At 38.5% G+C, this 72,089-nt stretch overlaps 2 protein-coding genes and 3 long non-coding RNA genes across 20 annotated transcripts in view; 1 reads left to right on the plus strand and 4 right to left on the minus strand.

Moving 5' to 3' along the window:
• Nucleotides 1-15,298: 15,298 nt before the first annotated feature.
• On the minus strand, nucleotides 15,299-16,169 carry LOC113314335. 2 transcript variants are annotated; one of them, XR_003342364.1, is made up of 4 exons: nucleotides 16,146-16,169; nucleotides 15,965-16,060; nucleotides 15,619-15,761; nucleotides 15,299-15,521 (listed from the first exon to the last, which is right to left on the minus strand). It is a non-coding gene; the product is annotated as an uncharacterized LOC113314335 (long non-coding RNA). The 2 variants fall into 2 exon arrangements; XR_003342365.1 differs by having other exon boundaries at nucleotides 15,619-15,742; nucleotides 16,146-16,161.
• On the minus strand, nucleotides 16,163-17,497 carry LOC113314334. 2 transcript variants are annotated; one of them, XR_003342363.1, is made up of 6 exons: nucleotides 17,303-17,495; nucleotides 17,109-17,209; nucleotides 16,881-16,919; nucleotides 16,706-16,773; nucleotides 16,322-16,620; nucleotides 16,163-16,193 (listed from the first exon to the last, which is right to left on the minus strand). It is a non-coding gene; the product is annotated as an uncharacterized LOC113314334 (long non-coding RNA). The 2 variants fall into 2 exon arrangements; XR_003342362.1 differs by having other exon boundaries at nucleotides 16,706-16,919; nucleotides 17,303-17,497.
• A 5,907-nt stretch (nucleotides 17,498-23,404) lies between these two features.
• Nucleotides 23,405-25,209, minus strand: LOC113312695 (1,4-dihydroxy-2-naphthoyl-CoA synthase-like). Its single transcript, XM_026561432.1, has 7 exons — nucleotides 25,029-25,209; nucleotides 24,835-24,935; nucleotides 24,433-24,646; nucleotides 24,049-24,347; nucleotides 23,873-23,920; nucleotides 23,692-23,787; nucleotides 23,405-23,488 (listed from the first exon to the last, which is right to left on the minus strand). The coding sequence occupies exons 3-7, from the start codon at nucleotides 24,476-24,478 to the stop codon at nucleotides 23,405-23,407; spliced, it is 573 nt and encodes a 190-aa protein (XP_026417217.1). The 5' UTR covers nucleotides 24,479-24,646; nucleotides 24,835-24,935; nucleotides 25,029-25,209.
• A 39,501-nt stretch (nucleotides 25,210-64,710) lies between these two features.
• LOC113309921 lies at nucleotides 64,711-69,441 on the plus strand. 14 transcript variants are annotated; one of them, XR_003340803.1, is made up of 5 exons: nucleotides 64,711-66,177; nucleotides 66,344-66,449; nucleotides 67,745-67,899; nucleotides 68,407-68,446; nucleotides 68,577-69,441. It is a non-coding gene; the product is annotated as an uncharacterized LOC113309921 (long non-coding RNA). The 14 variants fall into 14 exon arrangements; XR_003340805.1 differs by having other exon boundaries at nucleotides 67,786-67,899; XR_003340794.1 differs by having other exon boundaries at nucleotides 64,711-67,899; nucleotides 68,577-68,676; nucleotides 68,838-69,441.
• A 1,127-nt stretch (nucleotides 69,442-70,568) lies between these two features.
• LOC113310110 (probable mediator of RNA polymerase II transcription subunit 37e) overlaps nucleotides 70,569-72,089 on the minus strand; it is a 2,946-nt gene continuing 1,425 nt past the window's right edge. Inside the window, exon 2 of the mRNA XM_026558682.1 lies at nucleotides 70,569-72,089. This exon is cut by the window's right edge and continues 433 nt beyond it. Coding sequence (XP_026414467.1) covers nucleotides 70,793-72,089 — 1,297 coding nt within the window. The 3' untranslated portion in view covers nucleotides 70,569-70,792.

Genomic DNA, 72,089 nt, shown 5'->3' on the forward strand with positions numbered 1-72,089 from the left:
CTTTGATTACCATTGATTCCACACATTTCTCAGCTTCCCTCCTACAGACCAACCCATCCTCTCTTGCGACGGAATTTACTCTGGAACGGTCATTGTCTTGATTTAGGACAGAGTACTACAGATTGATCTCTCGAATCTAAAGCACCCCCTTTGCAGTGGTGCATCTATGTGAGGTTTAACATTTCGCTCGGTTCGAGGAGTCTCCTCCGTACGGTCGTCTCCTCAATTCCTTAAAAAACCAGCAAATCGTTTTTCCCCATCTACAGATTGGCGACCGTAGTGGGAGATCATTCTCTCGGTTGCAATCTCAATTCTCACAAGGGTGGACGGTCTTAGGTCTACCAATCCGGGTTCAAACCCGATCCTAATATCGAAATCTCTAGTGGTACCGCTAATGCCACTCCTCCGGCGCAACCTACTACTACTACTTCTCCAAGCACTGGTGCTCCAGTGATCACCCCTGCAAGTGACGGCACTTGCGCCATCAACAATCTACTCTTCGTTGATATCCTGTAGAAACCAGAGGAAATCAGCCTACCATTGCTAATCTCATGATGGTTCAGATTGACGTGGCCGCAGCACAGATAGAGTTGTGTACTTATCCCAAAACTTTCACAGAAAAGCTTGCATCTGAACGAACTCAGCCTCAGCGCGAGAAAGAAAAAGTTAAAGAAACATCTTCAACTGCTGATCCTGAAATCTCTCCAATTCATGTTGTACATGATGAAGAATCTCGCAAAGCTGCAAATGACTCTCCAGCAATGGAACCTGCAAGTTTCATCAATCACTCGTGAAGACCTGGAGCACTCTTTTGAACATCGAGGAAAAGACAAGACATCATCTGTCCATCTTCGTCAACCTTCATATCCCGTTGTCATACGGAGGATTCCTCTCCCAAAAGGTGATACTGCTCCAACATTTATTCTTTATGATGGAACGTGCAATACTCAAAAACACATTTCTCGGTTTCGGGCGAACACGAGCACAACCATGTCGTCCGTCTAAAGGAATTTTCGAAGTCTCTGAGGCAGAGCATACACCTGGTACAATGCACCGGGAAGTATCACCGATTGGGGAGAGATGATTAATGCTTTCTGCAGAAAATACTTTTTCATGTCAGAGCAAGTCACTCTCTCTGATCTAGGAAGGATGCTTCAAAGGAGCGATGAACATCCCAATGATTATGTGAAAAGATTCAGATCCTAGGTCCTGGACTGTCATGATCCAAGCGTCACAGAGAAACAACTGGTAGACTTATGTATCAACAACATGATCCCGGTTTACAGAGCTTTGTTGGAAAATATACGAGCTTCATGAAGCGGCGAAGAGATCGACGACTACTGCACCCGCTTTACTGGAAAGAACAAAAGCTACAAAGGCTGAAGAACCGCGCTCGAGATAGCAGACATATGATCAACAAGCAGTACAACGTTGTTGCAGAAGGGAGCAAACGAAAAGTCGAACCGCCGTGCAAGCATACCTCAGCTCCTTCAAAAGCACAAAGGAAGGATAACCAAGATGCACAAACCTTGACCTAGCATCAACAAACGGGTAATGATCGGACAGACTCAAACCTCCCTGAAGTGATCGAGTTACCGGATGTCTGGGTGCAAGATGATACAATCAACTTGATATTCATCAAACAGAGCCAACTGAAGCAAGATGGAGAACCCCAGGTACTGTGATCTTCATGGATTCATCAATCATCCAACAAGTAACTGCAATATTTTGAAGCACATCTTCAATGATAAGGTTGATCTACACAAGATTCAACTGGGGACTGAAGGAGTACACAGATCCTCTCCCAATCAATACCTCGACTCTCTGAACAACCTGTTAAAGAGGCAGTTCAATCCTTGGTCGAATGTGGATTGCTCTATCCGTTGAAGGCACAAAGGAGAGACATGTTCACAGTACTAAACCACATCGTGTCAAGAAGTCCATTCCGGAAATATTTCTTGAGTCTTCAGCCACCTACCAAGAGATGTACGACTAGGTACCGCTTACCACAATTAATCTCAGAAGAAACGAATTTGGAAGAACGTTGATCGATGCTGACACCGCCATCAACAATGTTCCACTGAAAAGCATCGGATCCACATGCATCACACATGAAGGTACTCATGCTCCATCTCAATCAGAGACCTTGAAGGAGCGCTCAGAAATACTTCTGGCTACATCACTCTCAAAATGAACATAAATCCAAACTGGGCAGAAACCATGTTTCACATAACCAGGAAGATCTAGGACATGACATATCATTCAGAAGAACGTGGATCCACGCTGAAAAGATGGATACCTACAAAGCGCCTCTGGTTACACATCTCTCCAACGAAGAAATTTCTGATCCAGAAGATTTTACGGACATACCATCATCAGAGCACTTGGAGGAATTTCGAACTTTGACGAGATTGAAGCAAGAACCTGCAAAAGATGCATAGACATTCATCAAGAGGTTCCACACTCAGGAAAGTCTCATTCCTCCCGTGTCTACGTCATTTATTTCTTCACATGTTATCCTAGCATGGGGACTCAATTCTGCTAGAAACTCTGCAAGACGTTGTGAATGGTAGCCTCTCCAAATCGAGCACCGAACATTCATTACCGAGATGATGTCCAAGCATGGAAAAGAATACTTTGGGCGTTTCTCCATAGCTTTGCAGGAGCGTCCATGTGTGCCACAAAATCAGAAAACTTTGATGGCTGCACAAGTTGTTGAATCTTACTACCGCAACGAGAAGAATGCTGCATCAACAGAAGATACTCATGGCCGAGATGATCAAAGCTACGACATTTGATGCTTAAGGGATATGATGCTTCAACAATCAAGCATCTAAGAAGCCTTCAAATTGTACTCCCAATCAAAGAGTACACCTTCGATAATGGCGCCTCTGGCTTCAACACAAATATCTCTACACTGATTCAACACCAGCACGATCAAAGTATTATTAAACTACAATCGATAAGTCTTCATTATCCCATGATAATACTTCTGAAGCATATGCAACATCATTCATACATGGATGGCATTAACTCCTTCAACATACACTGGACAACCTGAGGTGATTCCGCGAAACTTCATCAACGGGGACTTCTCTACATCACAAAACCCTGCATGACTGAGGAACTTCTTCCCTTCACCGATCCAGAATGGAGATTTATGCTGCTATCTTCCAAAACAATGTGGATTCACTTACAAAGCCGTTTCACGATACAGTCATGCTTTCAAAAGCACTCAGGTTGAACTCCAAGTATACCGGATTCTCAACTCACTAACTAGTTCGTCAATATAAATGCTCACTGAATTGAGGAGCAACGAATAATCATGGTTCCAGCCTTTTTCGATCTCTGGAGCAGCTCTAACCATAGCATCGACATCAGCAAGGATATCTGGTGGAAATCCTTCCATGGTCTCAGCATCAATAAGAGTATATGGAGAAAACTCAATCGTGATCTCAGAATCAACAACGGGAGAAACATCCTCATGACATGGCTTCATCAACTAACCGTTCTCTGAAGTGTTACACATGAAGCGGGCTTCTCCAAGAACTAATGATTCATATCAAGGTATCTAGACGTGAAAACACGTTAGCATGAGCATCTTCCGAAAGCTTGCATGGTGGACGGTCACAAGCCAAAGTCTTCTACAAGATGTTCTACAGATAAAGTACAACATACTTCAGCCCATGGGTTTACAAAAACGTACCAATGAGTGAGTAATAGGACAATACTTCCTCAACAAAAGATGTTCTTCTATGTCTCTTCTACAACATACCAAAAGAGCGCATCAATCGGACATACGAGCTAAAAGATATGGCCTTTACTGTCAGGTCTACGAGATCTGAAAAATCTGTACGGGATTACAAATTACAAATGTGCACGCCTCGTTGGCTGACTTCTACAACTCCAAATTGAGTGATTCTTTTCTCATGTGATAACTAAATCTCTTAGCTTCTAAAGTTGGGGTCAAGCATCTAATTCCAACGTCGCAACCAGAGATTCGTGGACGGGATTCATAACTTCCACAGTCGATCGGTGTCCACCAGGTCTTTTCGCTAAGTCCTTCATCAAGGTACCTCCAACTTCGACCACCTAGGTCTTTACATCGATTTTTCTACCCGGGTCCTCTATCTAGGTCTTGACAGAAGAAGGGAAAACGAAAGAGGGAGATTCAACAATTTATTGGGGATTGTCGGTCCACCGATCATGACGATCAATTTCACAGCCCAACACTCGTGGTTCCGGGATCTCCAGTGCTAATCATTCATAATAAAAGGAATGCTACCACCGGGACATGAAACCATGGTCATTACATCATCCCCTCTTGAGAGCAACCTCAGTTATGGTCCCATGACTAGGGTTTCAGAAGTAATGTTTCTACGACTGACAGAAACAAGGTGGTAATCAAGCACCATGCTCATGTGCCAATCAAGGATTCCTGATCTCAATTGAATAAATGGCATCAATCCTTCACCAACCGTTCAAGACACAAGCGAATGGTCTAAAGACACAACATGAGTGTTTTACAACAACCCCGTCTGAAATAATTTTATGCTGTCCTGTACAAACCGACGATCTGGGAGCAATTGGTGAAGAATATAGGTATGGGTAATATACCATTTTCTTCGTATGGATGTCCTCTACAACATATCCAACATTCACAACAATTGGAGAAACGAGCGAAGAGTTGTGGCCAAAACATTGGATCCCATGCCAGCTGTAAATTTTCTGAAGGTTTCCTGGAAGTTTACTGTTTCGTCGATTTCGGATCCTAAACAAGCTCTAAACTCAAAAATATTCTCTGGTAAAGCTTGGAAATTTCCTGGGCTTGAGGATACATATGCAGATGTCGAAAATACGATCCCAAACGAAGATTCTACAGCGTTTTTACTAAAGGCTGAAGTCTGAAATTTTCTGGTGACGTATTTCGGCAAAATTACTCGTGTATTCACATGGGTTTTCATTCATTCACTCACAAATCAGAAATTTCATACTTCTATGAAGAGGTCACAGGAGATATACTTACTAGGGGAGTCTCTAAACCATTTGAGGGTTCGGCAATGTTGGAATCTCCGTTGGCAACTCCATTATCTTCATTCGGTTCGGGATTTTGGGAACTCTCCATATTCTCATATCCCAAAGAAGAGCACGCTTCATCAACATAATGCTTATATACCATGATTTCTTCCTGGGTTCGTCAACAACAATTATTATTATGTCATTCAAGGAGATGCCACGATCACGTGCACGAAAAAGGGTACTTACATCGACTTCTTCATCAGTGCTGGATTCATGAATTGTTTACCCGGGAACAAGTTGAAGACCGTCAATCGATGGAGCAAAAGTCAGAAAAGAAGTAACAAACCTTGATCTCATGATCCTAATTACACGGGTAAAGTCATGACACAAGGAGCGGCTAGGGACTGCACGTTATTTGCTAACACCCTATAGTCCTTACTTTTGGGCTCTCCGCTCCCGTAGATTTTCCTCCATTTCCATGGAGTCTACATTGATTCGGGATCTCATTACACGATCATCCTTTGGTAAAGCTAACGGAATAACCAGGAATACAACTCAGTATGAAGGATCTCTCACCACCCAGAGCACATCGTTCATACAAAGCGCAGGATTCGACAGAACAATGAATCATGGATTAAAGGTGCTCACAACAGCGTCTACAAAAATGGTAATCCTCCACGCTTACCTATTTACGTTTCACGAAACTTAGTGATAATAACGTAAAACCTTCGAAAAACTTGCTCGCCTCTTCAAACTTGCCAAGATGAGCAAAATTCATTATTTAAAACCAGCACCTGACTTTTCATGAAACTATGAATAATTCACATAACCTTTCATATGAACATTCGCTGGTTTTCTACATGTGTGCATACACTATAATATCGTCAAACTCATACATACATTATTTCATCATGTATACAATTGCTTGCTTCCAGCAATTGCTCAAAAATCATAAATTGATTTTCATGAAACCGTGGACAACCCACGTAAAGTTTTTACTGAGTGAAGATCCCCTGGTTTTTCGAAAATTGGACAGACATCCATTCTACAGTTGTGAATAATTGTCTACTTTCAATTATTTCACCATGTATAATTGTCTACTTTCAACAGTTGTTCAAAATCAAAACATGATTTTAAAAAATATGTAAATATAACGTGAAACCCATGTAAATTTGAACAATATATCTACATACTTTTTCTCCTTCGCGCGAGCATCTGCCTTTGAAGCGAGTGTATATTTTCAAAAATTTGTGAACGCTCACATATCGAAAATAAAAATTTTCTTGAAAGCTCATAGACAAAAAATTTATTAACAGACGCACGTCTTTTCAAAAAAAAAAAAAAAAACTTTTCTCTCGTACGAGCATCCACCTTTGAAACGAGAGTTTATTCCACTTTGTGAAATCTCACATATTTAAAATATAAAATTCCGGTTTTCGTGAAAGCTCATAGACGAATTTTATATCATTACACTCAGGTCTATTTTGTTTGTTCCTTAAACTAACGAACGAACGAGCGTCTATTCATAAAACAAGGATTTACTTATTGGGCTCGGCCCGCGAATCCTAACCGACCACGGACTCGTCGTCCAAACCACCGGTTCAACACCAATTTATGCTCATCAAACGACGCTCCAATCATGATACTGAAGCCTTCATCAAGTCGTGGTTTGCTCATGCTCTCTAAATCCGGTAACGTCTCAACTTACGACTAAGTTCAATTACTGGTATTATTATTTATGGCCGGAAAATCACCATTTAATGCTGACTGAGGAACACAGCTTTCCTCAGTAAGCAGGGGACTTAATGTAGATGGTGGATTTTCGACAAAGGCTAAAATCGTAAACTCATAATTATACGAAGCTCTGATTCAGCAATCAGACGTGAGTACCGAGACACGGGTCTCTCATCGAATTCTCAACGGAGAGTACTTTCTCTCAGAGTACATGTAGATATGTAGTCTCACGACTGGACAACGGAATATCTCATGAATACTGAATACTTTCGGTGATTATTTCTATATAGTATCACGAGATGGACGGCTCCTAGACATCTTTCTCTGCTAGTATAGAGCGATAACGTCTTCAGGAACAAAAAACGAGTTTACCCTGACTATATAAAGGATATGACTTACCGACAAGCTCATATCGGGATAATTAATGCTCCTAGACAGCTTGTTATGCTAGTATAGAGCCACAAAGTTAATTATTCCTAATTACAATTGCTCCTATTCCATGGTTGAATCCACGACTGGTCCCATGGAATGGCAATTAAAATTGCTCCTATTCCATGGTCGAATCCACGACTGGTCCCATGGAATGGCAATAAAAATTTCTCCTATTCCATGGTCGAATCCACGACTGGTCCCATGGAATGGCAATAACAATTGCTCCTATTCCATGGTCGAATCCGCGACTGGTCCCACGGAATGGCAATAAAAAAAATTTCTGATTCTATGATCGAATCCACGGCTTGATCTCATAGAATAGCAATAACTATATTATCTCATTACTCCGATTTCATGATCGAATCCACAACTGGTCTCATAAATGGTAATAGATAAATCTTAATTACTCTGATTCTATGGTCGAATCTACGATCCCATGGAATGGTAATGCTCACTTTATTATTCTGAATTCGTAGTCGAATCCTCAGCTGATCCTATGAATTAATAATAAACATCTTATTACTCAGTTTTGTGAATTACTTTCCACTGAATTCCACAATTAGTAATAAATAATCAACAACCGGGCGTCTGAGCTACCTCTAAGTATGCCCCAATTCAAATGGTGAAAGTGTATTCAACGACGATACACTAACAGTCACCGCACAAACGAGTATTTCAAAATACAACGAAACGATGAGCCTATGCAAAATAGGGAAGAAAATAATAAATAATTAAAAATATTGACCAAGGTGCTGGGACCACAGACACACGACCTACCGACCGTGTCGTGGTCAGTTCCACACCAGTTTATATTTTTAATACATTTTTATTATTTTCCATGATTTGATGAAAATTCTCTCATTTTATCAAATCTCCTTCGTCTCGAGGAAACTCCTTGGTTTCATGGTACTTCCATAAATCCATAAAAAATAATATAAAATTATGGAAAGGAGTGTGGGGCGTGACCATTGGCCAACCGGCCATGCCTTGGTCCCAACCGGCCCCACACCCCACGGTTCCTTATTATTTTATTATTATTATTATTTTTCTAATTTGATGAAAAACTCCTTGATTTCATGGTATTTTGCACAAATCATCATATAATAATAAATAAAATAAAATTATGAAAAACTCTTGGGATCGGGCCACTAGTCGGCCGGCCATGCCCTAGCCGGTCCCACACGCCCTTTGCTTTATTATTTTATTATTATTTATCCTATTTTTCCTTTAATTCATCAAATTCCTTGATTTTATGGTATTTCTCTCAAATTAGGAAAAATTCCCTCAAATCATCAAAATACCTAAAAATATTAAAAATTAGGGAAACTCGTGGGACCGGTCCCTAGCCGGCCGGCCGCGCCTCCACGGTCCCACACGCCTTTGTTTTTATTATTTTAACATTTTTTGCTTCCTTGAACTCATGAAAACTCCTTCAATTCATGGAAACTCCCTAAATTCATCAAATTTCTCAAAATTCATGAATTTTTCATAAAATCATCAAAATATTATAAAATTAAGGAAAAGGCACCACGGGACTGTGGTCACGACCGGCCGACCATGCCTTGACCACGGCGGTCCCACGCCTCCTCATTCCTTATTTTATAATTATTTTTCATCATCTCATGGTGTTTTCCTCAGTTTTGTCGAAGCCCTAATTTTGGCATATTTTCTCGAATGGATGCTCAATTGCACGCCAGAAAATATCAAAATTCTCAGGACTGAGACGCGGATGCCTTGAGGACACGAGCACGCTATCTTGACCGACCAAGATTGGCTCTTTGGCTCACGGAAGCCGATCCCATCAATTTTCACAGTTTTGACCTAATTTGCACAATTGCTCGTATTAGGTCCAAAACTCTTCCAAACACTTTGGATTTTCATGATTGATCTTCAGGCGGTCACGTGACAACCCAGGGCCGGTTTCATGACTCCATGGTCGGTCCCTCGCCTCGTCATAATTAATTAGGTTTTCTCGCCTAAGGCTCAGACGAGCATTTTGAATAAATGATTAAGCCAGCATTTAATCATTCTTCCACCAACAAATCGTCAACTCTTCAGAAGTTCTTCGTATTTTCTCATGCGAGCATATGGACACTACATGGTTGATCCACGGTCCCATGTAGTCGCTCCCTCCTTCATTCCATGGTTGAAATTCTGACAAACCATGAATTGATCATCAATTGATCAAATTAGGGTTTCTGAATCCAAGGATCATCATTCCAGATTCCAACCATAATAATTTTACGACGACCTCATGGTCATTAATTTTATTAATTATGCTCGGTTCAACGACCAGTATTCTAATTAATATTTTTGGTGCGCTGCCAGTAATCAATCAAATGAGCAACACATGCTTAGACGATCAAATATTCAACAATTCATCACATGAGCAACACTTGCACAGATGATAAATATTTTCTCAAACCAAGGGATATTGGTTCAACAAACAATATTCAACGATCCATCGAATGAGCAATACTTGCTCACTTCATCGTAAGAACTATACCTCTGTATCATGACATGTTCAACTCATGAGTTTCAGAACATCATGTTCAACTCAGCAACTACATGGACTCATCGTCCCATCAAACCACGAAGTCATCAATTGACTAACAAACCACGAGACGTCAATCATGTCACTTGGGGGGATATCACTTAGGGTTTTGGTCTGGTGGTCTACGGCACGTGTGTTCAAACACACGATGGAATGTGAGCAAGTCGTGCAATCAGTTGAAGGAATTCACGAGGTAGTGGGTGGAAAATCGACCAAGTCTCCACACGTTGAGCAACTGGTTTCAAACACGATCTCCACTTCCCCACTCCTTGATTCCATCAACTGTCACACTTCATGGAATCATGGTATCTAAAATTCCAGCAATATAAATAAGTCTCTGAATCATGATTGAATAATGGGGATCATCAGTATCATCAATCTCACGTCTCATCGACAACACGAGATCATCAACTCATCAATTGAGCAACTACTCTCAATTGATCAATTTCAATCACTCAGAGCTTATCGTATTCGGAATTCACACACCCACAATCTTTGATTACCATTGATTCCACACATTTCTCAGCTTCCCTCCTACATACCAACCCATCCTCTCTTGCGACGGAATTTACTCTGGAACGGTCATTGTCTTGATTTAGGCCAGAGTACTACAGATTGATCTCTCGAATCTAATGCACCCCCTTTGCAGCGGTGCATCTGTGTGAGGTTTAACATTTCGCTCGGTTCGAGGAGTCTCCTCCGTATGGTCGTCTCCTCAATTCCTTACAAAACCAGCAAATCATTTTTCCCCATCTACAATATTGATCCGTCATTTGATATTGTTGATTTGTAATCAAGAGGTCGCATGATTTGAGAATGTAAAATATAAAAAAATATTCTATAAACATCGGAGGCAAAATTTAGATTTATGATTTAGAGTTTTTATGATGATTTTGATGAACAAACATAATTTTCAAACAAATATTTTAGAATGTAAATACATTTTCCTGGTCAATAAGGTTTTATATCGGTAATTGAGTGAAAGTACGTTGTTGTCTTTGTAGGTAGTTGTCGCGAAACAACTCGACATTGATGGTCTTTCAGGAAAAAGAATGTAATAGTACTTGAGAGAGCGATAATGTTCTCTTACGCGGGTATACCAATTGCCTTTATATAATACGGATACCGCTTCGGTGATCCAACAGTCATGATCATATTGTCTTATACGTTCCGGTATCATCCTCGAAATATTTGGTTTTTGTCCTTATCAATCGTGCTAAAAACAACCAATTACATCTTTCACAATACAATGTTGCATGTTTTGTGAAGATTTGTTTTTACTCGGTCAATAAAACTCACTAAAAAGCAAAAACTATTATTATCCACTACTATTACCAACACCCACCACCATAAAAACCATCCACCGCCACTATTTTTTAAAATGGACATGTGTTTTATCGAGTTTATTTTAACATTAGAATGATCAACCACGTTTTATACTTTATAATATAACGTTACATATTGGCGTTACGAAATTAGCATAATATTTTTTTGTTCACCAATACCCGCCACCACCATAAAACCATATGAATCCATTTTTTTATCCACCACCACCTAGTGGCAGAGCCAAGTGTTGACTAACCTGGCTCTAACCCCTTAAATTTTTAATAACTACATAAATTTTTTAGTTTATTTTATAAATAGTACTTTGTCCATATATATTTATGGTTTAGTCCACCAAAGTTTACATGTTTCTTTTTTCTTTTTAAAAGTAGGCCTCCTCAATGTCAATTTTTGACTCCACCACTGCCACAATCACTGCCGCCCACCCCATGTAGGTTGTTGGACGCAATTCTGATTTTCAATCATAAATGTCATGTATGAGGTTTAGATTGAACAAAATGTCGTCAATTGATTAGTTTCATTTTTTTCCGTGTATATATTCTTTTTGTATTGCAATCAGTTTTATTTTAACATTAAAAAATCATGATTTATACGATATAGTACCAAAGATAACAGGGGTACCATTTGGGTGATCCAACTACGATCATGAAAATATTGTCTTGTATGATATCATCCCTGAAATATATGGTACCTTCATTTATCAAAAGTGTTAAAAACAACCAACCACATCTTCCACACTACGATGTTATCGATGTTGTAACGGCAACATAAAATTAATATTGTACATCACTACTCACCAGCACTCACCGTCACTACTTCTTCCACCACAAATCAGGGGCGGAGCCAGGATTTTGAGGAAAGAGGGAGAAAAAATTCTTGGCAAGTTGGATACATGTGAAAAATGGACTTTGTATCCCATTTTACGATAAAAGAACATAAATAAATATAATTGTGCTTGGCTCCGCCCTTAACCACCACTAATCTTTCGGCCTCCACCTCTTCTACTAATTATTGTCGCCAAAAATGTCTATTGATATTATTTATCAAAATTACTTATTAATAGAAATAAATATTATAATTAATTAAGAAAACATTTATAATTAAAAAATGATTAGTCATTTATTATGAGCAATTAGTGAAACACTAATTAAAGAACACTTTACAATGAATAGATTATTTATTATGTGCAATTAGTGAAACACCAATTAATAAAGCAATTATGATATTTAAGTTGAACAAACCACCACCGTTGATTTATCTTTTCTATTAATTCCAACCAAGGTGGAACACTGGTTAGAGGCCACTCTTATGACACAATAGGTCATGAGTTCGAGCCTCTCCGTTATAATTTTTGAAAATCCATATCTTGACTTGATTATTCATTTTTCATTCATAATATTGGAACTAATGCAACGCGTGCGAGTTGTAGGGGGTGGTCAGGAGAACCACAACCCTTGATTTTTCTTTGTCTGGACAAATCCTGACCACCACTAACACAGGCAAACTTAGCCTAGATTTGTTTTGTACTAATGATATCCATAGTTGGTAATCTCAACTCTACATTTCAATCATTGAAACATTCTTCTATAATGTTATAACATTCGTTATTCACGACTATCGTCATCAAAGCTATTTTCAAGATCGAAACGTCTTCATGACTTGCGTCACAGGTAAAGATGAAAATGGTTAAAGAAAAATCCCACCAACACATATTTCGAGAAAAAGATACGCGAGTAAACTCGGCTTGAAATAGAAAATGTGTATGTATGAAAACTATCATACTTATACGACTTTGTCTCAAGAGTACGAGATAGAATAGACTTTTGAGTGACATATAAGTTCAAGTCTCCACATACTCTTTTGTCGGATGAAGTTCCACTTATTCCTCGAGTAGTTCTTCGTCTTCGTAAGATGATCGAGATGTTATATCCTTGATTACATCTTGTGCCCAGGATGGTATTGAAAAAGCGGAGGTACAACAACCACACCCAACAATTCGATTAGCAATCTGTATGGACAAACTCCAATATACTTTCTAGAGAATCAACTAGACAGTCATACTCAATCTAGATAAAAGTATATCAAAGAGTTTATATCTCAATCTCTCGATTTGATCTTTACTCAAGCAAATAGAAATCTGCGAGTCTTTATTAAAGAGAGATAACTTGGATGGTACCAAAGACCAATATCCAAGTGTCAATCAATTAAAATCAACAACCAAAAGGCCGGATATTCTAATTGATTGAACAACGCACAACCTGTGATATTTCAATTATATAAACAAATATAACGCGGAATAGAAATAACACAGACACCAGAATTTTGTTAACGAGGAAACCGCAAATGCAGAAAAACCTCGGGACCTAGTCCAGATTGAACACACACTGTATTAAGCCACTACAGACACTAGCCTACTCCAAATTAACTTCGGTCTGGATTGTAGTTGAACCTCAATCAATCTCACACTGATCCAAGGTACAGTTATGCTCCTACGCCTCTGATCCCAGCAGGATACTACGTACTTGATTTCCTTAGCTGATCTCACCCACAACTAAGAGTTGCTACGACCCAAAGTCGAAGACTTTAATAAACAAATCTCTATCACACAGAAAAGTCTATGGTAATAAATAAATCCTTCTCCCACGAATATACCTATGTGTTTTGTTCCGTCTTTTGATAAATCAAGGTGAACATGAACCAATCAATAAACCGGTCTTATATTCCCGAAGAACAACCTAGTATTATTGATCACCTCACAATAATCTTAATCGACGCAACGAAAAAAGATATTGTGGAATCACAAACGATGAGGCGAAGTGCTTGTGATTACTTTTCTATCTTGCCTATCGGAGATATAAAATCTCAAGCCAATTATTTCAATTGTACTCGTACGATAGAAACAGCAAGATCAGATCACACAACTACAAGAAAAGTAGTATCGGTCTGGCTTCACAATCCCAATGAAGTCTTTAAGTCGTTAACCTGGTTTATAAGAAGAAACCAAAGGTTAAAGGAGAATCGACTATAGCTATCCAACTAGTATCACACGTAAGGTGTGGGGATTAGGTTTCCCAGTTGCTAGAGTTCTCCCTTATATAGTTTTCGAATCAGGGTTTGCAATCAATGTTAGCTTGGTAAAAAAACATTCAATATTCACCATTAGATGAAAACCTGATTAGATTCAAGATAATATTTCTCAACCGTTGGATCGAAAACTTAGCTTGTTACACACAAATGAAATGTCCAATTTTGGGTTTACGAATCGTTCCCAAACATTAACATTTGTTGGTTCAACAATAGTTAACCAAATGGCTAGCCATATGATTACTTTCATATCAACCATATTCTTCTTCACCGTAACTAGTTCAAATGACTCAAATGAACTAGTTAGAGAGTTGTTCAATTGCTTAGATCTTATGTAACTACACAAGACACAATCGAAGCAAAAACGGTTTGATTCACTCGAATCGGTTCATGAACTTTATAGCCACGGTTTGCAAAAGCATTCCTTAGTTTAAATAAACATGAGTTCAAGAACAACTGGTTTTAGATATAACCTTCTCAAGTTCGCGGACTGGGTTCGCGGACTTAAGCTCATGGAAGGAGTTCACAAACTCCAGCAGAAATTCTCGGGTCGAGAACTCCCGCCACTTCCATTTCTCTTGATCAACAAATTTCGCAAACTTTGGTTCAAGGAATAAGGACTTATACATATATGTGTATTGATGGTGGTTTTTAGATAAGGGGTAAAATCGTAAAACCTTACGCATAGCATAACGTTACCGGTGACGCTAAACACATTTATTAGAACATTTAATGCACTTATGTAAAAAACTACCAGGGTATCTTTTTTCAAATGCTAAACTAGGGTTTCGACACACAAAACCCTAAGCCGCACAATCGTTGCGCATCATGGTAACTATGCCAAAACCTAAGCCGCACAATCGCTATGCATCATGAAAACCATGCCAAAACCAAGCCGCACAATCACTGCGCATCATGGCAACTAGAGCTGGCAAACGGGCGGGCCGGGGCTTGCCCGTTGCGGGTTCCACGGGTTCGGGTTGATACAGGTTGAAACCCGCGGGTTGAAATTCTCCACGGGTTGTCATTTCTTCAACCCGTGCCCGTAACGGGTTTAACCCGCGGGTTCACGGGTTAGCCCGCCCGTTTTATACCTTAAGAACATATCCTAAATGAGATCAAATTTTGGAGCCATTATTTAGCTAAAAACAAACACTATATAATCTACATTGTTCTACTAGTAATAATGAATATCGACTACAACATTCCCTTATCGCAACCGCTTAATCTCCCTTTCTCCAGAATGAGCATCCCTCGGTAAGTCTAGCTTTACCTCCAGTTGGTTGGCACAAGACAGTTTGACAATTTCCACATACAACCACTGTTTGTGAGTGACTGAATACAGTTGTTCTGCCTTCAAAAATCCAACAACAACACAAAGATTCAAATATTCATATATTCTCCAAAATCACAAGAAAAACTGAAAAATACAAGTAATAACTACTACTTACATGTTGAAGCATCCTTGGCACTTAATATCTGACAGCATAATTGTTAGTTTTTGTGCCCACTAGACAGCAGTGAAGCGAGACATTCCTTCGGCTTGTATTGCCGACGAGGTTGACTGCTGCCACCCTACATCCATAGTAGTATCCTGTTGGGGTAAAAAGTAAAGTGGCAAAACCTTCTTGCAGAAGAAATGTCGATGTCACTGCCGAAATCTTCCATACACAAGCAAATTGGCAATGGTGGCAGAAATTCAAGGGAAAAGACAAAAAAAGTTGTTGTCTATCAAAAACACAAAATGCTGAAAACAATACAGTAGCCCCCTTGAGTAGTTGATTGTAATAAACTCACCGGTACTACGACGTTCACTAGCCCCATCTTCTCTGCTTCAGAAGCATTGTAAAATCGAGCTAGAAACCACATTTCACGTGCTTTTTTCGGCCCGACCTGGTAAACCACCACCAGAAGAAAAATAACATGTTAAGGGCTATGATTCCCCCACTGCGCCAGAGAATTCAGTTTCAACACTTACCAAACGAGACATGATGAAACTTCCATAACCTGCGTCAAGACTTCCAACCTGCACAAATCCACCGTAAAAGGTATTTTGAGGAGATCAGAAAAATAATTCTAGTGTGCAATTTCTAGATATGCATTAAAAAATTAACATTCCAAAGAATGCTCATAAAACAAGCATAATACGAGTACCTTTGGACCTGTCTGGCCAAAAACGGCATTGTCAGCAGCTATTGTTAAATCACAAACCATATGCAATACATGTCCTCCTCCAACCGCATAACCTGCAAAGATATGTAGTAAACCTTTTTTGCCTTCTTCAACCATAGCAACGTGATTTCCTTTCACAAGTTTTCTCTTAATCCATGTAAAATACTTTCTGAAACCCGAAGATAAATGAACTTGTAGCAGGTTCTGTGCACGCCGGTTGAAACAACCCACAATTGCAGACATCTCATCGTGGAGAGACGGAAAGAATGTCCCATCACAAACTACAGAATCAAACCATTCATTACAAACCCCAATTAGATGTACAAATAATAACTCAATAAAAAGAATGAGGCCAGAGAACGTTACTCGAAAAGTCTCCGAGACAGTCTGAGTTCACATTTGATCGCAACATCAATTAGGGAGTGTCTCTTAGACTGCAAATGATGTCCTCCCATTAAAGTGATCAAGCAAATTGGAACATTGACATCTCAAAAACATCCAACAAGTTAAAGCGTTTCCAAAATTATTCTCAAATACATACAAACTGAATGGGAAGCAGTTTCGTTGACAGGCAGGCAGGCTAGCAAAAACACAATAGTGGAACTTCAAGTTAGTTCCGAAAAATTGAAATCATCCAATTTTGCAACAATTTCCACAGAAACACATAAACACAAACAAGCAAATAAACCCAAATCAGATTCAATAAAATGAAGTCATAGATAAGAGATTGATAATGATGAAGATGGTGATTAGTACTAGGAGTAGTTACCATGAAGAAGGAGTTTGGGATTGAACCAAACGCTTAAGCTTGTGCCTCCTCTTCTCCAAATCAGGTTTTGGATTCAACAGATCGATATCATTTGAGAGAACCTGAAAAATACAACAACACCATCAGAATCAGAATCATCAATAGAGATGACTAATGAAACGAACAACGAATTAATGAACCACGAATCTTCTTACCATGATGAAGAAAACCCTAGAAAGCCTTTCGTTTCCTTCTTCTGAGCCGCAGCGGAGATTTTAGGTTTTGGAGGAACTGAGAAATTTTTTGTTTGAGGAGTTATATAAGAGAGAAGTTAGATCTTACGATCTCAGCCGTTGATAGCATTACGGGTTTACGGGTTCAACCCGCGGGTTCCCGGGCCGGGACGGGTTAACCCGTTTACTCACAAGCCGGCATTTCTCCAACCCGAACCCGGCTTGTTTTGAAACCAGCCGAGCCGGGTTCGGGTTTTCACGGGCCGGGTTCGGGTTTTCACGGGACGGGTTCGGGTTTTCACGGGCCGGGCACGGGTTAACCCGCGGGTTTTGGCTTGTTTGCCAGCTCTAACGGCAACTATGCGAAAACCAAAGCCGCACAATCGTTGTGCATCATGACAACCATGCCAAAACCAAGCCGCATAATCGTTGCGCATCATGGCAACCATGCCAAAACCAAGACGCACAATCATTGCGCCACACGCGCCATTGGTACATGCCAGGCGACGCTTGCGACCTAGCATGCCAAGCCGTGCAAACCTAGGGCCAAGCCTCCACACGCCCCATTGGAACATGCCAAGCGACGTTTGCGACCTAGCATGCCAAGCCGTGAAAACCTAGGGCCAAGCCACCACACGCGCCATTGGCACATGCCAATCGACGCTTACGACCTAGCATGCCAAGCCGTGCAAACCTAGGGCCAAGCCGCCACACGCGCAATTGGGACATGCCAAGACGTGCAAACCTAGGGCCAAGCCGCCACACGCACCATTGGCACATGCCAAGCGATGCTTGCGACCTAGCATGCCAAGCCGTGCAAACCTAGGGCCAATCCGCCACACGCGACATTGGCACATGCCAAGCGACGCTTGCGACCTAGCATGCCAAGCCGTGCAAACCTGGGGACAATCCGCCACACGCGCCATTGGCACATGCCAAGCGACGCTTGCGACCTAGCATGCCAAGCCGTGCAAACCTAGGGCCAAGACGCCACACGCGCCATTGACACATGCCAACCGACGCTTGCGACCTAGCATGCCAAGCCGAGCAAACCTAGGGACAAGACACCACACGCACCATTGGCACATGCCAAGCCGTGCAAGCCTAGGGCCAAGCCGCCACACGCGCCATTGGCACATACCAAGCGACGCTTGCGACCTAGCATGCCAAGCCGTGCAAACCTAGGGCTAAGCTGTCGCACGCGCCATTGGCACATGCCAAGCGACGCTTGCGACCTAGCATGCCAAGCCGTGCAAACCTAGGGCCAATCCGCCACACGCGCCATTGGCACATGCCAAGCGACGCTTGCAACCTAGCATGCCAAGTCGTGCAAACCTAGTGCCAAGACGTCATACGCGCCATTGGCACATTCCAAGCGACCCTTGCAACCTAGCATGCCAAGTCGTGCAAACCTAGGGCTAAAGCCGCTACGCGCGCAATTGGCACATGCCATGCAACACTTGCAATTTGGCATTACCACTTGTACCCGATGTGCAACCTACAGCCAAGGCATTCCGCCAAGCCATTGGCACATGCCGTGCAACCCTTGCACTGTGGCATGTCGCGCCTACATCAAAGGCCACTATTTCTCTTAAGATGCAAAATCTCGACCGTTGAAGGTCGCCACTGAGCCGGCACATCTCTCAAGCTCAACTTATCAAACACCAGCGACATGCTACACGTTTTCCACGAAAACACTCGAGACATCAATACATGTCACAAACTGTGGGATGCTCTTTAGGGTTTTGGTTTGGCGGTTTACAGCGTGCGGCATACACAAATGCCCGTTTCAAGACAGTGTATTAAGAATAAAACGGTTATTAAATGCAGGAAGTAATGGTGAAACGTCTTTCATTATGGAACATCAATTCCATCAAATTCCATCAATACCAGGAGTTACCACCTCTTCCCATTTAACTCATCCGTTTCTTTTTCTTACGAGGTCAGAGTACGTTTCACTTAGACTTGTATAAATAGGTCTTACCTATTTCCACCAAGACAACAAGTTTTTCAGGAGAAATACAATACTCAGAAAGGAACTTTGCTAGCTTTCCCAAAGGCTTTCACCTTCTGATACAAGTCAAGTACTACTCTTCCAGAAATGTTCTGGTCTCAACACTCTCTTCGCTTCCCTCCCTAAACCATCCCTTTTCCTCCTCTTTGTGACCGAAGCAACCGGAACGGAATTTCTTGGTTTAGGCCGGAGTTGTACAGATTGATCTCTCGAATCTAAAGTACTCCCATGCAGAACATTTGATTAGGGTTTAGATTTGTTTCTCACTCACCTACTGAAATTACCAAAATCGGCAGAAACGATTTTCACCCATAAACAATGTGTTTCACAACAATGATTATATCCTACCAATGGTTATGTAATCTAAACTCTCATTTCAATCATTGAAACATTCTCAGAGGACGGATATAGCCGTTATTCACAGACCATTTTTCGTCAGAGCAATTTTCAAAGTGATTGAAACATAGCATGACTTTCGTCACTAGGTAAAGATGAATTCGGTTAAAGCGAAAGCTTACCAACACATATTTCGAGAAATAGATAGGCGAGATAAACTCGGCTCGAAATAGCAAATGTGCATAATGAAAGTCTATATATCAAAACGACTTTTGTCTCAAGAGTAGGAGATAGAATAGATAGACTTTTGAGTGACAGATAAGTTCAATTCTCCACATACCTTTTAGTCGATGAAGATCCACCAGTTCCTTGAGTAGTCCTTCGTCTTGTATGATGATTTCCATGGATTTCTTGAGCTCAACTACACTTTCTATCCTAGTCCGAGACCTTTATCTATGTAGGCTAGAAATCAAGACTTATAGTCTTGATCACTAACATTAACAAACATGCTTGAGATAGCAACGCATGCGAGTTCGACCGAGCAATGCTCTAACATTCTCCCCCTTTGTCAATTTTAGTTGCAAAACTATTAATACATATGGAATACAAAATATAAATAAATTAACTTTTGTAGCTCCTATTCCACATGCCTAATCTTCAACATTACTCGAAATCTTCGTCACTTCCAAGTACTCCAATGATCCCAAAGGTTGTACGTTTAGCATCATCGTTGTTGAAAATCCGTATCTATAACAATAAGAAAACAATAGTTCTCAATCATTGTTATACAGTGTCATAGTATCATTACACAGTGTCAAAGTTCAATTGTATCACAACTTCAACAACAATACTATGGTGATATGTATCACTCCCCCTTAGTCAATACTCCATCTCACATGGAAACCACTCCCCCTTACATAATGATCCGAAAACCATATGTATTTGTAGTGTGAACTACATATTAATTCTCCCCCTTTTTGTCAATAAAATTGGCACAGGTACAAGAACGGGATCCTAATGAAATTTTCGAAAGAGACATTTCTTGACCAAAAGAAAGCAAAAATATCAACTTGTTCTTTAGATGCAATCATAAATCCGAAGCTAAATACATTCATCAAGGAGTTTATAAAGATACAAGATAACCCATATAATATTCCACAGCCGCACTCCCACAAAGATATGGCAATTAAGCGCAAGTTCAAAAGAACTCTCCCCCATTAAATGTCATTCCCGAAAGAACAACAAGAGCGACCTTAATTTCGAAAGAAAAGAAGGATTTCTTTGGACATAACAAATCACATACAAGTATGAATTTGAATCCAAAAAGTTCAATTAAATTAACCACAAGAGAACCCATGATTAATTTAATCGACAAATGCTCAAACATAAGTGAACTTATGGAGACTCAAAAAATACAATTAGATTAATCACAAGAGAACCCATAATTAATCTAATTGAAATACACAACCAAATTAATCACAAAATTAATCAATTTAATTGGTCATGCTCGACATAAGAAAACTTACGGAGCAACAACTAAATAACCAAACAAGATGATTAACTTAGTTGAAAATGCTCGACATAAAGTACCTTACGGAACAACAACATAACTAATCAAAAATAATCAACTTGTTGTTTAATGCTCAACATAAGACACTTTACGGAGCCTCACAGTAATACATAGAATATGGATCAGGGAAGATCAATTACTGCGGAATACACAAGGATTCATTCTATTTTCCATCACTATTTTCACAATGACATACAATAGACATAATCCTTGCAAACAAAAGATTTTAACCTATCTTCCATCAATAATTGACAATATAGGCTTAACTTTTGTATTTGTGGAATCACCAATCAATAAACCGGTCTTATATTCCCGAAGAACAACCTAGTATTATTGATCACCTCACAATAATCTTAATCGACGCAACGAAAAAAGATATTGTGGAATCACAAACGATGAGGCGAAGTGCTTGTGATTACTTTTCTATCTTGCCTATCGGAGATATAAAATCTCAAGCCAATTATTTCAATTGTACTCGTACGATAGAAACACAAGATCAGATCACACAACTACAAGAAAAGTAGTATCGGTCTGGCTTCACAATCCCAATGAAGTCTTTAAGTCGTTAACCTGGTTTATAAGAAGAAACCAAAGGTTAAAGGAGAATCGACTATAGCTATCCAACTAGTATCACACGTAAGGTGTGGGGATTGGTTTCCAGTTGTAGAGTTCTCCCTTGTTTTTGATAGATCATCAGGGGGTTTGCAATCAATGTGCTTGGTAAAAACATTCAATATTCACCCATTAGATGGAAACCTGATTAGATATATTTCTCAACGTGGATCGAAAACTTAGCTTGTTACACACAAATGAAATGTCCAATTTTGGGTTTACGAATCGTTCCCAAACATTAACATTTGTTGGTTCAACAATAGTTAACCAAATGGCTAGCCATATGATTACTTTCATATCAACCATATTCTTCTTCACCGTAACTAGTTCAAATGACTCAAATGAACTAGTTAGAGAGTGTTCAATTGCTTAGATCTTATGTAACTACACAAGACACAATCGAAGCAAAAACGGTTTGATTCACTCGAATCGGTTCATGAACTTTATAGCCACGGTTTGCAAAAGCATTCCTTAGTTTAAATAACATGAGTTCAAGAACAACTGGTTTTAGATATAACCTGTCAAGTTCGCGGACTGGGTTCGCGGACTTAAGCTCATGGAAGGAGTTCACAAACTCCAGCAGAAATTCTCGGGTCGAGAACTCCCGCCACTTCATTTCTCTTGATCAACAAAGTTCGCAAACTTTGGTTCAAGGAATAAGGACTTATACAATATATGTGTATTGATGGTGGTTTTTAGATAAGGGGTAAAATCGTAAAACCTTACGCATAGCATAACGTTACCGGTGACGCTAAACACATTTATTAGAACATTTAATGCACTTATGTAAAAAACTACCAGGGTATCTTTTTTCAAATGCTAAACTAGGGTTTCGACACACAAAACCCTAAGCCGCACAATCGTTGCGCATCATGGTAACTATGCCAAAACCTAAGCCGCACAATCGCTATGCATCATGAAAAACCATGCCAAAACCAAGCCGCACAATCACTGCGCATCATGGCAACTAGAGCTGGCAAACGGGCGGGCCGGGGCTTGCCCGTTGCGGGTTCCACGGGTTCGGGTTGATACGGGTTGAAACCCCGGGTTGAAATTCTCCACGGGTTGTCATTTCTTCAACCCGTGCCCGTAACGGGTTTAACCCGCGGGTTCACGGGTTAGCCCGCCCGTTTTATACCTTAAGAACATATCCTAAATGAGATCAAATTTTGGAGCCATTATTTAGCTAAAAACAACACTATATAATCTACATTGTTCTACTAGTAATAATGAATATCGACTACAACATTCCCTTATCGCAACCGCTTAATCTCCCTTTCTCCAGAATGAGCATCCCTCGGTAAGTCTAGCTTTACCTCCAGTTGGTTGGCACAAGACAGTTTGACAATTTCCACATACAACCATGTTTGTGAGTGACTGAATACAGTTGTTCTGCCTTCAAAAATCCAACAACAACACAAAGATTCAAATATTCATATATTCTCCAAAATCACAAGAAAAACTGAAAAATACAAGTAATAACTACTACTTACATGTTGAAGCATCCTTGGCACTTAATATCTGACAGCATAATTGTTAGTTTTTGTGCCCACTAGACAGCAGTGAAGCGAGACATTCCTTCGGCTTGTATTGCCGACGAGGTTGACTGCTGCCACCCTACATCCATAGTAGTATCCTGTTGGGGTAAAAAGTAAAGTGGCAAAACCTTCTTGCAGAAGAAATGTCGCTGTCACTGCCGAAATCTTCCATACACAAGCAAATTGGCAATGGTGGCAGAAATTCAAGGGAAAAGACAAAAAAAGTTGTTGTCTATCAAAAACACAAAATGCTGAAAACAATACAGTAGCCCCCTTGAGTAGTTGATTGTAATAAACTCACCGGTACTACGACGTTCACTAGCCCCATCTTCTCTGCTTCAGAAGCATTGTAAAATCGAGCTAGAAACCACATTTCACGTGCTTTTTTCGGCCCGACCTGGTAAACCACCACCAGAAGAAAAATAACATGTTAAGGGCTATGATTCCCCCACTGCGCCAGAGAATTCAGTTTCAACACTTACCAAACGAGACATGATGGAACTTCCATAACCTGCGTCAAGACTTCCAACCTGCACAAATCCACCGTAAAAGGTATTTTGAGGAGATCAGAAAAATAATTCTAGTGTGCAATTTCTAGATATGCATTAAAAAATTAACATTCCAAAGAATGCTCATAAAACAAGCATAATACGAGTACCTTTGGACCTGTCTGGCCAAAAACGGCATTGTCAGCAGCTATTGTTAAATCACAAACCATATGCAATACATGTCCTCCTCCAACCGCATAACCTGCAAAGATATGTAGTAAACCTTTTTTGCCTTCTTCAACCATAGCAACGTGATTTCCTTTCACAAGTTTTCTCTTAATCCATGTAAAATACTTTCTGAAACCCGAAGATAAATGAACTTGTAGCAGGTTCTGTGCACGCCGGTTGAAACAACCCACAATTGCAGACATCTCATCGTGGAGAGACGGAAAGAATGTCCCATCACAAACTACAGAATCAAACCATTCATTACAAACCCCAATTAGATGTACAAATAATAACTCAATAAAAAGAATGAGGCCAGAGAACGTTACTCGAAAAGTCTCCGAGACAGTCTGAGTTCACATTTGATCGCAACATCAATTAGGGAGTGTCTCTTAGACTGCAAATGATGTCCTCCCATTAAAGTGATCAAGCAAATTGGAACATTGACATCTCAAAAACATCCAACAAGTTAAAGCGTTTCCAAAATTATTCTCAAATACATACAAACTGAATGGGAAGCAGTTTCGTTGACAGGCAGGCAGGCTAGCAAAACACAATAGTGGAACTTCAAGTTAGTTCCGAAAAATTGAAATCATCCAATTTTGCAACAATTTCCACAGAAACACATAAACACAAACAAGCAAATAAACCCAAATCAGATTCAATAAAATGAAATCATAGATAAGAGATTGATAATGATGAAGATGGTGATTAGTACTAGGAGTAGTTACCATGAAGAAGGAGTTTGGGATTGAACCAAACGCTTAAGCTTGTGCCTCCTCTTCTCCAAATCAGGTTTTGGATTCAACAGATCGATATCATTTGAGAGAACCTGAAAAATACAACAACACCATCAGAATCAGAATCATCAATAGAGATGACTAATGAAACGAACAACGAATTAATGAACCACGAATCTTCTTACCATGATGAAGAAAACCCTAGAAAGCCTTTCGTTTCCTTCTTCTGAGCCGCAGCGGAGATTTTAGGTTTTGGAGGAACTGAGAAATTTTTTGTTTGAGGAGTTATATAAGAGAGAAGTTAGATCTTACGATCTCAGCCGTTGATAGCATTACGGGTTTACGGGTTCAACCCGCGGGTTCCCGGGCCGGGACGGGTTAACCCGTTTACTCACAAGCCGGCATTTCTCCAACCCGAACCCGGCTTGTTTTGAAACCAGCCGAGCCGGGTTCGGGTTTTCACGGGCCGGGTTCGGGTTTTCACGGGCCGGGCACGGGTTAACCCGCGGGTTTTGGCTTGTTTGCCAGCTCTAAGGCAACTATGCGAAAACCAAAGCCGCACAATCGTTGTGCATCATGACAACCATGCCAAAACCAAGCCGCATAATCGTTGCGCATCATGGCAACCATGCCAAAACCAAGACGCACAATCATTGCGCCACACGCGCCATTGGTACATGCCAGGCGACGCTTGCGACCTAGCATACCAAGCCGTGCAAACCTAGGGCCAAGCCTCCACACGCCCCATTGGAACATGCCAAGCGACGTTTGCGACCTAGCATGCCAAGCCGTGAAAACCTAGGGCCAAGCCACCACACGCGCCATTGGCACATGCCAATCGACGCTTACGACCTAGCATGCCAAGCCGTGCAAACCTAGGGCCAAGCCGCCACACGCGCAATTGGGACATGCCAAGACGTGCAAACCTAGGGCCAAGCCGCCACACGCACCATTGGCACATGCCAAGCGATGCTTGCGACCTAGCATGCCAAGCCGTGCAAACCTAGGGCCAATCCGCCACACGCGACATTGGCACATGCCAAGCGACGCTTGCGACCTAGCATGCCAAGCCGTGCAACCTGGGGACAATCCGCCACACGCGCCATTGGCACATGCCAAGCGACGCTTGCGACCTAGCATTCCAAGCCGTGCAAACCTAGGGCCAAGACGCCACACGCGCCATTGACACATGCCAACCGACGCTTGCGACCTAGCATGCCAAGCCGAGCAAACCTAGGGACAAGACACCACACCATTGGCCATTGGCACATGCCAAGCCGTGCAAGCCTAGGGCCAAGCCGCCACACGCGCCATTGGCACATACCAAGCGACGTTGCGACCTAGCATGCCAAGCCGTGCAAACCTAGGGCTAAGCTGTCGCACGCGCCATTGGCACATGCCAAGCGACGCTTGCGACCTAGCATGCCAAGCCGTGCAAACCTAGGGCCAATCCGCCACACGCGCCATTGGCACATGCCAAGCGACGCTTGCAACCTAGCATGCCAAGTCGTGCAAACCTAGTTCCAAGACGTCATACGCGCCATTGGCACATTCCAAGCGACCCTTGCAACCTAGCATGCCAAGTCGTGCAAACCTAGGGCTAAAGCCGCTACGCGCGCAATTGGCACATGCCATGCAACACTTGCAATTTGGCATTACCACTTGTACCCGATGTGCAACCTACAGCCAAGGCATTCCGCCAAGCCATTGGCACATGCCGTGCAACCCTTGCACTGTGGCATGTCGCGCCTACATCAAAGGCCACTATTTCTCTTAAGATGCAAAATCTCGACCGTTGAAGGTCGCCACTGAGCCGGCACATCTCTCAAGCTCAACTTATCAAACACCAACGACATGCTACACGTTTTCCACGAAAACACTCGAGACATCAATACATGTCACAAACTGTGGGATGCTCTTTAGGGTTTTGGTTTGGCGGTTTACAGCGTGCGGCATACACAAATGCCCGTTTCAAGACAGTGTATTAAGAATAAAACGGTTATTAAATGCAGGAAGTAATGGTGAAACGCTCTTTCATTATGGAACATCAATTCCATCAAATTCCATCAATACCAGGAGTTACCACCTCTTCCCATTTAACTCATCCGTTTCTTTTTCTTACGAGGTCAGAGTACGTTTCACTTAGACTTGTATAAATAGGTCTTACCTATTTCCACCAAGACAACAAGTTTTTGGTCAGGAGAAATACAATACTCAGAAAGGAAACTTTGCTAGCTTTCCCAAAGGCTTTCACCTTCTGATACAAGTCAAGTACTACTCTTCCAGAAATGTTCTGGTCTCAACACTCTCTTCGCTTCCCTCCCTAAACCATCCCTTTTCCTCCTCTTTGTGACCGAAGCAACCGGAACGGAATTTCTTGGTTTAGGCCGGAGTTGTACAGATTGATCTCTCGAATCTAAAGTACTCCCATGCAGAACATTTGATTAGGGTTTAGATTTGTTTCTCACTCACCTACTGAAATTACCAAAATCGGCAGAAACGATTTTCACCCATAAACAATGTGTTTTCACAACAATGATTATATCCTACCAATGGTTATGTAATCTAAACTCTCATTTCAATCATTGAAACATTCTCAGAGGACGGATATAGCCGTTATTCACAGACCATTTTTCGTCAGAGCAATTTTCAAAGTGATTGAAACATAGCATGACTTTCGTCACTAGGTAAAGATGAATTCGGTTAAAGCGAAAGCTTACCAACACATATTTCGAGAAATAGATAGGCGAGATAAACTCGGCTCGAAATAGCAAATGTGCATAATGAAAGTCTATATATCAAAACGACTTTTGTCTCAAGAGTAGGAGATAGAATAGATAGATAGACTTTTGAGTGACAGATAAGTTCAATTCTCCACATACCTTTTAGTCGATGAAGATCCACCAGTTCCTTGAGTAGTCCTTCGTCTTGTATGATGATTTCCATGGATTTCTTGAGCTCAACTACACTTTCTATCCTAGTCCGAGACCTTTATCTATGTAGGCTAGAAATCAAGACTTATAGTCTTGATCACTAACATTAACAAACATGCTTGAGATAGCAACGCATGCGAGTTCGACCGAGCAATGCTCTAACATTCTCCCCCTTTGTCAATTTTAGTTGCAAAACTATTAATACATATGGAATACAAAATATAAATAAATTAACTTTTGTAGCTCCTATTCCACATGCCTAATCTTCAACATTACTCGAAATCTTCGTCACTTCCAAGTACTCCAATGATCCCAAAGGTTGTACGTTTAGCATCATCGTTGTTGAAAATCCGTATCTATAACAATAAGAAAACAATAGTTCTCAATCATTGTTATACAGTGTCATAGTATCATTACACAGCGTCAAAGTTCAATTGTATCACAACTTCAACAACAATACTATGGTGATATGTATCACTCCCCCTTAGTCAATACTCCATCTCACATGGAAACCACTCCCCCTTACATAATGATCCGAAAACCATATGTATTTGTAGTGTGAACTACATATTAATTCTCCCCCTTTTTGTCAATAAAATTGGCACAGGTACAAGAACGGGATCCTAATGAAATTTTCGAAAGAGACATTTCTTGACCAAAAGAAAGCAAAAATATCAACTTGTTCTTTAGATGCAATCATAAATCCGAAGCTAAATACATTCATCAAGGAGTTTATAAAGATACAAGATAACCCATATAATATTCCACAGCCGCACTCCCACAAAGATATGGCAATTAAGCGCAAGTTCAAAAGAACTCTCCCCCATTAAATGTCATTCCCGAAAGAACAACAAGAGCGACCTTAATTTCGAAAGAAAAGAAGGATTTCTTTGGACATAACAAATCACATACAAGTATGAATTTGAATCCAAAAAGTTCAATTAAATTAACCACAAGAGAACCCATGATTAATTTAATCGACAAATGCTCAAACATAAGTGAACTTATGGAGACTCAAAAAATACAATTAGATTAATCACAAGAGAACCCATAATTAATCTAATTGAAATACACAACCAAATTAATCACAAAATTAATCAATTTAATTGGTCATGCTCGACATAAGAAAACTTACGGAGCAACAACTAAATAACCAAACAAGATGATTAACTTAGTTGAAAATGCTCGACATAAAGTACCTTACGGAACAACAACATAACTAATCAAAAATAATCAACTTGTTGTTTAATGCTCAACATAAGACACTTTACGGAGCCTCACAGTAATACATAGAATATGGATCAGGGAAGATCAATTACTGCGGAATACACAAGGATTCATTCTATTTTCCATCACTATTTTCACAATGACATACAATAGACATAATCCTTGCAAACAAAAGATTTTAACCTATCTTCCATCAATAATTGACAATATAGGCTTAACTTTTGTATTTGTGGAATCACCAATCAATAAACCGGTCTTATATTCCCGAAGAACAACCTAGTATTATTGATCACCTCACAATAATCTTAATCGACGCAACGAAAAAAGATATTGTGGAATCACAAACGATGAGGCGAAGTGCTTGTGATTACTTTTCTATCTTGCCTATCGGAGATATAAAATCTCAAGCCAATTATTTCAATTGTACTCGTACGATAGAAACAGCAAGATCAGATCACACAACTACAAGAAAAGTAGTATCGGTCTGGCTTCACAATCCCAATGAAGTCTTTAAGTCGTTAACCTGGTTTATAAGAAGAAACCAAAGGTTAAAGGAGAATCGACTATAGCTATCCAACTAGTATCACACGTAAGGTGTGGGGATTAGGTTTCCCAGTTGCTAGAGTTCTCCCTTATATAGTTTTTGAATCAGGGTTTGCAATCAATGTTAGCTTGGTAAAAAAACATTCAATATTCACCATTAGATGAAAACCTGATTAGATTCAAGATAATATTTCTCAACCGTTGGATCGAAAACTTAGCTTGTTACACACAAATGAAATGTCCAATTTTGGGTTTACGAATCGTTCCCAAACATTAACATTTGTTGGTTCAACAATAGTTAACCAAATGGCTAGCCATATGATTACTTTCATATCAACCATATTCTTCTTCACCGTAACTAGTTCAAATGACTCAAATGAACTAGTTAGAGAGTTGTTCAATTGCTTAGATCTTATGTAACTACACAAGACACAATCGAAGCAAAAACGGTTTGATTCACTCGAATCGGTTCATGAACTTTATAGCCACGGTTTGCAAAAGCATTCCTTAGTTTAAATAAACATGAGTTCAAGAACAACTGGTTTTAGATATAACCTGCTCAAGTTCGCGGACTGGGTTCGCGGACTTAAGCTCATGGAAGGAGTTCACAAACTCCAGCAGAAATTCTCGGGTCGAGAACTCCCGCCACTTCCATTTCTCTTGATCAACAAAGTTCGCAAACTTTGGTTCAAGGAATAAGGACTTATACATATATGTGTATTGATGGTGGTTTTTAGATAAGGGGTAAAATCGTAAAACCTTACGCATAGCATAACGTTACCGGTGACGCTAAACACATTTATTAGAACATTTAATGCACTTATGTAAAAAACTACCAGGGTATCTTTTTTCAAATGCTAAACTAGGGTTTCGACACACAAAACCCTAAGCCGCACAATCGTTGCGCATCATGGTAACTATGCCAAAACCTAAGCCGCACAATCGCTATGCATCATGAAAACCATGCCAAAACCAAGCCGCACAATCACTGCGCATCATGGCAACTAGAGCTGGCAAACGGGCGGGCCGGGGCTTGCCCGTTGCGGGTTCCACGGGTTCGGGTTGATACGGGTTGAAACCCGCGGGTTGAAATTCTCCACGGGTTGTCATTTCTTCAACCCGTGACCGTAACGGGTTTAACCCGCGGGTTCACGGGTTAGCCCGCCCGTTTTATACCTTAAGAACATATCCTAAATGAGATCAAATTTTGGAGCCATTATTTAGCTAAAAACAAACACTATATAATCTACATTGTTCTACTAGTAATAATGAATATCGACTACAACATTCCCTTATCGCAACCGCTTAATCTCCCTTTCTCCAGAATGAGCATCCCTCGGTAAGTCTAGCTTTACCTCCAGTTGGTTGGCACAAGACAGTTTGACAATTTCCACATACAACCATTGTTTGTGAGTGACTGAATACAGTTGTTCTGCCTTCAAAAATCCAACAACAACACAAAGATTCAAATATTCATATATTCTCCAAAATCACAAGAAAAACTGAAAAATACAAGTAATAACTACTACTTACATGTTGAAGCATCCTTGGCACTTAATATCTGACAGCATAATTGTTAGTTTTTGTGCCCACTAGACAGCAGTGAAGCGAGACATTCCTTCGGCTTGTATTGCCGACGAGGTTGACTGCTGCCACCCTACATCCATAGTAGTATCCTGTTGGGGTAAAAAGTAAAGTGGCAAAACCTTCTTGCAGAAGAAATGTCGCTGTCACTGCCGAAATCTTCCATACACAAGCAAATTGGCAATGGTGGCAGAAATTCAAGGGAAAAGACAAAAAAAGTTGTTGTCTATCAAAAACACAAAATGCTGAAAACAATACAGTAGCCCCCTTGAGTAGTTGATTGTAATAAACTCACCGGTACTACGACGTTCACTAGCCCCATCTTCTCTGCTTCAGAAGCATTGTAAAATTGAGCTAGAAACCACATTTCACGTGCTTTTTTCGGCCCGACCTGGTAAACCACCACCAGAAGAAAAATAACATGTTAAGGGCTATGATTCCCCCACTGCGCCAGAGAATTCAGTTTCAACACTTACCAAACGAGACATGATGGAACTTCCATAACCTGCGTCAAGACTTCCAACCTGCACAAATCCACCGTAAAAGGTATTTTGAGGAGATCAGAAAAATAATTCTAGTGTGCAATTTCTAGATATGCATTAAAAAATTAACATTCCAAAGAATGCTCATAAAACAAGCATAATACGAGTACCTTTGGACCTGTCTGGCCAAAAACGGCATTGTCAGCAGCTATTGTTAAATCACAAACCATATGCAATACATGTCCTCCTCCAACCGCATAACCTGCAAAGATATGTAGTAAACCTTTTTTGCCTTCTTCAACCATAGCAACGTGATTTCCTTTCACAAGTTTTCTCTTAATCCATGTAAAATACTTTCTGAAACCCGAAGATAAATGAACTTGTAGCAGGTTCTGTGCACGCCGGTTGAAACAACCCACAATTGCAGACATCTCATCGTGGAGAGACGGAAAGAATGTCCCATCACAAACTACAGAATCAAACCATTCATTACAAACCCCAATTAGATGTACAAATAATACTCAATAAAAAGAATGAGGCCAGAGAACGTTACTCGAAAAGTCTCCGAGACAGTCTGAGTTCACATTTGATCGCAACATCAATTAGGGAGTGTCTCTTAGACTGCAAATGAGTCCTCCCATTAAAGTGATCAAGCAAATTGGAACATTGACATCTCAAAAACATCCAACAAGTTAAAGCGTTTCCAAAATTATTCTCAAATACATACAAACTGAATGGGAAGCAGTTTCGTTGACAGGCAGGCAGGCTAGCAAAAACACAATAGTGGAACTTCAAGTTAGTTCCGAAAAATTGAAATCATCCAATTTTGCAACAATTTCCACAGAAAAACAAAACACAATAAACACAAACAAGCAAATAAACCCAAATCAGATTCAATAAAATGAAGTCATAGATAAGAGATGATAATGATGAAGATGGTGATTAGTACTAGGAGTAGTACCATGAAGAAGGAGTTTGGGATTGAACCAAACGCTTAAGCTTGTGCCTCCTCTTCTCCAAATCAGGTTTTGGATTCAACAGATCGATATCATTTGAGAGAACCTGAAAAATACAACACACCATCAGAATCAGAATCATCAATAGAGATGACTAATGAAACGAACAACGAATTAATGAACCACGAATCTTCTTACCATGATGAAGAAAACCCTAGAAAGCCTTTCGTTTCCTTCTTCTGAGCCGCAGCGGAGATTTTAGGTTTTGGAGGAACTGAGAAATTTTTTGTTTGAGGAGTTATATAAGAGAGAAGTTAGATCTTACGATCTCAGCCGTTGATAGCATTACGGGTTTACGGGTTCAACCCGCGGGTTCCCGGGCCGGGACGGGTTAACCCGTTTACTCACAAGCCGGCATTTCTCCAACCCGAACCCGGCTTGTTTTGAAACCATCCGAGCCGGGTTCGGGTTTTCACGGGCCGGGTTCGGGTTTTCACGGGCCGGGCACGGGTTAACCCGCGGGTTTTGGCTTGTTTGCCAGCTCTAATGGCAACTATGCGAAAACCAAAGCCGCACAATCGTTGTGCATCATGACAACCATGCCAAAACCAAGCCGCATAATCGTTGCGCATCATGGCAACCATGCCAAAACCAAGACGCACAATCATTGCGCCACACGCGCCATTGGTACATGCCAGGCGACGCTTGCGACCTAGCATACCAAGCCGTGCAAACCTAGGGCCAAGCCTCCACACGCCCCATTGGAACATGCCAAGCGACGTTTGCGACCTAGCATGCCAAACCGTGAAAACCTAGGGCCAAGCCACCACACGCGCCATTGGCACATGCCAATCGACGCTTACGACCTAGCATGCCAAGCCGTGCAAACCTAGGGCCAAGCCGCCACACGCGCAATTGGGACATGCCAAGACGTGCAAACCTAGGGCCAAGCCGCCACACGCACACATTGGCACATGCCAAGCGATGCTTGCGACCTAGCATGCCAAGCCGTGCAAACCTAGGGCCAATCCGCCACACGCGACATTGGCACATGCCAAGCGACGCTTGCGACCTAGCATGCCAAGCCGTGCAAACCTGGGGACAATCCGCCACACGCGCCATTGGCACATGCCAAGCGACGCTTGCGACCTAGCATTCCAAGCCGTGCAAACCTAGGGCCAAGACGCCACACGCGCCATTGACACATGCCAACCGACGCTTGCGACCTAGCATGCCAAGCCGAGCAAACCTAGGGACAAGACACCACACGCACCATTGGCACATGCCAAGCCGTGCAAGCCTAGGGCCAAGCCGCCACACGCGCCATTGGCACATACCAAGCGACGTTTGCGACCTAGCATGCCAAGCCGTGCAAACCTAGGGCTAAGCTGTCGCACGCGCCATTGGCACATGCCAAGCGACGCTTGCGACCTAGCATGCCAAGCCGTGCAAACCTAGGGCCAATCCGCCACACGCGCCATTGGCACATGCCAAGCGACGCTTGCAACCTAGCATGCCAAGTCGTGCAAACCTAGTTCCAAGACGTCATACGCGCCATTGGCACATTCCAAGCGACCCTTGCAACCTAGCATGCCAAGTCGTGCAAACCTAGGGCTAAAGCCGCTACGCGCGCAATTGGCACATGCCATGCAACACTTGCAATTTGGCATTACCACTTGTACCCGATGTGCAACCTACAGCCAAGGCATTCCGCCAAGCCATTGGCACATGCCGTGCAACCCTTGCACTGTGGCATGTCGCGCCTACATCAAAGGCCACTATTTCTCTTAAGATGCAAAATCTCGACCGTTGAAGGTCGCCACTGAGCCGGCACATCTCTCAAGCTCAACTTATCAAACACCAACGACATGCTACACGTTTTCCACGAAAACACTCGAGACATCAATACATGTCACAAACTGTGGGATGCTCTTTAGGGTTTTGGTTTGGCGGTTTACAGCGTGCGGCATACACAAATGCCCGTTTCAAGACAGTGTATTAAGAATAAAACGGTTATTAAATGCAGGAAGTAATGGTGAAACGTTCTTTCATTATGGAACATCAATTCCATCAAATTCCATCAATACCAGGAGTTACCACCTCTTCCCATTTAACTCATCCGTTTCTTTTTCTTACGAGGTCAGAGTACGTTTCACTTAGACTTGTATAAATAGGTCTTACCTATTTCCACCAAGACAACAAGTTTTTGGTCAGGAGAAATACAATACTCAGAAAGGCAACTTTGCTAGCTTTCCCAAAGGCTTTCACCTTCTGATACAAGTCAAGTACTACTCTTCCAGAAATGTTCTGGTCTCAACACTCTCTTCGCTTCCCTCCCTAAACCATCCCTTTTCCTCCTCTTTGTGACCGAAGCAAATCCGGAACGGAATTTCTTGGTTTAGGCCGGAGTTGTACAGATTGATCTCTCGAATCTAAAGTACTCCCATGCAGAACATTTGATTAGGGTTTAGATTTGTTTCTCACTCACCTACTGAAATTACCAAAATCGGCAGAAACGATTTTCACCCATAAACAATGTGTTTCCATAACAATGATTATATCCTACCAATGGTTATGTAATCTAAACTCTCATTTCAATCATTGAAACATTCTCAGAGGACGGATATAGCCGTTATTCACAGACCATTTTTCGTCAGAGCAATTTTCAAAGTGATTGAAACATAACATGACTTTCGTCACTAGGTAAAGATGAATTCGGTTAAAGCGAAAGCTTACCAACACATATTTCGAGAAATAGATAGGCGAGATAAACTCGGCTCGAAATAGCAAATGTGCATAATGAAAGTCTATATATCAAAACGAATTTTGTCTCAAGAGTAGGAGATAGAATAGATAGACTTTTGAGTGACAGATAAGTTCAATTCTCCACATACCTTTTAGTCGATGAAGATCCACCAGTTCCTTGAGTAGTCCTTCGTCTTGTATGATGATTTCCATGGATTTCTTGAGCTCAACTACACTTTCTATCCTAGTCCGAGACCTTTATCTATGTAGGCTAGAAATCAAGACTTATAGTCTTGATCACTAACATTAACAAACATGCTTGAGATAGCAACGCATGCGAGTTCGACCGAGCAATGCTCTAACATTCTCTCCCTTTGTCAATTTTAGTTGCAAAACTATTAATACATATGGAATACAAAATATAAATAAATTAACTTTTGTAGCTCCTATTCCACATGCCTAATCTTCAACATTACTCGAAATCTTCGTCACTTCCAAGTAATCCAATGATCCCAAAGGTTGTACGTTTAGCATCATCGTTGTTGAAAATCCGTATCTATAACAATAAGAAAACAATAGTTCTCAATCATTGTTATACAGTGTCATAGTATCATTACACAGTGTCAAAGTTCAATTGTATCACAACTTCAACAACAATACTATGGTGATATGTATCACTCCCCCTTAGTCAATACTCCATCTCACATGGAAACCACTCCCCCTTACATAATGATCCGAAAACCATATGTATTTGTAGTGTGAACTACATATTAATTCTCCCCCTTTTTGTCAATAAAATTGGCACAGGTACAAGAACGGGATCCTAATGAAATTTTCGAAAGAGACATTTCTTGACCAAAAGAAAGCAAAAATATCAACTTGTTCTTTAGATGCAATCATAAATCCGAAGCTAAATACATTCATCAAGGAGTTTATAAAGATACAAGATAACCCATATAATATTCCACAGCCGCACTCCCACAAAGATATGGCAATTAAGCGCAAGTTCAAAAGAACTCTCCCCCATTAAATGTCATTCCCGAAAGAACAACAAGAGCGACCTTAATTTCGAAAGAAAAGAAGGATTTCTTTGGACATAACAAATCACATACAAGTATGAATTTGAATCCAAAAAGTTCAATTAAATTAACCACAAGAGAACCCATGATTAATTTAATCGACAAATGCTCAAACATAAGTGAACTTATGGAGACTCAAAAAATACAATTAGATTAATCACAAGAGAACCCATAATTAATCTAATTGAAATACACAACCAAATTAATCACAAAATTAATCAATTTAATTGGTCATGCTCGACATAAGAAAACTTACGGAGCAACAACTAAATAACCAAACAAGATGATTAACTTAGTTGAAAATGCTCGACATAAAGTACCTTACGGAACAACAACATAACTAATCAAAAATAATCAACTTGTTGTTTAATGCTCAACATAAGACACTTTACGGAGCCTCACAGTAATACATAGAATATGGATCAGGGAAGATCAATTACTGCGGAATACACAAGGATTCATTCTATTTTCCATCACTATTTTCACAATGACATACAATAGACATAATCCTTGCAAACAAAAGATTTTAACCTATCTTCCATCAATAATTGACAATATAGGCTTAACTTTTGTATTTGTCAAAAGTCCAATCATTCTTTTATCAATACATGCATATCGACATACGAAAGACTTTATTTTTGACAAGATATGGGACGGTCAAGTTTACGGACGTAAACACACAAATCCCATAACAATATTGCAATATATAAAACCATAAAGATTAATACTGCAAAAATGATCTTCCAAACAAGTTTAGAATTTAAACCAATAAATCTAAAAACATGAAGATGAAAACGTTGGACATAGCTATGTGTAATCACAATAATGGCTATTCCAAACTCTAGTTATTCTTCTAATAAAAATAAGAAAAAAGAAGATTTACTATAAATCAACAAGCTAAGGAAAAAAAGCAGACTCCAGTGCCATGTCCGAACACGAACTAAGGTCAAATAGACGGTTCAAGATTCTCACGAGTCTTGGCGTCTTTGAGCTTGTGATTAGCAGCATCCGTTGCATCTTCAGAGAAGAGATTCTCTTTATGAAGATCATTGATGTGAGATTTTATGAGACCAAGGTCAGTTGAAACCTTTTTCAACTCAGTTTTCAACACATCAAGGTTTTTCAGAGTATCAACGAGCTGCAGTTTTTCTTCCTCAAAATACTTAAGAAAGTCATGGACCACTTCAGCAGAAATCATATCATCCTTCTCAACATTCTCATGAGTATATACATAGTAACACGAGGCATTAGGATGATCTTCATCTACAAGGGTTCTTTTCTTCCTCCTTCGGATTCAAAACCAATACCTTTATCAAGAAAGCCTTTAGCAAAACCACATGTTTGTGAAGAGGACGACATTCTTAATAAACCAAAATAACCTAGAGTATGCAAACGTGACTCATAGGTTTGGTACTTATATGGTTTCTTAGGGAAGAAGATCTTTAGGGTTTGCAAACCGTTGACTCGTGATGGTAACCTGTGTACACATACGAATACAACATGGCCCATAAAGACTAAAACAACAAAAGAACTTTTGCTACATGAGAAATGGCTCAACAAATTCCTTACCATGGGAGAAATTTAGAGCACACTTGTAGCAGCTCACAAAGATGCAAAAGAAATGCAAAGAGAGAAACGATAAAACAAAAATACATCCTAGGCAATATTGTCTGCAGGTACTAGTTTAGCTATAAACGATAAGAGGATAGCTCAACTAAGCAGAACACCAAATTGCCATAGTATACCTGATTTTTACACATCTTGCTCAACGGGATTTTTATGAGCAAGTTCTTAACCCTTGTGATTAATTAGCACAAGTGTGAGCTCTGAGCTCATTAAAAGAACTGTGTTTATGATCGAGTCTCTTTTTCCTTCTGAATCTAAAGAGAGATTCCCTTTTATGTGAGAAATTATCATAAAAGTTACTGTCATCAAAATACGAGATATAGTTAGAGTTCTTACCAGAAGCATTTTGATTTGCGGAGGATGACAACTTGTCGACAATTTCTTTATATCCTTCGATTATCTCCATCAGGTTATCATCAATTTTTCTTCTTTCTCCTGGAATTTCGTTCACATTAAGGGAAATGTTACTTCCAGAAGAAACGACTTGATCCTTCCTTGGACGATTCTTGTTAAGACTGCTATTCTGTTGTGGAGCATTTGAGGAACTCATTGAACTAACCTTCCTGGTAACATACACAGGGTAAGTACGAAAACCAACTGGTTTAGACATACGAATGTCAGTTACACCTTTGAGAATTAAGTCTAAGGTGTGTTGAAGTTGAACCAAGGAGGTTTTATTCAACCTGGAGTTTCTCTTTTGTTTAGCAGATCCTTTTTCATTGCAAAAGAGGCATACTTTCTGATCACAAAAGTGATTAGACAAAGTAGTCTTAGCAACCTCGTTAGGAGATTTCTTCCTTCCATGTGATGTGGAACATCCTTGATAAATAGGTAATTCAGACACATTCTTTGCAACAGGAAGGGATTCCAATTTTACTTCTGGAGCTGGAACGTTTTTAGTCTTAGCAGAAGTATTTGGTATATTAGACTTCTTAGAGCATACTTGAATAGAGAATTTACTCAACCGATGTTCAATTTCCAAAGCATCCTTTTTGAGGCTAGCCTCAAGAGTCATACGTGAAGAATGATCTTCAGTATTTTCTATGAAATTGCAGTCTCTAATTACACCAAGTAGAACATCGACATGATGTTTTAACCGATTAAATGTATCAGCTTGGATTCTAGCAAGATTTAGAATCAATACACTCTCTTCAGCTGTTTCCCGTTCATTTAGAGAAATAGACTCTTTTGAAGGGTAATCGGAAATACTCATGTCAGAGCTTGTTTGTCTTTTTGGAACACATGGTTCGTCTATATTCGAGATTGAGGAATCTTTCTCTTTAATAGAATTAGACAAGACAGGGCCTTTATTTTTGGTGACGCGTTTATCAGAGATATTATCGTCCATCCTCATATCGCTACAAACATAGACTTGTAAGGTCTTAAACGTGTTTTCCTGCTCTGATACCAATTGAAAAAGCGGGGGTACAACAACCACACCCAACAATTCGATTAGAAATCTATATGGACAAACTCCAATATACTTTCTAGAGAATCAACTAGACAGTCAGACTCAATCAAGATAAAAGTATATCAAAGAGTTTATATCTCAATCTCTCGATATGATCTTTACTCAAGCAAATAGAAATCTGCGAGTCTTTATCAAAGAGAGATAACTTGGATGGTACCAAAGACTAATATCCAAGTGTCAATCAATTTAAATCAACAACCAAAAGGTCGGATATTCTAATTGATTGAACAACGCACAACCTGTGATATTTCAATTATATAAAACAAATATAATACGGAATAGAAATAACATACACACCAGAATTTTATTAACGAGGAAACCGCAAATGCAGAAAAACCCCGGGACCTAGTCCACATTGAACACACACTGTATTAAGCTACTACAGACACTAGCCTACTCCAAATTAACTTCGGTCTGGACTGTAGTTGAACCCCAATCAATCTCACACTGATCCAAGGTACAGTCATGCTCCTATGCCTATGATCCCAGCAGGATACTACGTACTTGATTCCCTTAGCTGATCTCACCCACAACTAAGAGTTGCTACGACCCAAAGTTGAAGACTTTAATAAACAAATCTGTATCACACAGAAAAGTCTACGGTAATAGATAAATTCGTCTCCCACGAATATACCTACGAGTTTTGTTCCGTCTTTTGATAAATCAAGGTGAACAGGAACCAATGAATAAACTGGTCTTATATTCCCGAAGAACAGCCTAGTATTATTGATCACCTCACAATAATCTTAATCGACGCGGCGAAAAAAGATATTGTGGAATCAAAAACGATGAGACGAAGTGTTTGTGATTACTTTTCTATCTTGCCTATCAGGGATATAAAATCTCAAGCCAATTTTTTCAATTGTACTCGTACGATAGAAACCGCAAGATCAGATCACACAACTACAAGAAAAGTAGTATCGGTCTGGCTTCACAATCCCAATGAAGTCTTTATGTCGTTAACCTGGTTTAGACGAAGAAACCAAAGGTTAAAGGAGAATCGACTCTAGCTATGCAACTAGTATCACACGTAAGGTGCGGGGATTAGGTTTCCCAGTTTCTAGAGTTCTCCTTATATAGTTTTCGAATCAGGGTTTGCAATCAATGTTAGTTTGGTAACAAAGCATTCAATATTCACCGTTAGATGAAAACATGATTAGATTCAAGCTAATATTTATCAACCGTTGGATCGAAAACTTAGCTTGTTACACACAAATGAAATGTCCAATTTTGGGTTTACGAACCATTCCCAAACATTAACATTTGTTGGTTCAACAATAGTTAACCAAATGGTTACCCATATGATTACTTTCATATCAACCACATTCTTCTTCACCATAACTATTTCAAATGACTCAAATGACTAGTTAGAGAGTTGTTCAATTGCTTAGATCTTATGTAACTGCACAACACACAATCGAAGCAAAAACGGTTTGATTCACTCGAATCGGTTCATGAACTTTATAGCCACAGTTTGCAAAAGCATTCCTTAGTTTAAATAAACATGAGTTCAAGAACAACCGATTTTAGATATAACCTGCTCAAGTTCGCGGACTGGGTTCGCGGACTTAAGCTCATGGAAGGAGTTCACAAACTCCAGCAGAAATTCTCGGGTCGAGATCTTCCGCCAGTTCGCGGACTTGGCTCATGCCACTTCCATTTCTCTTGATCAACAAAGTTCGCAAACTTTGGTTCAAGGAATAAGAACTTATACATATATGTGTTTCCACAACAATGCTTATATCCTACCAATGGTTATGTAATATAAACTCTCATTTCAATCATTGAAACATTCTCAGAGGACGGATATAGCCGTTTTTCATAGACCATTTTTCGTCAGAGCAATTTTCAAAGTGATTGAAATATAACATGACTTTTGTCACTAGGTAAAGATGAAATCGGCTAAATCGAAAGCTTACCAACACATATTTCGAGAAATAGATAGACGAGATAAACTCGGCTCGAAATAGCAAATTTGTATAATGAAAGTCTATATATCAAAACGACTTTTGTCTCAAGAGTAGGAGATAAAATAGATAGACTTTTGAGTGACAGATAAGTTCAAGTCTCCACATACCTTTTAGTCGATGAAGATCCACCAGTTCCTTGAGTAGTCCTTCGTCTTGTATGATGATTGATATGGAGTTCTTGAGCTCAACTACACTTTCTATCCTAGTCCGAGACCTTTAGCTATGTAGGCTAGAAATCAAGACTTATAGTTTTGATCACTAACATTGACAAACATGCTTGAGATAGCAACGCATGCGAGTTCGACCGATCAATGCTCTAACAGGTATGTCCCTTGAACTTGAACCTGTATGGTCTAGATATGCCATCCGAAAAATTGTTGATATCTTTAGTTCAAGACATTTTATATGTCCTCTTAAGGTATCCATTCCTTGTTGGAAATGTTTTTCTAAACGCTTTTCTAGATATGCCTTTCGACATGTCTCTGTAAGAAGATCTTCAATAAGGATCTTATTCCTTATTTGTGAATACTCCAGCGATTATGTAACAATTTCACACTTTGTAGTATGTTGATGAACTTCGTTGCATAGAGCCACTTTTTGTTCCTCATAATCTGTCAGATTATTTTGAAGACTGAGTGTCTCTCGTTTTCCTTCACAAATTCTTACGTTCATTTGAACAATAAGTTCTAGGACATCGTCTAGACTGTCAATGGTTTTTCCCTATTCTGAAAAGTTTTCAACATGTTTGAAAAATCTTGACAACACTTTATGAAATTCAGAACTTGGACAGACAAGTGAATCTAATCTCTTTTCACAATTGGAAACAGACGATTTTTCACTAGAGATTGGAGTCGGATCCAAAACATGTTTCTTGAGTTTCAGATTCATTCTTTTCTGATCAGGAACCTGATTCGCAATCAAGTCATTAGTCACAGACTTTTTCTTTGATTTTCGAAAAGACTTACGAGACCAAGTCATAAGTAAACTAGAAATCAAGACATATAGTTTTGATCACTAATATTGACAAACATGCTTGATATAGCAATGCATGCGAGTTCGACGGAGCAGTGCTTTAACAATCTTCTTAAAGATCGTACAGACGATCTAAATTCTAAGAAATTAGAATGTGAAATTCTTCGAAGAGATCTCTTTTTGTCGAAAAAGAAACTTGTTGAATCTGAAGCAAGGGTTAATTTTCAACCAGAGAGTTTTGAAGAGAAAGAATGTGTATATCTCTCACGAGAAAAACACCTTAAGGCTGATCTAGCTGGTGCTCTTGATAAAATCAAGACGTTGGAAGAAGAAATTTTGGACCTTAAAAAGTTCAATGTTAGCTCAAACAATTTAACCTCAATGTTAGAAGAAAGTAGAAATCATCGTGATACACGAGTATTGGGCTATAAGGGAATGGATGCTTCAAATATTAGCAAAGAGGTAAAATTTGTTAAATCCAAAAATTCTTCTAAACTAGAGGCTTCCACGGATGACAAAGATGCTCATATTTCTTGTAAAGAAGAAAAGTATGTCAAGCCTAAGAATAGTGTTCAACCAGCAGTAATCAAAGAAGACATTTCTATTAATGTCAAGAAAGCAACAACGTTGAACAAAGACAAGAAGAAGAAGAAGAAGAAGAAGACTCGTCGAGCTCTAATGCAAGAGGATCCACAAAAAGGTAACATCAAAACTCATACTTCGTATATTTATACTAAGCATTGTTATTATTGTGGTAATAAAGGACACTGGCAATGGGGATGCAAGGTTCGTAAGATGTAAGATGCACTTTCTTTTGTATCAAACGAATTGGCTAAGATTGCTCCCCAAAGGAACTCAGATCGGTATTTTCCTAAGTTTAGGCAAAAAAATTATTATAATGATAGTTCAAAGTTTGCATATCACTCGACAAGGTCATTTCATAAAAGACCCAATTATCAAAAGATAGATGACTTTTTAAATGCAAAAACAAGATCTGATGTTCCAAATTGGAGAAAGGGTGTTTCGCAAAATATTCAAAAGGACAATGATCCTAATGGTATGAAGGAGAAGGATGCTCCTGCGAAACCCAACTCTAAATGGTTCCCGAAGTCCTCTATATCCAAGAAGGGACCAAAAGTTAGTCACAAGAATGAATCTCAGTTGTTAATTGTTGGTGACAATAATTATAAGAGCCTTCTTGAAAGACTACAGAAAGACATCATGTCTGAAATCTCTTGTACTAGTGAACGTTGTGATAATGACACTCTTCATCACAAGTCAAGCAAGAAAAACAAGAGATGGAACAAGAGAAAACAAACCAAGCAAGAGGTCAAGAATGATGATTCTGTCTTAGTCACTCGTGACGAACAAGACAAGGATCAACTCAGTACAACCTAGTTGTGTTAGAATGTGCATACTCACCTTAGTGCTCAATCTTTTTAAAGGTGAGAAATCACATCAAAAACTGAGCACATGATCTCTCGGTTATTATATGACTAATCAACATCCTTAGGGAGATTTATTTTCTTCTATACTCATTCCTTCTCTATCTATATTTGAGTTTTTGATAGAAACGGTAATTTTGAGTTGATTATGTTGATATCTACTGATCATATATGTGTAGTTCTTGTTTTTACGGTTAAAACGAGCCAAAAATCAATAAATTCGGACATCGTATGCAAAAGTTATGTCAAAAACATTTTAGGTCCCCATACGAAGAAGTGTAAAACTGTTTTGCCCATAACTTCTTCGTCCGAACTCGGAATGGCCTCATTCTTTTCGCGTTGTTTTCGAAATTCAATTCCCTACAAGATATAGGCAATTTCAATACTTGATTCTTTGTTGAATTTTTATGGTGTATTGTATTTGAATTTATGGGATGTTTGATTTCGTTTTTCATGACCTTAATTAATATTCGATCTCATAATGCTGTGAACCCTTATGGTTTGGGTGACTTTTTGATTTAACAGGATTAAGTTCTAGCCCATGCTGGTAGGATTTATCAAAGGATCATGAGGGGTTCTGGTAGAAACAATATGTGAAAAAGTTACAATATGTTGAATCGGTTTTGGTTTAGCATGAAAGCTTATGTGTTTCGACGGTTTTCAACTTTTGCTTGCAATTGTTAAAACCGGTTTTCAACCTTTCTCTGGTAAAGGTTGGTTGTTGTTATTCTTTTGTTTTGCATAAGGATGACAACATAGTGATATTTCGATATCAATTCTCCCTGGAAGAAGATGCAAACATATTGGAGAAGCGGATGCGAAATTTGAGGTAACAATATTGTTAGTTAATTGTTTTCCTGTTTAAAAAAGCCTGATTTTATTTCATATATATTTTGATTTTGCTTAACAAAATTTCGGTACAATTGATGTTTTACTCCATGATGTGTGTATGGATGTGTGTGTGATTCAATTGGTTCCGGTTAAGAAAAACTGTTGTTATCTTGCTTTATTGTGTGGTATCAATTGTTTAGGCTTACAAAATTTCGGTGCAATTGCGGTGTTTTAATGCTTATGTTGATTCAATTGCTTCCGGTTGAGGTGAATAATAATGCAAGTTGATTTATTTGGTTTGTATGAATTATTTATGGCTTAACGAAAGAAAAGGTTTACGGGATGAGTTGTTTAGTACAATTCGATTCCGGATAAGAGAAACTAAGTTTATCTTAGTTAGACTTATCAAAGTGGAGGTTTCGGTTATTCAAGTCTAACCGAATGCCTTAACAAGAAATTCTAGTTAACTAACCTAGTACTTGTCTTGTTTAAAATTGAAAGGTCTAAGTTATATGGATAACTAGAACCTGATGAGAAAAATAGAGTTATCTTTATTTTGGTTGTATCGAATGAAGCGATTGTTTTGAACATTCGGTTTAGCAAAGGGACTAAGTTGCTTAGTTGATTTTTGGTTTCCTAAACTAAATTTAGAAAATTGCTTCGGGAAATTGTTTCCTTGATAACATATCAAAACAAATTACTTTGTAGTTTCGGTTTTGATATTGGTTATCAAAAATGGTGTATGGAACCCTCGTGCTTAACTCTATAGGTTTGCAAGTCTATTTTGAGATTTGTAAGATTCTTTTTGTGTTGTCCTTTATTTTTTCGTTTCTTTGTCATTTTGTGACAAAAGGGGGGAGAAATATATGGAGTAAACAAGTGATACTGGTTTGATTTTATATTGATTGGTATCACTAAGGAAAAGAACAATTGTGCTTAAACGTTTATCTAATGAAAGAGTGAAAGCATAAACTAAGGGGGGGGTAGCATATCATATTAATTGGTATAACAAAGACGTGTGGATTGATGAAATCTACATATCTTACCTTTAGAGGGAGTATTAGATTTGTTATTATAATTGTCAACAGCGGCATTTAAGGATTGAATTCGGGAATCAAGCGTATGTGTAATGAATTCTTGTAATTTGTCTATCCATATGATTGTAAGAGTTTTGTCACTAAAATTGACAAAGGGGGAGATTGTTAGAGTAAAGCTCGGTTGAACCCACCAAGCGTTGGTAAGTCAAGATTGGTTGTCATATTTTAGTGAATCAAAACTCATTTTAAGAGTCGCTTGATTATATACTAGAGTCAACTTCGTATAGGTTAGCTTGAAAGTATTAGGATATGAGACATTACAAGTATTGCGAAGACTTGAAGAAGTGAAGAAGTAAGAAGCTACAACGACAACATCATCCTTCCACTTGAGGTTAGTGATATTTGACTTGAACTATTTCATTCCCTAACGTATCTTTCAAGTCGTGCATACTGAAAACAAAACTGTGAAGCATGAACACTCTAGATAGACATAGTATTAAGGAATACAATATGAAGTTTATTGCTTAACCATTAAACTTTGTAGATAAGACATCAACATAATTGTTTAAATGCTATTGTGATTATGTATGGGTATGAAGTGAGGATTTCATCCTAGGAAACAATGTTTTACATGTGTTTTAAGGAAGTAAGTTCATAAACTTGTTTGTGAATCGAAAAAGAAATCGCCAAGCGTTACTGGGATTGTTATTCATTGCATATCTTGTGAACATCCAATATGTGTGATTTAGTATTACCGCTCACGACTTGTTTGTGTTCTTGGTAAAACTATTCACAAAGGACTGACTTATGTATTGGTATGACTTTTATTAGTGAAACCGATCTTAAGTAATCACCTGAGATGGTATGATAGAGTTTGTGATTTGTTTGACGAATCTGGGTAAATGGGAACCGGTCTTATGAAGAGGTGCAACACATCACAAATGGGAATCGATCCTTGTATGAGGTGCAGCAAGTTTGTAGCAGAAAGGGGAACCGATCCTATGGACATGAGCAACACATTTTTAGGCAAAGGGGAACCGATCCTATGGACATGTGCAACACATATAAGTTAGATACCATATATATGTGGGGAACCGATCCAAGTACCTAGTCAACCGAATTTTGGAAAGCTAGTGTGACTATGCACAGTACTCACATGGAGGTAGCACCGAAACTTGTTTTGGTAGAACCGTTAAACCCATGATTTGTGATTGACTGTTTCTTGATCAATCGCATAGTTCTTGAAAGTCAGATGAACCAATTCTAAACTTGTTTAGAAGTGTGGCAAATCGGTTTCAAGGTTGTAAGTATGAATGAGGACTTACAAAGTAAGGATGTCGGCATACTTTGAACAGGTGCAGTAATGTTTATCTTTTATTGTTCAAAGTTATTCCTTAATAGCTACAGGAAGGAAATCCCAGGATCGAAACATAAATAAGTTAAGAATCTTTTATTTAAGGTTGTTAATTATATTTTAGGAAAACGAGAATTAGTAATGTGCATTTACTAGTTGAGATTTTCCAAAGAGATTTTGGTCATTATTTTGGACAGAGCATTTCCGGGAATTATGGAAACCGAATTTGGAATATATTGAATATCTTTGAGAATATTTTCGGTTTTGGAAATTCCTTGGTATCCAAACTTCCTTGTCTATAAATACTTGAAGTTTGCATTTCTAGCAAACTAATCCTTCGTGACAACAAATTTCCTCGGTTGTGTTGTTACTGGTGTAGCCGCCTATTCGGAGAGGAGAGTAACCTAATTAGGCGAAATTTCTTACGGCCGCTCAGTTTAAAGTCTTCTTTGGGATTGAGAAGCTTTACGAGTACCGTTGGTGGGAAACTAGATAATTGCGGTTTATCTTGTGTTTTCGATTGATTTGATTGACTAACGGTGGTTGAAATTTGATTGCACCTAGTTTGTTTATGCTTGAGAATCTTCTCTTCTGATATAAGATTCACTCAAACTAGATCGAAGTTTCGAAAGGGATCTTTAGATTGTTGTTAGTTCTAAAGACGATCTTGTGATAATCCATTGTTAACAGACTCCGTTCTGTGTGTGATTGATCACAAGAGATTCAAGTTGTTGTGTGCAGGTGTTTATTGAAGATCTAAGAAGATTTGAAGACAAATAAGATATTGAAGATTTCTGATTTGGGGTTCATAATTTTGGTGTGCACAATACTTGTTTCGGTATAAGAGGATCCAATTATAATCAGTTTATCCTTGTGGTAGATTGGATTGATTAGTTGTGTAGATCGACATCAATACAATTCTTTGTGATTAAAAGTATTGATTGCAAAATCATAACAATTACTTCGGTAGTTGAGAATAAGATAGATCTAAGAACCTGACGAAGGAGTTTATTTGAGATAAACAGAAGAGCCTTTGTCGAACTTACATCACTTGGTTGAAGAGAGTTGATACCAAACAGATTTGTTGTTCCTTTACTGTTTGGAATACGAACCAAGTGAATTGTTCCAAGTACGTGACTTATTCATAAGTTGGAGGCATGGGAATACAGAGGGAACTAGGTGAACTATAGGTTTAGTTGCTTGGTCTCAACTATACGAAGTTAGGTTTAATTTTGTGTAGCGGCTTAATCCTGAGAGTATTCAATTTTGAACAAGGTCCCGGGGTTTTTCTGCATTTGTGGTTTCCTCGTTAACAAAATCTTGTTGTGTCATTTACTTTTATTTTCCGTAATTATAATTGTTGTTATTATAATTTAAAGTAAATTACACAAACGTTAATTCCTATTTACCTGATAACAATCCTGTTGTGTTTGGTTAAGTCTGAACCTTTTATCAAGTAAACATACTTCGTTGTTGTATTGTCTCGATCTCGTATCCATATACGATCACACGAAGTGTGAACCGATTACTTGCATTGTCTCGACTCAGTCCATAGACAATCACTTTCGGAGAAATGACTTATAGGTAGGAAAAGTTTTAGCTTGAGGTATATTTGGGTACCCTCGCCTTTTCAAAGTGTGATTACTTGATAATAGGTTCGGACTTAACCAAACTCTATAGGATCACTATGAAGTAATGCGGAGTTAACATAAAGTACAATTTAATCTAATTATAATAAAACAATTATAATGCAGAAAGATAAAGTAAATGGCACAGCGAGATTTTGTAACGAGGTAACCGCAAATGTAGAAAAACCCTGGGACCTAGTCCAGAATTGAATACTCTCAGAATTAAGCCGCTATACAAAATCCATACCAACTTTGTATAGTTGAGACCAAGCAACTACCCCTAGTTCACTTAGTTTACTCAGTATCCCTGCGCTTCCGACTTCAAAGGTCACGCACTGGTTCAATTCCTTTGGATCGTATTCCAAACGGCAAAGGAACAACGAATCTCTATTGATTATTTTCAAGATTAATATATCTCAAGTCATACGCAAAGGCTCTTTCGTTTAATCTAATAAACTTATTTGCCTGGTTAGATCAATCTATCCAATAACTACCAAAGTAGTTAAGTTTAGATTCACAATCAATCAGTATATATCTCAAAGAGAAACTATAAATAAATGACGATCTCACGCAACTAGTCAATCGAATAAATCCGATTCTATTTGGATCCCAGCCGATCAAGGTTTGTGCACACAATAAGATACGAAAACCAATAAGAAATCTTCTTCGTCTTCAAATCTTCTTAAATCTTAAAATAACCTGCACAACACTACTTGAATCTCTTGTGATCAATCACACACAGAACGGAGTATGTTAACAATGGATTATCCCAAGATTTCTTAAGATCTAACAACAGTTCTAAAGATCTCGTCTGTTAGAGCATAGCTCGGTCAACCTCGCATGCGTTGCTATCTCAAGCATGTTTGTCAATGTTAGTGATCAAAACTATAAGTCTTGATTTCTAGTCTACATAGCTAAGTCTCGGACTAGGATAGAAAAGTGTAGTTGAGCTCAAGGACTTCATGGCGATTCATCATACAACGACGAAGATCCATACAAGGAATCGTGGAACTTCATAAAAAAAAAGGTATGTGAAGACTTGAACTTATCTATCACTCAAAAGTCTATCTCTTCTATCTCCTACTTCTTATGAGACAAAAGTCGTATGCTATATAGACTAGATCATACACATTTGGCATTTCGAGCTGAGCATTCATTGCTTATCTTTTATCTCGAAATCGTGTGTTGGTAAAGCGTTTCGCTTTGATAAAGTTTATCTTCACCTAGTGACGAAAGTCATGAAAAGTTTTAATCACTTTGAGAATTGCTCTGACGTGAATCGGTCTGTGAATAATGGCTACATAGCATCCTCTGATAATGTCTCAATGATTGAAATGGGAGTTTAGATTACATAACCATGTATTCCTTGAACCGAAGTTTTCGAACTTTGTTGATCAAGAGAAATCGGGAGGATTGTGGAATTGGCTTTCCAAGTCCGCGAACTGTCGGAAGTTCTCGATCGAGAATTTCTGTTGGAATTTTCCAAAACTCGTTTGTGTGCTGGCGGAAGTTCTCTTTCCGAGAATTTCTGCTGAGTTTCGAAAACTCAACCGATTAACTTAAGTCCACGAACTTGTTTGTGAACTTAAGAGGTTATGATCTAAAGATGTGCTCTGAACATGAAACATTAAATTACTAGGGAATGCTTTATGCAAACCGTGGATATAATGTTCATGAGCCGATTCAATCGAATCGAATCATCTTTGTTTCAATTGTGTCTTGTGTAGTTACATAAGATCTCATAGCAATTGAACAACTCTTTAACTAGTTCATTTGAGTCAATTGAACTAGTTATGGTGAAGAAGAACAAGGTTAATATGAAATGCTCATATGGTTAACCTTTTGGGGTTACTATGTTGAACCAACATACACGTACACGTTTGGACATGGTTTTCAAGAACCCAGTAAACGTCTACCAAAATGTGTGTGACAAGCTAAGTTTTCGATCTAACGGTTGAGAAATATTAGCTTGAATCTAAATCAGGTTTTCATCTAACGGTGAATATGGATTGCTTCGTAACTAAGGAAAAATCCTGATTTGAAGGCTATATAAAGAAGACATCTAGCATTGTGCAAACTAATCCCAACACGTCTGTGTGCTGCTAGTGCGCCCGCTAGAGTCGGTCTCCATCAACCTTTGATTTTCTTCTCTAAAATCAGGTTAACGACTTAAATACTTCATTGGGATTTTGAAGCCAGACCGATACTACTTTATCGTAGTTGTGTGATCTGATCTTGCATCTTCTATCGTACGAGTACAATCGATTGATTGACTTGAGATCGTGAGATTTCTCCGATAGGCAAGATAAAGAAGTCACAAACATCTTCGTCTCACTGTTTGTGATTCCTCGACAATCCGCTTGTGTAGTCAGGAAGGATTGTAGAGAGATGATTGATTAATCTAGGTTGTTCTTCGGGAATGTAAGACCGGATTATCAATTGGTTCTTGTTACCTTGATTTTATATCTAAAGACGAAACTAAACCTAGGGCTTATCTGTGGGAGACAGATTTTTCCTCTTATAGACTTTTCTGTGTGAGACAGATCTGTTTATTATCTAGTCTGCGATTTTGGGTTACAACAACTCTTGGTTGTGGGTGAGATCAACTAAGGGAATCAAGTGCGCAGTATCCTGCTAGGATCAGAGGCGTAGGAGTATAATTGTACCTTGGATCGGTGGGAGACTGATTGGGGTTCAACTATAGTCCAGTCCGAAGTTAGTTTGAAGTAGGCTAGTGTCTGTAGCGGCTTAATACAGTGTGTATTCAATCTGGACTAGGTCTCGGGGTTTTTCTGCATTTGCGGTTTCCTCGTTAACAAAATTTCTGGTGTCTGTGTTATTTCTTTTCCGCTTTATATTTTATATAATTGAAATAATACAGGTTGTGCGTTCGTGATCATCAGCTTCTCTAATCCAACCTTTGGTTGTTGATTGTAGTTATTGATCCTTGGACATTGGTCTTTCGTACCGTCCAAGTATTCCTTGTATTTGATAAAGACTCGTTGTTGTTTTTAGCTTGAGTAAAAATCAAATCAAGATAGAGATATTAACTCCTTGAGATACTTTTATCTAGATTGAGTCTGACTGTCTAGTTGATTCTCTAGCAAAGTATTTCGGAGTTAGTCCATACAGATTGCTAATCGAAATATTGGGTGGTGTTGTTAGACCCCCGCTTTTTCAATTGGTATCAGAGCAGGCAAACACTTTAAAGACCTCATAAGTCTGTGTTTGTGGCAATCTGCGTCTGTGAACAGAATCTCATACGCATACCAAAATGCCTCCTAAGGCTGTCAACTTTTCCAAGTGTCTCGGGAATACCTGAAAGGGTCACTCCTTAGATGATTCTTCCGAATCCCGAGGTAGAAAGACTGTTCCATCCTGTGTTGGTCATTCTTCCTCCAATGAGACGTTGGACATAATGGAAATAGCTGAAATGGAGGCCACCAGAATTTCAAAAAATTCTACCGAGTTTGTTGATCTCAAGGATCATGTACAGCTCATGGATGAATTCGAAAAGTCTATTGATCGTGAACAAGTACTCTACAACATTATAGGGTCATTCTCTAAGGAAATTGAGAAACTTCTTCAAGAAAACAATATACAGCGTGAAAATATTTGTGTTCTTGAAAAGCTGGTCAAAGAAGGCTCAACTAGAGAAAATTGTTTGATCAAGACGCATTCATCCGATCTAGACAGACTTCGTGTTGAGAAGGAGAAACATGAAGCATCGCTTGTCTTAGCCCATGGACAGTGCAAATCCTTGGAAAAGGAAAACTCTGTTTTAAAGAAAAATTCTTCTGCACAAACTAATTCTCATGAGTTACCGTACAGAATGAAATTTTCTCCAAGAGAAGATTGTGTCAAGAAAAGTTTTCATAACTTACAATCTTCTCCCGTGTCTATGAAGTTTAAACAAGTACCTGTTGTTACTTCCCCTCCATGAACCTGTACCTTCTGTGGAAAAGGAAATCACTATGCTATGCATTGTTTTGCAAGAAATAAACAAATTTCTAAACTTCGTAATTTGCTTCTATCCACTGTCAATGGAACAAATAGTCAATCGACTACCGCAGTGAACCAAATATCCATAGAAAACCAAGAGTATTATAAACATGAATCTCTTCCTAGAAGTCGTCGCAAATCACAGGTACATTCTAACCAATTTTTCAACTCTCATGTTATTAATGAATGTATTCCTCATGTTTATGCTTTTGGTAAATCTAAATCTAGAAAATGGATTCCCATATATTCTACTCCACTTGAGCCAATCTCAAAAGGTCCTAGATTTAGTCCTCAGAGAAAGTCTTCAGAAGGATATACAGAACAAGTTATGTCCTATTCTTCTAAACTGAAGGATAATCAAAGAAGGGAGGCTAAACAAAAGCAATGTTCATTTAATGAGCTGGATGCTCATACTTGTGCAAATTAATCACAAGGTTGATATCTCACCCACCAAAAATCCTAGTTGTGTGAGAATTGAATAGGTATACTCTGTGCAAAGTAACTGTGATTATCTAGCTATTTTCTTATCGTTCTTAGATGGATAATCGGTCACATACTTTTACATGAGTATTTTATCATCCTTTTGTATTGTTGTCTTGCCTTTCAAAAACTTCATGTTTTGTGTTGGGTCCTCGTAAGGGTACATATACGGTTTTGGACTTAGTCTCTTTTGCTTACCTTTATTCCCTCAAAAACATTTATATACCCCTCCTATTGTGTTAAAACTTCCACTTTAGGCTTCTCATCAATGGCTTCTTCTTCATGGGATTTTCCTGAAGACTTTGTTGATAATGGTATATACTTTGAGTTTGATAAAGAGAAGGGAACCCTTGTTGAATTTGAAGGATCTTTTCCTCAATCTCTTGTTTCTTACTCAGATATTGGGGAGAAGATTCAATCTAAGGTGATCATTGATTCTCAGCAACTTGTTGGAACTATTAAGTGTCTTGATGTTGTAAGAGCTGAGTTGAAAAAGGTTAACTGTAATCTTGCTATGATGAAGAACCGCGTGAAAGAACCTCTAAAAAAGGATGTTTTCTCAAGGGTTGATGAGGTTGATGTCTCTCATAAGCTCGATGATCACAAGACTCATGCATTTCCAGAACAGTCTTTTTGATCCTTAGTGTCTGGGTTTTGGTCTAAGAGTTTGTTCTTGAGTTTAAATGACTAGTATGTCTTCTTTTTGGATTAGTTGGAAGAATAACTAGTGCTTTGAATAGCGATGATTGTGACTACACATAACTATTTTTGTTTTCATCTTCTTATGTTATTTTTTAGGTTTATTGGTATTAAATTCTAAAAATATTTGGAGGATGATGTTTATTGCAGTATTTTAATGGTTTGTGATATTGCAATACTTTTATGGGATATGTATTGTTTACGTCCGTGAACTTGAAGGTTTCATATTGCAGTCAAAAGTAAATTCGTTCATGAATCAGTATTCGTATTGATGAAAGGACGAATGGACTTTTGACATATACAAAAGTTATGCCTATGCAATCATGTATTTGATGGAAAATAGGATAAAATCTTTTGTTCAACAAGGATAAAGTCTATTATGTCGTTATGATGGAAAATAGAATAGATCCTTGTATATTATCCACGGTATTGATCTTCATTGATCCATTTTATTATGTTTTACCGTGAAGGCTCCATTGTGTGTCTTATGTTGAGCACCTTACAACTAAGTCGATTTACCTTGGCTTTGTTGGTTGTTCCATAAGATGCTATATTTCGAGCATTAAGAACTAAATTAATCAACTAGTTTGGTTATTTAGTTTGTACTCCATAAGTTTTCTTTCTTATGTCGAGTACATGTACCGTTAAGGTTGTCATATTCTATGATAAACTTAGTCGGGGTTCCATAAGTTCTTTTATGTTGACCCAAAAATAATTAAATTGATTACTTCGGTGATTAGTTTGGTTATTTGTATTCCAATTAGATTAATTATAGGTTCTCTTTTAATTAATCTAGTTGAGTTTTCATATATTCCACAAGTTCTTGTGTTGAGTATATGAAAGGCTACACTATCATGTTCTTTGGTTAATGTAGTCATATATTCCGTAAGGTTTTCCTTATGTTGAGTATTTGAACGGTTAAGTTATCCATCTCCGTGTGATTGACTTAATCGTAGCTCCGTGAGTTTACTTATGTTGAGCACTTTCAATTAAATTGATCATTTTTGTGGTTTGATTTAGTTGCGTATTCCAATTGAATTAATCATGGGTTTACTTGTGGTTAATTTGGTTGAGCTTTGGATATAGAAAATCATTCTTATGGTTTTTGGTGTCCAATATAAAATCCTTCTTTTCTTTCGAAATTAAGGTCGCTCTTGATGTTCTCTCGGGAATGACATCAAATGGGGGAGAGTTCTTTTGAACTTGTGCTTAGTGGTAATATCTTGCGGGGAGTGCGGCTATGGAATTTTATAGGGGTTATCTTGTATCTTAATACTCCTTGATGAATGTTGTTAGCTTCGGCTATTAGATTGCACCTAAATTAAGTTGGTATGTATTTTCCTTCTGGTCATGAAATGTCTCTTGTGGAAATTTCATTATGATCCCATTCTTGTACCTTTGCCAATTTTATTGACAAAAAGGGGGAGAAATATTGTAGTTCACACTACAAATACATATGGTTTTTGGATCATTGTGTAAGGGGGAGTGGTTTCCATGATCGAGATGGAGTATTGACTAAGGGGGAGTGATACATATCACCTTAGTATTATAGTTAAAGTCGTGATACAATTGGACTTTGATATTATATGATAATACTATGACACTGTATAATAATGATCGATAATCTCGATTTCTCTCATTGTTATATCTACGGATCTTCACCAACGATGGTGCTAAACTTACTACCTTTGGGATCATTGGAGTACTTGGAAGGACGGATATTTCAAGGAATGTTGAAGATTATACTATGGAATATGAGCCACTAAAGTTTATCTTTTTTGTATTCCATATGTATTCATAGTTTTGTCACTAAAATTGACAAAGGGGGAGATTGTTAGAGCATAGCTCAGTCAACCTCGCATGTGTTGCTATCTCAAGCATGTTGGTCAATGTTAGTGATCAAAACTATAAGTCTTGATTTCTAGCCTACATAGCTAAGTCTCGGACTAGGATATAATGGTGTAGTTGAGCTCAAGGACTTCATGGCGATTCATCATACAACGACGAAGATCTATACAAGGAACCGTGGAACTTCATCAACAAAAAGGTATGTGGAGACTTGAACTTATCTATCACTCAAAAGTCTATCTCTTCTATCTCCTTCTTCTTATGAGACAAAATTCGTATGCTATATATACTAGATCATACACATTTGATATTTCGAGTTGAGCATTCATTGCTTATCTTTTATCTCGAAATCGTGTGTTGGTAAAGCGTTTCGCTTTGATCAAGTTTATCTTCACCTAGTGACGAAAGTCATGAAAAGTTTCAATCACTTTGAGAATTGCTCTAACGTGAATCGGTCTGTGAATAACGGCTACATAGCGTCCTCTGAGAATGTCTTAATGATTGAAACGAGAGTTTAGATTATATAACCATGTATTCCTTGAACCGAAGTTTTCGAACTTTGTTGATCAAGAGAAATCGAGAGGATTGTGGAATTAGATTGCCAAGTCCGCGAACTGTCGGAAGTTCTCGAACGGGAATTTCTGCTGGGATTTTCCAAAACTCGTTTCTGTGCTAAGTACGCCAACTCAGTCCGCGAACCCAGCCCGCGAACTGGCGGAAGATCCCTTTCCGAGAATTTCTGCTGAGTTTGGAAAACTCAACCGATTAACTTAAGTCCGCGAACTTGTTTGTGAACTTAAAAGGTTATGATCTAAAGATGTGCTCTGAACATGAAACATTAAATTACTAAGGAATGCTTTATGCAAACCGTGGCTATGATGTTCATGAGCCGATTCAATCGAATCGAATCATCTTTGTTTCAATTGTGTCTTATGTAGTTACATAAGATCTAATAGCAATTGAAAAACTCTTTAACTAGTTCATTTGAGTCAATTGAACTAGTTATGGTGAAGAAGAACTAGGTTAATATGAAATGCTCATATGGTTAACCTTTTTGGGTTACTATGTTGAACCAACATACACGTACACGTTTGGGCATGGTTTTCACGAACCCAGTAAACGTCTACCAAAATGTGTGTGACAAGCTAAGTTTTCGATCTAACGGTTGAGAAATATTAGCTTGAATCTAAATCACGTTTTCATCTAACGGTGAATATGGATTGCTTTGTAACTAAGGCAAAACCCTGATTTGAAGGCTATATAAAGGAGACATCTAGCATTGTGCAAAACTAATCCCCACACATTTGTGTGCTACTAGTGCGCCCGCTAGAGTCGATCTCCATTAACCTTTGATTTTCTTCTCTAAAATCAGGTTAACGACTTAAAGACTTCATTGGGATTGTGAAGCCAGACCGATACTACTTTATCGTAGTTGTATGATCTGATCTTGCATCTTCTATCGTACGAGTACAATCGATTGATTGTCTTGAGATCGTGAGAGTTCTCCGATAGGCAAGATAAAGAAGTCACAAACATCTTCGTCTCACTGTTTGTGATTCCTCGACAATCCGCTTGTGTAGTCAGGAAGGATTGTAGAGAGATGATTGATTAATCTAGGTTGTTCTTCGGGAATATAAGACCGGATTATCAATTGGTTCATGTTACCTTGATTTTATATCTAAAGACGGAACTAAACCTAGGGTTTATCTGTGGGAGACAGATTTATCCTCTTATAGACTTTTCTGTGTGAGGCAGATCTGTTTATTATCAAGTCTGTGATTTTGGGTTACAACAACTCTTGGTTGTGGGTGAGATCAGCTAAGGGAATCAAGTGTGCAGTATCCTGCTGGGATCATAGGCGTAGGAGTACAACTGTACCTTGGATCGGTGGGAGACTGATTGGGGTTCAACTATAGTCCATTCCGAAGTTAGTTTGCAGTAGGCTAGTGTCTGTAGCGGCTTAATACAGTGTGTATTCAATCTGGACTAAGTACCGGAGTTTTTCTGCATTTGCGCTTTCCTCGTTAACAAAATTTCTGGTGTCTGTGTTATTTCTTTTCCGCTTTATATTTTATATAATTGAAATAATACAGGTTGTGCGTTCGTGATCATCAACTTTTCTAATCCAACTTTTGGTTGTTGATTGTAGTTGATTGATCCTTGGACATTGGTCTTTCGTAACGTCCAAGTATTCCTTGTATTTGATAAAGACTCGCTATTTTTTTTATCTTGAGTAAAAATCAAATCAAGGGAGAGATATTAACTCCTTGAGATACTTTTATCTAGATTGAGTCTGACTGTCTAGTTGATTCTCTAGCAAAGTATTTCGGAGTTAGTCCATACAGATTGCTAATCGAAATATTGGGTGGTGTTGTTAGACCCCCGCTTTTTCACCGTCGATACTTCGATCAAGTTTGAGTGAATCTTATATCAGAAGAGAAGATTCTCAAGAATAAACAAACTAGGTGCAATCAAAGTTTCAACAACCGTTATTCAATCAAATCTATCGAAAACTAATAACACTACAATTATCTAATTTCCCACCAACTGTACTCGTAGAGCTTCTTGATCCCACACAAGTCTTTAAACGGGCGGTCGTAAGAGATTCCACCTAATTAGGATACTTTCCTCTCCGAATAGACGGCTCCACCAGAAAAAACAAGAAATGAAGTTTGGATGGCTCTTAGGATAGTTCGCGACCAAGGATGTTTGGACATCAAGGAATTTCCAAAACCGAAAATATTCTCAAGATTTGCAATGAATGAAAAATTCGGTTTTCCTAATTCCAAAAAATGCTTGTCCAATATTTCCGAAATCTGTCAATAGAAAATCTTCAATTAGTAAATGCACATTACTAATTTTTATTCTCTAGAGATATACATTTAATTGCTGGTAATTAAAGCATATAAAACCAAAAACCTTAATTAAAAGATTCTCAATTTATTTCTGCACAGTTTCTCCTTGAGTACTAAGGAATATCTTTGAACAATATATGATAAGAGTTACTATACGTGTTCAAAGTATGTTGACATCTTTCCAATGTAAATCCTTATTTCATATTTACATGGATTTACATTCTTGGAATCAGTCATACCACAGTTCCAAACAAGTTTTGAATTGGTTTCGTTGTATTCCAAGACAACTATGTGATTGATCAAATATCAAATCACATACATGGGTTCAATCGGTTCTACCAATCACTGGGATCGGTTATACTTATTATTGAAATACTTGTGATCGGTCACACCAGTCACTAGGATCGGTTACACCAGTAACAAGGATCGGTTCCATATTCCCATGGTATTGCTTGTGATTGATCACACCAGTTACCAGGACTGGTTACACCAGTTACCAATACTGGTTACCAATTACAGGCATCGATTAAGCAACACTTATGATCGATCCACCAATTACTAGGACCGGTCACACCTATTACAAGGATCGATCATACCATCACATGGTGATTACTTAAGATCGGTTACACCAGTTAATAAAAACCAGTCATACCAAATCATAAGTCAGGCATTGTGATTAGTTATACCAGGATACATGACCAAGGTAAAGATCGGTTCTACCATCTCACACATATTGGTCATCCAAAGATTTGCAATGAATAGCCGGACCAATAAGCCTAATGATTTCTCTTTAGATTCACGAAACAAGTTCATGAATGTACTTCCTTTAAACGAATGTAAAACATTGTTTCTTAGAATGAAATCTTCAACATAACCCATTCACATAATCATAACAGTATATACAAAATTATGTCGATGTCATATCTACGAATTTCAAAAGATAAGCGTTATACTTCGTAGTCTAATTCCCTAATAATATGATCATACAATTATGACCATGTCACATCACTAGAGTATTATACAATATGTACAGTATATACAGCTTCGCAGTTATGTTTTCAATATAGTTTGACTTGAAAGATACGTTAGGAATGAAATAGTTCAAGTCAATATTATTAACCTCAAGAGGAAGGATGATGTCTTCATTGTAGTTCGCTACTTCTTCACATTCTTCAAGTCTTCGAAGTAATAATTGTACTCTCAACATTTCTAGTCTAACCTAAACGAAGTTGACTCTAGTATTTAATCAAGCGACTTTAGATGAGTTTTGACACACTAAAGTATGACAACCAAACTTGATATACCAATGCTTGGTGAGTTCAACCGAGCTATGCTCTAACAAGATGCAGTTTAAAATTTTAATGGTAACAATGGGTTCTAATCTAGCAAGGAAATGGTGTTGGTGGAACTTTAAAGGTGACAAGTTGACGATAACAAATATCCCAACCATAGCACTAACATAAACAGATGTTATAAAAATGAAATCTTGATTGTGTTAGCAAACACCTTGAATTTCTACGTGTCAGAAGTTAAGGTATAACAAACAAGAATTTACGGCAAGTATAGAGCAGTAGTTCTTCAAAACGAGAATTAAACTCTTCGAGCTTAGTATCAAAAATTCTCGGCTATTAGATCTCATTGAGCAAGTAAATCTCATCCCTAAACTGATAAATTGGATATCTATTTAAATGATAAGGCTAAAAGAATAACTATGACTCTCATGTAAGCCCACACATGTGGCACATCAACTATTTAACGGTTTATTTCTCTCACAGGGATATATTTCTTAATTTTTTCCATTATGGGATAGATCCCCAAACAGACTAATGAAAACGGGACATATCCCAATTTTCCAGATTAGTAAAAAACGGGACATATTCCCAATTTTCCCTAAGAAGAATGAAAAAAAGAAAGAAAACAACGGAAGTGGTACGATGAGCTGAAGAAGATATAGGGTAACTGGGTTTATTCTAATTTTAGTTGTAGGGTAAGTAAGTCATTTGAAATCCCAAAAGAATATTATGTGACATTACGTGAGTTAGAGCATTGCTCGGTCGAAGTCACAAGTGTTGCTGTCTCAAGCTTGTTGTCAAATTTAATTGTCAAAACTATATCTTGATTTCTAGTCTGCATTTAGCCAAGTCTCGGATTAGGATAGAAGTGTGTAGTTAAGATTCAGATATCATTACGTTCTTTCGTTTGAAGGCGAAGATCGACAGGATTCAACAAAGGTAATGGAATACTGAACCACCTATTTCTTAAGTTTTCACCTTTATATATATGAGACATTGTCGCATGACTAAATTAGACAGTACATGCATAATAGAAATTTCGAGTCAAATTTTTCTTGATTATCGTTCTCGAAATATGCTAAGCTTAAGATCATTTGTTCATACTTGATGAATTTGGTTAAGAAAAATTTATTTCTCATGACCTAATCATGATTCAAGATTTAATCATTTTAAAATAACTTGGAACAGTGATATGTGCCAATGTTTCATATTGATTATTAGAGAGATATAGAACTACTGTAAATCTGGATACAAGACAGTATGCATACCAATTTACATACTGGGAGAACTGTTATAAGTCCAGAGCCGCGGTACATGTACCCAGTACACGTAATGGTGTAGCTATAGTTTGGCAGCGACTTTTTGGTACGCATACTCGGTATCCATACCATAAAAAGCCTGTGAACTCGTGAACAAGAAAGGTATGCATACCTAGTATGCAAACCGGAAAAGATCTGTTGGTTTCAAAACCGGAAAGGTCCGTATACCATAAAAGATCTGTGAGTTCCTGAACTTGTTTTTGTATTAAGGGTACACATACCCGGTACACGTACTATGAAAATAATATTCACGAACAGGTATAGTACACGTATCTTGAACTCTCTAAGAAGACATCTGGACATGACTGATCACATTTTTGACTCAAGAAAAGTCTTAAAGTGTTATATGAAAATGGTTAAGCTTATTGTTCAATTGACTAGTTTCGGATAACTTTTATGAACCAAGCATTATACAAGGTTTAGTTACGGTTCATCCTAACCAGAGTGTATGTTCTGTTATGTTAATCTCAAGTCAAAATTTTCATCTAACGGTGATTATTGGTTGCTTGATTCCAAAGCTACCTTAGCTTAAACCTAAAGCAACCTTGATCTTAAAAATCTATAAAAGAAGAACCTCAAATAACTGGGATCTTTGAATCCCTGACACTATTCTTGTGTGTCCTAGTTGTAAACTAGAGTCATATTATCCTTAAAACCCCTATAGGATTTAGCGACTAAAAAGACTTCACTTAGGGATTCATGAAGCCAGGTCCAACTATTGTTATCTTGATAGTTCGTGTATCCTGATCTTTTTTTGATTGTCGGGCCTTGATCCAACAAACAAGATAGATAGAAATCGCAAAGTTTTTTCATCTCAGACTTTGTAATTCCACAAGTTGATATTTATGGGGTGAATAATAATCTAGGATACTTTTCGGGAGTCATAAGACCGATTTTGAGTTTTGCTAGACTTTATCTAATGCAATCGATTTCCTACCTCACCTTGATCTTTGATCAGAACGGAATTCACATATAGGCTTATCTGTGGGAGGTAGATTGGTTTAAAAGTCTTCAATTAAGTTGAAGCAACTCTTAGGCTGTAAAGGATGTCAGCTAAGGGATTCAAGAGGTGTAAGGAGCGTGACTGTAAATGAACTATTGTGGCGGTTTAATTCGGTCTCATCTACATTCTAGTCCGAAGTTCTGATAGTAGGCTAATGTTTGTAGCGACTTAATACAATTTGGTATTCAAGTATGCATTTGCGATTTCTTCGTTAACAAATTTTTGCTGGCTGTGTTATTTCTTTTCCGCATTATATTGTTTATCTTTATAATTGAAATATCACAGGTTGTATGTTAAATTCAATTCAAGTAGATAAGTTCATCGCAAATGTTGGATACGACTTGATTGATTCTTGGATATTGATCTTTGGAATCGTCCAAGTATACTCACGGTATATTCAGATTCACAGACTAGTTTCTGTAACATTCTGATTGTGAGATAAAGAGATACAAGATCTTCAAATATTTCATTGAGATTCATTAAGTTGAACTCTCAGAATTATATTTTAGTTTAGTCCATACAGGTTGCCTAAGAAAAAGTTGGTGGTGTATTTTGGTACCCCCACATTTTCAATGTGTTTTATTTAACTCTCACGTAAATGGGAATTTGAATTTAATATGAATAAAATTGTTATCATGAATTACATAGCAGGCAAGCGAGCAACAAGCTGCGTCGCAAGGCCTTTTTGAATTGCAAAACCTATCCTTTTAAAAACAAACTCTCTCGAACTGGGGGTCATGACATTGTTGTGCATGACTTTATGGACTCTCTTGAGGAGTCCAACCGCCTCTGGAGCCAAGAAACCGAAAGAAAATTTTATTATTTATTGAGGGTCAGCTAGAGGTTGGATTATAATATGGGGGTGGAGACCAGAAAACCGAATTAGAAACAGTATTAGCTTCAATAGAGAAAGACTTAAACAAGGTATAATTATACAAAGTTGATCATTGTACTTTCCTTCTCTTTAGCAAGCAAGTGCGGGGATTTACCTGTGGAGACGAGATTAAACTATTCCAACATATATGTTAATTATATGAAAATATGAACTTAATATGATGACGATTGTGAAGGTGGTATGGAAATTTCTCGCTGATCCTGACTGTCTTTAGGTCCAAATTGATGAAAGCAAAATATCTGCAAGATGAGTCTTTTTGGAAGGATAAGAAATATCACAGGTGCTCATCCATTTGGTCAGCCATGCTCAAATGGAAGGAGAAGATGAGGAAAAGATACTGTCGGGTAGTTGGTAACAGTGAACAAATTGACATAAGGAATAACCCATGGGTCCCCATCCTTCCAAGTAAGTCACCTGAACTGATGCATAATTCTAATTCTTTTATTCTACTAGCTCAACTATTTAACCCAACTGAGGTGTCCAAAATTAAGATCCCAAATAGTGAAGAAAATAGTGGTGATGAACACATTTTGACCGATCACCCAAATGGAATCTTTTGTCGAAATCTTTTCTGAAACCCATTCAAGTTAGTAGGCCATCCACGTCAACTGGGGCAGATAATAACATCCTTTGGAAGAAGTTTTGGAGGATAAAAACCCTTCCTCCAAGAGTCCAAATTTTTGTTTGGAAACTTGTTAAGAATGGATTGCCTGCACTCAGCGATATGTACAAGTTTTTTCACACTATTAATGTTGGTTGCAGATTTTGCAGTAATGTTGTGGAATCAGTTGACCACATTTTTATTCAGTTTTCCTTCTCACAAGTTGTCTTATGTTCGTCACCGCTGTCATGGATAGTAGCTATTGGAGGGAATTACAACTGCCATAGAGGTTATTGTTGAATGGGATCTGGAGAAGGACCACGAAAAACTAAAAATGGGAGCTGGTCTTTTTTGAGCTATTTGGAAGAGTATAAATCAAGCAATATTCCTCAAGCTCAGACTTAACATTCATAGTATCATTAAGGAAGCTTCTTATTGGTTTGCGCAAGATCAGAATCCTGGTGACATGTTGAACACCCTCGCTAAATCCGATATGTTGTATTGCATGTTGCTTACCTCCCAGTGGGAGTAAAGTTCAAATAAAATTTGATGGTGCTGCTGGATCTAGGGGTTTGCTTGTGCTGTTGTGATCAAAGATTGTAACTCAAGCTTTTAGAGCGAGCAATCAAAGATTTTGGAGTTTATTTCCCTTCTTGAAGCTGAAGCTAATGGTGCTCTCCTTGGACGCGGGATGCGCGTGTGACGCTGACACGACATGTGTCCGATGCACCAATTTGCATGTCCTACGCGCGTCTGGTTTGGACACACCGATGACGCATGTCCGACGCATTTTTTTTTCATTTTCGTTTAAACTCGTTCCTTTATTATTATTATTATTATTAACCAAATGAAGAAAGACAAACATTTCAAGAATATAAAACAAAGCTAGGCTAAGTTTACCTGTGTTGTGTTAGTGGTGATCAGGATTTGTCCTGACAAAAATATATCCAAAGCCGTGGTTCTCCACACCACCCCCCTACAACTCGCAGTTATTGTCCAGACCTAACCCTTCTTTTGCACGTATGCGTTAAGAGTTTTGTGAGTAATGACCGATGAATCGTTCTCTCTCCCTCCCTAGCCGCAAAAAAACCTCAAACCTCAAATTCTTCATTTTCCACCGCTGCTTAATCTCTGAACTTCAATTTCTTCATCTGTAGAAGATTGGATTTTTCTGATATCCATGTCTAACTTAAATCTGTAGAAGAGAGTTGAAGTTTTTCTTAGGGTTTTCTTTTCTACTTTCAGCTTAAGGTTTCTTAAATCAATTTAATTAAATTTAAGTTGATTTTTATTGTGTTGATAATTTTAGGTCTTCGATTTGATTCCAACCGAATTAAATCTTTCTCTATTGAATTAATTTAACATCCCACCTACATTTCAGAGATAAGAAGAATGGCAGCGCCACTGATTGAGCTGTGAATTCATGAGCCGATGAAGATGGGAGGTTTATAGTAGATTTCTTTCTGTCTCATATGTTGCTGCAACTGAAACGGAACGAAAGATGGTTGTGCTTGAACTGTAAATGTAAAATTCAGGGGTTAGGTTGAAGAATATGTGGTGCTTAGATGGGTTCGGTTGAAAATACAGTGAATATGTGGTGATTTAAAACATTTTCTTTCTTTTAATTCATTCACGTCTGACCCACTTCCAAATCTAATGTAGTAGAAATTACATAGACACAAAAATGGAGGACGACATCATTTCTTCTTCTTCTCTTCGAACTATGATTCACTGTCATTCTTAAATTTTTAACAAGGGTTTTATTTCCTCCATTTTTATATTTTGATGTATGGAATAATAATTAGAAGATGAATATCGGAACTAAATTAGCGTCAGAAATATCATTATTTTGTTTCCTCCTACAATTGAAACCCTGACTTCAAACCTACAAATCCTTGATTCAAGGTTTCTGAAATTCAAGTTCAAGTTGATTCAAGCTTTGTTAGTACCTTCGGGATCTAAACTGTTAATGCCAATTCCATCAAAGGGGATTTACTAATGGGGATTTGTATCAACAAATCTGCAGTGTTCAAAGAAACTACCCAGTGACTGATACAAACCCACCTTTCGAAAAGCGAGTAAGAAATTTCAATACTCTCGGTTATTTCGTTAATCACCACCATCAATGCTATTTCTGCATGGTGACCCAATGAGTATTAATTTTAATTTTTTTCTTATTTTTTGTGGAATTTGATTGATTAGTCATTGTAGGGTTGATTCAATTTCTGATTTTTAGATTGAATATGTGTTGGAATTATTGGGGTTTAATTAGAAGCTAAGAATCAGTATGCTTGGATTTGGCTGATAGAATTCCTAAAGCTCTAGAGGAGGTAAAAGGTAAGAAGATATGTGATCAATTGGTTTTCTTGAGTTTGAAATATTATGTATATAATCCCTGCAGCTATGGTAACATCAGAGATTGGGGACAGGTTTATCTACATTGATGAATTTATTATGGTATCTAACTTCATCAATTGATCTCTTTCGATATCGATATTTTCCTGTAACTCATAGATGATCGACCATATGACGGGTTACAATTTCTGAGTTTGCATTACTATCCATAAGTTCAATTACATTCTGTTATGAAGTCTCGCGTGATGCTAATATTGTTTGTTTGCAGTTATGGATCTTTGGGATTTATTTTTCTCTCACGTTGAGATTTCCTTGGTGTTTGCGGAAAACACAATCAAACAAATATCTCCGAGGTGCACATATCTTAGCCAAGGGTAACTTACTCAATGCATAACTGCTTAAAATGCCTTCATTTACAAGTTATAAGTACGGTTAATATACAGTGATGGCTAAAGATTATGGCTTTACTTTTTTCTTGGTGCGAAGACCCAAATACTTTTGCTGCCAAAGACATAAACCTATTTGTAGTTAGAACCAGCAGACCTTAACTTTTACAAGATTGTAAATATGCAGAGTGACTGCCTACCAGATTTGTCCTCCCAACAGATAAATCAACGGCTTTGGTTAATCCTTTCTAATATTTGTGATAAAATTGTTATTCATGTATGAATTGTTAAGGGCCTCCGTAGCCAGGCCTCAACTTCCTTTGCATTAAATTATCGCAAATGTTTTTCTTTTCTGTTTTGTTTGTCAGAGACACAAAATGTAGAGTTTTACCGTTCTTTTTTTAGTTATTACGTTCAGGTGAATTACTTACATAAGCATGGACTTGCCCATACTGAGTTAAAGTTAGAAAATGTGCATATAGGTACAGTGGATAGGCATAAGTAAGTTGTTATTAGCCACAAGTGCATCCTATTTTATCCCTGCAATCCTAGAAAAATGCCATATTTAACATGACCTTTTTTTGTCATTATACTCTCATCATTTGATTTGTTAAATAGCTGGTATTCCAAGTGATGCAGCGAGAAAGTGGATACGGTATAAGTAGTATGATATTGTTTATGTGCCATATTTGGGGTTTCTATTGTTGGTAAACTAGGATGCAGTTAATGGTCAAACCTTTAAACTGGGGCTACCATGGTGACTGCTTCTTAAACCCTGGACCAACAACGAAAACGTTAATATGAGCCACCGAGCAAGCAAGACTTTCTTATATAAATTGAAGTACATGTTCATCTAGGATACGTTTTCGAGTTCTTATGCCATTTTTAATCACCAGCTGAAATAGTTGTGTCGTTTCTCGGGATTCATGGGGAGGGTAAAAGTTTATGTACCTATGTATTCGGCTATGTACTTTATTTAGCTACAAGAAAGAGAAAAGAGAATTAACCATGAAAACTAGAAGTAAGCTTGATTGAGTCATCTGCATAGTCGGCCCAAAGTCAGAACTTCTTTCATAACAACTTCTTTCATAATATGCCCTAGATCCTTTTGCTTACAGTAAGTTAAAACTTCCAATTACAGCATGGGCCATAAAGTCTACCATAATATTACTTTAAATCAGTATAGCATTTTCGGCACTTAATAATTACTACATTTCATCATGCTTCATATCATTTGTGCACCTGTATCTTTTCTTTCGTTTTTCCTTAATATAGTTCTGCAGGGATCGGTCCTGATGGTCAGAAATTTCCTTTTATTCCCAAGGGCGTCTAGAAATTGAATTTTACTGGAGGCAGGGGAGTAACAACTGCTTGAGTTAAGGATTAGAATTGGTGGGGTCTAATGATGGAACATGGGACTACCAAAAGAGTGCACGACGTAAGACCCAGCTTTACAATGTTACCTCATATGCTTCGTAATTCTGATACTTCATTTTTTGCTGGAAGAGTGATTTTTTTGGCTAAATAGGAAGAATAATTAGTGAATATATAAATTTTTATCGTAAAATTTGAACCATAGGGTGGGGATTCTTACTAAGATCAGGTAGCTTTTAACTAAGAACAACTGCATCAGCTTAATTAATGTGATGTTACTCATACTCATATAGTATTGAGAACAACATTTATTGGTAGGATGAAGATATGGCACGCGAAGCACATTTTGGGTCAAAAAGAAAATAAATTTGATGAATCCTTTTTGAAATTTGGAATAGAGTGCATATAATAGTATACAGAGAAAGAAGCATTAGAATTCGAAATGGAAATTCTGAATCTGGAAGAAAGCTTTGTTTGTGTCTTTTCCCATTTTTTTTAAAAGATTGTAATCTGATTAAAAATATAAGTGGCTGGTTAATTTGTGGAACTTATACAAATGTTTTTAACACAGGTATATTGTTGCAAATAGGTTCCGAGGAGAGTTGGTAAAGGTAAAAAATTGTACATTACAGTGTTTTTTGCACCAAATCTTTGTTGCTATTTAAATGTATTAAATGCTTTATGGATCTTTATAGTTATGATATTGTGCCTGTAATTTGTTGTTCGGAACCAATTTTTCAGACAATAACAAAGACGGAATGATCCCCCTCATGTAATTAACGGATATTGCAGATACTCACTTTGCTTCGATACATCCATATGTCCGTGCCACTTCAATATGGTATTTGCTTATATCAAATTTCTGAATCATCTTACACCTTTGTCTAATGATGGAATCCTTTTGAAGTTTTTCAATAGTTGGGTTTTCAAGGCCTCTTCCTTAATTTTTAGGAGGTCATTTGGAACTTGGCATGTTTATATTTTTTAATTGATCATTTATAGGATAGATTGCTGCTCCTTTGAATTGTATTTCTTTTCCTTTGAGAAGCCGAGTATCAACCACGTCAAAAGTTGGGAGCCATACCAAACTCATATCTTTCTTCCAAGGAACTATCTTTAAGCGAGATCAGTGGCAAAACGGGAGACTCTATTATGTGCCGCAAGTAGAAGAGGAGGAGATGGAGGCCTTGGCTCTCTTCTATTAGTTCATCACCAGCGTAGCAGATTGTATTTCAAAACCATACTCATCTTCAATATATTTGCATCAGCTACTACAGAAAAATATAGGGTATTGTAATGGATTTATACAACAGGGATATGGCTGCTGCTGACGATGAAGCAGTACGCCGCCATTGATGATTTCGGCTATGTTGTTTTTCTTTTGAGATTTACGATTCAGTTATGTGTGCATCTTTGGCCCAAAATTTCATAACTGAATCTTTGGCCCAAAATTGTTTCGGTAATAGTGTTACTGATGTAAAGTATGCTTTTTTGGTTCTTCAAGGGGTGCAGTAGAGCAGAGATGAGTCTAGACAAGGAAAACTCAATACATTTGTCCTTCAGAAATCCATTAATCTTACTTTCAAGATGTTAAGGAATTGTTTAAGTATGAAGTAGAAATGTTTTTCCTTTTTCTGTGATGTTAGTCGGAAGTATTTGATTCATTTTCCTGCAAAATCAGTGGATTGTGCAGCGCAACTTGGTTCCCAAGGTTGTCTATGGTTGACATGTACTTTGCTAATTCCTTTGTATGATCATGTACAGAATTAGTGCCTGTGCCGTTACGGCACGGGTTAAGCCCTAGTAGATCAATAATTTAGGTCTTATTAGGATTTTGTAATTGGAAATGACATCACGTATATCCTTAGTTGGACATGTGTTGTTCTAAGAATACATTTTGATTGTGCTATGTGTGTAATAGTGACTGATTGTTTAACCTTCGGCGTGTATAAACAAACGATATCTTCTTTTTTTTTGAAATTTATATACATGTAGCATCATTTTCTAATTTTTAGGATCGAAATACTCGACTTTGTTGTATAAATACATGATTATATATATAAATAAAATATGTATATACGTGTCCCCGTCCTAATTTTTTGAGAATTTTTTAATGTCCGCGTCCTCATCGTGTCCGCGTCCGTGCAACCCAGATCTTATCCTTTATTTATCGATTAAAAAAAAAAGGGGGCAAGCCCGAGTGCCAGATGGTACCACCTTCTACGTGATAATGGATGTGGGAACTGATAAGCATTGTTTTTGTGCAGTGTGTGCTAACTTGTGTACGGTGAATTTAGACACAATACATAACAAAAATCAGTTCACTGCGATCCAAGCTTGATTTTATCCATATTCCTCTCTGCAATGTCTAGAAGTTAGATAATCTGTATACAACATATAAGTTCGATTGCGAGAGTCCAAAAACCAGAGTCACAAGAGGCGATTTTGACAGAAAAACAGACAAATCGCTATAACGCCATTTCCCGGAGGAAGATATTTTACTAGGAAAATCTTGACATTACATTTTAGGTCTTCCAAGCCTTGAGGGTTTCGGTGATGTGGTAAATGTGTGCTTACAGAAACCAAGCTAAACATAAAATTCTCAGTTGCATTTCAGGTTGAAGCACTGCCATCCCAGCTGGATTAATTACAATTTGCTCTTAATCACGGGTATGCAGCAGCCGTGGGTCTGGCCTCCAGCTTGTCCAGTAGTCCCAAAATAAAAGAAATAAATAACAGACAAAAATAAACTGAATTAAACTAATTGTGCAGATATAGCGAAAGCAAGTCTAACAAAATTAATGGCATAACCAGCCATAATAATATCTGGCGGAGAGAATGGAAAATAAACCGAAATACCAACATTGTTCTGCCAAAGTAACAAGGACCAGCAGCAAAGAAACATAACCAAACTAAAGACATACTATAAAAATACCCATCAGCAAAGTTCATCAAACTTAGTCGACCTCCTCAATCTTGGGACCAGCACCTCCAGCTCCTGCGGGAACTTCATCATCCATACCTCCACCCATGTCAGCACCAGCTCCCTGGTACATCTTGGCAATGATTGGGTTGCAGATGCTTTCAAGCTCCTTCATCTTGTCATCGAACTCATCAGCCTCAGCAAGTTGGTTGGCATCCAACCACTGAATGGCTGCTTCAATCGAATCCTCAATCTTCTTCTTGTCCTCAGCTGTTAGCTTGGCACCGATCTTCTCATCCTTGATTGTGTTCCTCATGTTGTAAGCATAGTTCTCAAGAGCATTCTTGGATTCAACCTTTTTCTTGTGTTCCTCATCCTCAGACTTGTATTTCTCTGCCTCTTGAACCATCTTTTCAATATCTTCCTTAGACAACCTACCTTTGTCATTGGTGATGGTGATCTTGTTCTTCTGTCCAGTAGTCTTGTCCTCAGCTGAGACATTAAGGATACCATTGGCATCAATGTCAAAGCAGACAGTGATTTGTGGAACACCACGAGGAGCTGGGGGAATTCCAGACAACTCAAATTTACCCAATAAGTTGTTATCCCTGGTCCTGGTTCTCTCTCCTTCATATACTTGAATCAACACGCCTGGTTGGTTGTCAGAGTACGTAGAGAAAACTTGTTCCTTCTTGGTGGGGATGGTGGTGTTTCTAGCTATCAAAACAGTCATGACACCTCCAGCAGTTTCCAAACCAAGAGACAGAGGGGTAACATCCAATAGCAAAAGATCTTGAACCTTTTCATTACCCTCACCACTCAAGATGGCAGCTTGAACAGCAGCACCGTAAGCAACAGCCTCATCTGGGTTGATGCTCTTGCAAAGCTCCTTTCCGTTGAAGAAATCTTGCAACAACTGTTGAACTTTAGGAATCCTGGTGGATCCACCAACAAGCACAACATCGTGGACAGTGCTCTTGTCCATCTTGGCATCTCTTAAACACTTCTCAACTGGCTCCATACATTTTCTGAACAGATCCATGTTCAACTCCTCAAATCTGGCACGGGTGATGGTGGAGTAGAAGTCAATACCTTCAAACAAAGAATCAATTTCAATAGTTGTCTGGGCAGTGGATGATAGAGTCCTCTTTGCTCTTTCACAAGATGTTCTCAATCTTCTAAGAGCTCTTGGGTTTCCACTAATATCCTTCTTGTTCTTTCTCTTGAATTCCTGAACAAAGTGGTTCACCATTCTGTTGTCGAAGTCCTCACCACCAAGATGAGTGTCTCCGGCTGTGGCTTTAACTTCAAAGATACCCTCCTCAATAGTT

Source organism: Papaver somniferum, chromosome 9 (genome assembly GCF_003573695.1).
Source record: "Papaver somniferum cultivar HN1 chromosome 9, ASM357369v1, whole genome shotgun sequence".
In the NCBI taxonomy this organism is placed as follows: Eukaryota; Viridiplantae; Streptophyta; class Magnoliopsida; order Ranunculales; family Papaveraceae; genus Papaver; species Papaver somniferum.

Excerpts from the sequence above, each read along its gene's own strand:
- LOC113312695 (XM_026561432.1), bottom strand. The coding sequence starts at position 24,478 with ATGTTGCGATCAAATGTGAACTCAGACTGTCTCGGAGACTTTTCGA. Across the intron at positions 24,348-24,432 it reads CTGTCTCGGAGACTTTTCGA|TTTGTGATGGGACATTCTTT; the intron begins GTAACGTTCTCT and ends TTGATTCTGTAG. Across the intron at positions 23,489-23,691 it reads TAGTGAACGTCGTAGTACCG|GATACTACTATGGATGTAGG; the intron begins GTGAGTTTATTA and ends TTACCCCAACAG.